This window comes from Culex quinquefasciatus, chromosome 3 (genome assembly GCF_015732765.1).
Source record: "Culex quinquefasciatus strain JHB chromosome 3, VPISU_Cqui_1.0_pri_paternal, whole genome shotgun sequence".
NCBI classification, from domain to species: Eukaryota; Metazoa; Arthropoda; class Insecta; order Diptera; family Culicidae; genus Culex; species Culex quinquefasciatus.
Window position 1 is genome coordinate 7,162,936 of NC_051863.1, and position 70,258 is coordinate 7,233,193.

The 70,258-nt window shown below is 35.7% G+C and overlaps 2 protein-coding genes across 3 annotated transcripts; one reads left to right on the forward strand and one right to left on the reverse strand.

The window, feature by feature from the left end:
• Positions 1-288: 288 nt before the first annotated feature.
• On the reverse strand, positions 289-7,701 carry LOC6032231 (lysosomal alpha-glucosidase). The gene is made up of 4 exons (XM_038264833.1): positions 7,031-7,701; positions 6,239-6,970; positions 598-2,225; positions 289-537 (listed from the first exon to the last, which is right to left on the reverse strand). Exons 1-4 carry the CDS (start codon positions 7,107-7,109, stop codon positions 313-315), a joined length of 2,664 nt encoding a protein of 887 aa, XP_038120761.1. The 5' UTR covers positions 7,110-7,701; the 3' UTR covers positions 289-312.
• A 3,780-nt stretch (positions 7,702-11,481) lies between these two features.
• On the forward strand, positions 11,482-35,486 carry LOC6032232 (histone-lysine N-methyltransferase ash1). 2 transcript variants are annotated; one of them, XM_038266463.1, is made up of 8 exons: positions 11,482-12,069; positions 18,051-18,555; positions 21,756-22,140; positions 22,202-28,142; positions 31,100-32,223; positions 32,324-32,482; positions 34,359-34,406; positions 34,532-35,486. In XM_038266463.1, the coding sequence occupies exons 2-8, from the start codon at positions 18,272-18,274 to the stop codon at positions 34,700-34,702; spliced, it is 8,112 nt and encodes a 2,703-aa protein (XP_038122391.1). In that variant the 5' UTR covers positions 11,482-12,069; positions 18,051-18,271; the 3' UTR covers positions 34,703-35,486. The 2 variants fall into 2 exon arrangements, with proteins under 2 accessions (XP_038122391.1, XP_038122392.1); XM_038266464.1 differs by lacking the exon at positions 34,359-34,406.
• Positions 35,487-70,258: the final 34,772 nt, after the last annotated feature.

Sequence of the window (70,258 nt, forward strand, 5' to 3'; positions counted from 1 at the left end):
GCTAAGTGAAATTTTTCAAGTATAGTAATTGTAGATTGTTCATTAATCACCTTGAGAATCCTTGTTAACAAAATTTCACAGAGACTGGAAAAGAGTAAATTTGGTTTGAGAATAGTGTGAATTTGGCCATTTCCGGGTGGAACTTTAGGAACAATTGAAGCTTATTTTTTCTATGTCTTTCGCTAAACACCGTAACAAATAATTCTTTCGAACTCACTCAACAGCAGGTTTAAGCGCTTTCAAATCAAATCTGAAGTTTTCTTTTTTATAGAATAAATCCATACTGCATTACCGTTACAGGATAATTTTATTTCAGTCAGGAATTTTATCATCCAGCAAGGTAAATAAAGTCGCTGTTTCCGTTGTGGTGGGTTCACATAAATCGAATTGCAACTCGCGGACCAGCGGTTCACTGCTCGTAGGACGTCCGTACAGCTGGAGGGAGTTTATTTGTCCAGAAAAATTTCCACTACATAAAAGCTCCACCGCAGAATTGTTATTTGAGGAGTTGAGCTCGTACTCAACGAGAATTGATGTCTGTGTAAAAAATAAGCATGATGATTATTTGGTATTGATATCAGAATAAAGTTCAAATACCTCGTTGAGATTTGCGTGGAATCTCACTTCGAATCCTTCCACAAAGACTAGACTGCCAGTTGAGGTGCAGCTTGTCGCTCGAGGGCACGAAAGAGCTCCAATCAAGTGCATCGGTTGCAGTCGCACATCATCCACAGATATAAGCTCAGCTAGGACTTCCCTCAGGGCTACGATGCGACCCGGTCTAATGAAAATTGGTAAATCTGACTCCACTACGGTGTAGCTTAGGGGACGATCCTTAGTTTGGGGCAGTTCTTCGCCGGCCCATAGTTCGTAGAACTTCTCCGGGAAATAGATGTCAATTTGGGTCATTTGGGGCAATAAAACTGGGACCACCAGCAAGGAATCACCGATCATAAACTGCTCCCAAAGTTCGGCCGTGTAGTTCCGGGCTTCCTCGTAGTGATAGAACATTGGCCGAAGGTACGCCGAATCAGTCACGATCAGGGAGTTGAAGTACTCAATCAGAGCGAATCGATTTCGTATTGTGGCGTGCATGATTCGTTCGGCAAATTTGCTGAATCGATTCGCGGTTCGATCCGACGAGACTTTGAACAGTGGCAGCAGCGACCCAAACTGATACCATCGAATGCAGAGCTCTTCCGTTACGTTGTCCCTTGCGTTACCGCAGATTGGTGTTCCGATGAAGCTTATTCCTGCCACAGAAAGCCCGATAGCTCGGTTGACTTCATTTCTCAGTGATATCCATGAAGCTGAAACGTTTTGCGCTATTATAGCTGCCTTTGTTTGCATGTTGTATGTTCCAGTGATCAAAAGTTGATCTTCTCGGATCACACGTTGTACGGCCTGTACAGCCTCAGGACCAAGTCGGTTTTGACTTTTGATGATCATTTCTCTGTTACCAGGATATCGAACATCCCAATTTACTACTTCTTCCAGTGATGAGTTCAATACATCTGGTAGATAAGTCAGTTCATCTCGAGTAGGATACGTTTTATTCCCATCATCCCGCAATGCCGTTTCCTTCAAACTGTATCCATCGGCGTTCAAGTTTGCAATATAGCTCCACGCATCGTGCATCCAACCTCCTAATTCCAACCGTTCCGATCTCCAATCAACGTACGTAACTGTTCTATTACGAACCACCCCACGATACGATCCAAGCTTGGAAGAACTTCGCAGCAAAAGATCCCCAATCGTCGCATTCTTATACGCCACCGAACTCCCCGTAGGTTCCAGCACCATAACGACAGGCACCACAAACCTTTTCCCACTTCCCTTCAGCAGCAAAATCGTCTGCTCCAACTCACCACCGATCGCTGGAGGATCCGACAGCCAAAACAAGTCATCGTTGATGCAGTGCGAGTCGAACATAACCCCAGAGTTGATCAACCGCTGAATGTCCTCCCTCACAGTTTTCACGCTCGCATTCCTCGCGTGATCACAGACGTGCACTCCGTACGCCCAAAACGGCGGTCGGTACTGGTTCTGGTTGATCGTTTTCAGCTGCCGGTGCAGATCTGCCGGACTTGGGCCGGACAGCAGCTCGAGCTGGAACGAGCCGGTGAACTGGCTGCGAACTACGATGAGGCGCGACCGGACGATTTCGATTTCGGTTAGGCCGGGGGTGGTGAACACGACGCCGTTGTACTGTTGGCTTTGGAGGTCTGAAAATGGGAATAATTTTGGAAATTTTCATTTAAGTATTTTGATATTTTAGTATTTTAGTATTTTAGTATTTTAGTATTTTAGTATTTTAGTATTTTAGTATTTTAGTATTTTAGTATTTTAGTATTTTAGTATTTTAGTATTTTAGTATTTTAGTATTTTAGTATTTTAGTATTTTAGTATTTTAGTATTTTAGTATTTTAGTATTTTAGTATTTTAGTATTTTAGTATTTTAGTATTTTAGTATTTTAGTATTTTAGTATTTTAGTATTTTAGTATTTTAGTATTTTAGTATTTTAGTATTTTAGTATTTTAGTATTTTAGTATTTTAGTATTTTAGTATTTTAGTATTTTAGTATTTTAGTATTTTAGTGTTTTAGTATTTTAGTGTTTTAGTATTTTAGTATTTTAGTATTTTAGTATTTTAGTATTTTAGTATTTTAGTATTTTAGTTTTTAGTATTTTAGTATTTTAGTATTTTAGTATTTTAGTATTTTAGTTTTTAGTATTTTAGTATTTTAGTATTTTAGTATTTTAGTATTTTAGTATTTTAGTATTTTAGTATTTTAGTATTTTAGTATTTTAGTATTTTAGTATTTTAGTATTTTAGTATTTTAGTATTTTAGTATTTTAGTATTTTAGTATTTTAGTATCTTAGTATTTTAGTATTTTAGTATTTTAGTATTTTAGTATTTTAGTATTTTAGTATTTTAGTATTTTAGTATTTTAGTATTTTAGTATTTTAGTATTTTAGTATTTTAGTATTTTAGTATTTTAGTATTTTAGTATTTTAGTATTTTAGTATTTTAGTATTTTAGTGTTTTAGTATTTTAGTGTTTTAGTATTTTAGTATTTTAGTATTTTAGTATTTTAGTATTTTAGTATTTTAGTATTTTAGTATTTTAGTTTTTTAGTATTTTAGTATTTTAGTATTTTAGTATTTTAGTATTTTAGTATTTTAGTATTTTAGTATTTTAGTATTTTAGTATCTTAGTATTTTAGTATTTTAGTATTTTAGTATTTTAGTATTTTAGTATTTTAGTATTTTAGTATTTTAGTATTTTAGTATTTTAGTATTTTAGTATTTTAGTATTTTAGTATTTTAGTATTTTAGTATTTTAGTATTTTAGTATTTTAGTATTTTAGTATTTTAGTATTTTAGTATTTTAGTTTTTTAGTATTTTAGTATTTTAGTATTTTAGTATTTTAGTATTTTAGTATTTTAGTATTTTAGTATTTTAGTATTTTAGTATTTTAGTATTTTAGTATTTTAGTATTTTAGTATTTTAGTATTTTAGTATTTTAGTATTTTAGTATTTTAGTATTTTAGTATTTTAGTATTTTAGTATTTTAGTATTTTAGTATCTTAGTATTTTAGTATTTTAGTATTTTAGTATTTTAGTATTTTAGTATTTTAGTATTTTAGTATTTTAGTATTTTAGTATTTTAGTGTTTTAGTATTTTAGTGTTTTAGTATTTTAGTATTTTAGTATTTTAGTATTTTAGTATTTTAGTATTTTAGTATTTTAGTTTTTTAGTATTTTAGTATTTTAGTATTTTAGTATTTTAGTATTTTAGTATTTTAGTATTTTAGTATTTTAGTATTTTAGTATTTTAGTATTTTAGTATTTTAGTATTTTAGTATTTTAGTATTTTAGTATTTTAGTATTTTAGTATTTTAGTATTTTAGTATTTTAGTATTTTAGTATTTTAGTGTTTTAGTATTTTAGTATTTTAGTATTTTAGTATTTTAGTATTTTAGTATTTTAGTTTTTTAGTATTTTAGTATTTTAGTATTTTAGTATTTTAGTATTTTAGTATTTTAGTATTTTAGTGTTTTAGTATTTTAGTATTTTAGTATTTTAGTATTTTAGTATTTTAGTATTTTAGTATTTTAGTATTTTAGTATTTTAGTATTTTAGTATTTTAGTATTTTAGTATTTTAGTATTTTAGTATTTTAGTATTTTAGTATTTTAGTATTTTAGTATTTTAGTTTTTAGTATTTTAGTATTTTAGTATTTTAGTATTTTAGTATTTTAGTATTTTAGTATTTTAGTATTTTAGTATTTTAGTATTTTAGTATTTTAGTATTTTAGTATTTTAGTATTTTAGTATTTTAGTATTTTAGTATTTTAGTATTTTAGTATTTTAGTATTTTAGTATTTTAGTATTTTAGTATTTTAGTATTTTAGTATTTTAGTATTTTAGTATTTTAGTATTTTAGTATTTTAGTATTTTAGTATTTTAGTATTTTAGTATTTTAGTATTTTAGTATTTTAGTATTTTAGTATTTTAGTATTTTAGTATTTTAGTATTTTAGTATTTTAGTATTTTAGTATTTTAGTATCTTAGTATTTTAGTATTTTAGTATTTTAGTATTTTAGTATTTTAGTATTTTAGTATTTTAGTATTTTAGTATTTTAGTATTTTAGTATTTTAGTATTTTAGTATTTTAGTATTTTAGTATTTTAGTATTTTAGTATTTTAGTATTTTAGTATTTTAGTATCTTAGTATTTTAGTATTTTAGTATTTTAGTATTTTAGTATTTTAGTATTTTAGTATTTTAGTATTTTAGTATCTTAGTATTTTAGTATTTTAGTATTTTAGTATTTTAGTATTTTAGTATTTTAGTATTTTAGTATTTTAGTATTTTAGTATTTTAGTATTTTAGTATTTTAGTATTTTAGTATTTTAGTATTTTAGTATTTTAGTATTTTAGTATTTTAGTATTTTAGTATTTTAGTATTTTAGTATTTTAGTATTTTAGTATTTTAGTATTTTAGTATTTTAGTATTTTAGTATCTTAGTATTTTAGTATTTTAGTATTTTAGTATTTTAGTATTTTAGTATTTTAGTATTTTAGTATTTTAGTATCTTAGTATTTTAGTATTTTAGTATTTTAGTATTTTAGTATTTTAGTATTTTAGTATTTTAGTATTTTAGTATTTTAGTATTTTAGTATTTTAGTATTTTAGTATTTTAGTATTTTAGTATTTTAGTATTTTAGTATTTTAGTATTTTAGTATTTTTAGTATTTTAGTATTTTAGTATTTTAGTATTTTAGTATTTTAGTATTTTAGTATTTTAGTATTTTAGTATTTTAGTATTTTAGTATTTTAGTATTTTAGTATTTTAGTATTTTAGTATTTTAGTATTTTAGTATTTTAGTATTTTAGTATTTTAGTATTTTAGTATTTTAGTATTTTAGTATTTTAGTATTTTAGTATTTTAGTATTTTAGTATTTTAGTATTTTAGTATTTTAGTATTTTAGTATTTTAGTATTTTAGTATTTTAGTATTTTAGTATTTTAGTATTTTAGTATTTTGGTATTTTAGTAACTGCACCCATTTGGCTGAAAATTTCATTGACCCACAATAAAGATTAGAATTCAAAAAATCACAGTTCCTGCCTGAACTTTACTAAAATTTCATCAAAAGGGAAAATTATACAAAACTTTCTCAGATCTTGAAAATTTAATTGAAAATTAAAAATACGTAATTTGGGAACTTTCAAATAAAAAAATCGGGACTTTTCCCGTGTACCTATTTTATTCTCAAATAAAGTCCCTACAACTTTGCCCTAGAAAACAAATCGTTCAGAAAATCCTTTCTCAACACATTTTTGAATATTCAAATGTCCATTTGGTTTTATTTACCTACAAAATTGTATGGAAAACTGATGCAAAATGATTTTTAGAAAATGCATGGTCAATGTTTCATTGGAAGCAAAAAAAAAATTAAAATTGAAAATCTCGAAAAAATTGCTAAATTCCAGAGAAAAAAAATAAAATATCAATTTAGTTCCAACAAAAAGTTATTGTCGGTTGTCTGTTATCTGTCGACTTTTATCGATAATCGTATTTCGATAACTGAAATGTTTTTCATGCAGCAAAAACCAAACCACCCAAGCAGCTACTAACTTCACATTGACACGATTTAATACCTCATTTGTTCAGCACCCAAAACACCTCTTGTGTTCTCCTGTCAAAACCATTGCTCCTAATACTCACTGTATCCCATCACGGCGGGGACGGCCGACGCGTTCTGGCTGTTGAAGAGTAGATATTTACGGCCCGGCTCCAGCACCGCTTCGCCCAGCCCAAACATGCTGTCCACTCCCAGATGGAGGGTCCACTCGAAAAAGTTCTCCGTCACAACCAGCGGCCCGCGAGCGGTGGAGAAAATAATCTCGCCGGCCGTGACGTTGCTGACTTCGACGAAGAACGTCGGGCTGTAGATTTTGGCCTGCAGGTCACCGGCGTTCACGGTACTGATGGGTTGATCGGAGGAGGTGGTATCGGGTTGATTTGCGGTTGTGTCCAGGGTGAGTTGTATTCTTGATTGGTTGAGAACTCTGAGGTGAATGAAAATTTTAGGGGAGGCTGGTTTGTGGTACGGAGTTTGGTTTCGAGTGGGTGTCAACAGCGTTCCGTTGCGCCATTCCGATTGGACGGATTGGTATTGATGTTCGGAGGGAAGCGAATGGTAACAGGTTGACAGGCTGGTATAGCAACAGCCCAGATTGTGACATTCTTCCTTGGTACTGTTGGGGAAGCCGCACTGGATGTGGTACAAGGTTGGATGGCCACATGTTCCCGTTAGCAGCTGCCGGGGAGCGTGACCAATTTCTTGGGAAAAGAAAAAGAGGTAAGCGAAGGCCGGAATGACAATCGCAGCCACACCCAGCACAAAGAACAATCGAATAGTTTTGTTCAAGAGCAACACGTGGATAAAGGCAGGTCCTGTTGGTTATGAGGCCGGGGTTAATTGAATAAAGCAATAAAACGACGCAACGCACATACTTTTATCAAATTCCGGGAAATCCACCTCGTTGATGTCGGTGTCCTCAGTGGGCTCACGTTGCCGCAATGGCGGTGGCATCGTCTGGTAAATTACTTTTTCTCCCAAGAGATGATATTTCGAGTCTCGTTAGATGAATCTCACCACATCAGCGTAATTTGAAGCTTTCCAACACACGCGGTGAACGTCACAAATTGGAATTACTACGAATCCGGTGTTATACTATCATATAACCCAGCCCAGGCACTGTTTCAAGCACGTAATCCGTTTCCTAGAGAATCATCCAACCCTTCTGAAGCGTCAAAGCTTCGTTTACCAAACGAAATTCCAAACTTGGCGCGGTGTGATCCTTTTTCGCACGTTTAGCTTCCAGCTAAATCATCCAAATACCGTCTTGAGGTAAATGGATTAGGTTAGCGAAAGGAATTATTTACTTTGAGGATTTTGTCTTCTTCGCGTTCAAACAACGCAGCAACAGCACTTCCGTTTCCGCCAGTGGATAGCAGAAAATACCGATAACGTCCAAACCAAACAGCCAGTAAATCCTTTTAGCGAAATCACCGCACAAATCTCCGCCTCCCGCGTAAGACGTGACAATCGGACAATTAACGTTCTGCTTTGATTGGCAATAATTGAGCGATTGAGCTGGCGACCGCCGTCTAGCAAGCCCAGGCCCACCTATTTCTACTAATCTACTAATTGCTTGTCTTGTTCGGCGTTCTCAAGGAACGTTATCTTATCGACTGGTGGGGAATATATGGCACTTTTACTAGGTGGTAGGAGACATTCGAGCGATAAAGATGCCTTTGATGACTGTCCCTGGGAAAGTGCAGTAAAAAGCGAAACTTTTATCATTTATCGAGAAATTAAAAAGAGAGATGTGAGCCGGTAACATGGAGTGAAATTTTCGCAGCTGTCATGGAAAGCTTCACAGCTGCTTGACAGAAAGTTTAACTCCATGTTGCGCTTTTAATTTCTCGATGTTTGTATTGATTGAAGCAAAACGATTGCATGTTCATCTCCGATTACGTTTTTTCTCAAATTTTTCGCAAAGACAACCAACAAAAACCTCTACAATTCACTCGGAACTGTAGGTAGAGGTTAATCTAAAAAAAAGAGAAATCGATTTTCTGGAAAATTGTTTGAAAATTGCCAACCGAAAATAAGGCAAAACAAAATCTAGCATTCATTTATTAGAAGATTCAAAAATCGAATTTCGGACTGAACTTTATATATTTCATATTTATTTGAATTTTATTCATCGATGTTAAAATAAAATATTAGCACGAGTTGTTAGGTTTTTTTTCTTAAATTTTATAGTGTTGAAACCATTTTTCAAACTTTGTGTTAAATTATTTTTCAGTAGTTCGAAAACAAGTGGCAAAACTATTAAAACTTATAAAACATTAATTTTCAAGCCTTGGTGTAGAAATTTAGCAGGTTTCTCAGTATCAAATAATTAGCGCTTGTTTTTGAACTGATGATATCTTGACAAATATTGGATCGACTGTCTAAACTTTGGCCCCTTTTAAATGTTAAGCTTGAAATTTAAAAAATATGTTTTTTGAAAGGTTGAAAAATTTCACCTAGATTTTTTTTTTACGATTGAAAATCGGACCAATACTTGTCGATCTATCGTCATTTTAAAATAAGGTTGATTGAAGAACAACATAAAAAACTATGTTTTTAATTTATTTATCTTTTTTATGCTTCTCAGAAACTATATATCCGAGTTTAAAGTCTAAATATAATGGCAAATAATTAATAGAGCCGAAGAGCATTTAAAATCTGAAGTCATTTCAACAATTCTGACTATTTTTTCATTAATTTATTGCTTTAATGCAGAAAATTTGCCATTTAACAATATTTTTTTACCTGTTATGTACCCACTTTTCCTAAAGAAGACCTGGGTCCATAATCCGATTGTGGACCTGGGTCCATTATAGGCAAACTGTTATTTTTATATCATATTTAAGGGTGCACAGCAACCAAGGAAGTTGTTGTCTTCTTTTTCCAAAATTGACAAACTTACGGACCCAATCCTGCAACAATCTGATTGAAAAAATGAGCAAATTTTGTTGTAAATCGCTAAGTAGACAGTACTTAGGGGATGAATAAAAAATTATATCGATAGGTCCCGTAGTTTCCAAAATACTAAAATATCTGTAACAAAAATTGTAGTGCAAAAGTTCTGGTTGATGTGCACCGTTAACTGATACTTGATGTTATGATGCATTGTGTGGTTCGAATGATAAATAAATGATTATACATAATTTTAAAACGGTGCCTTCAATTGTACAAAATTTAAAGTAGTTTTCAATTGCAAACTTAATTCCACATTTGAAATGGCATTAAAAACAAAAAATTGGGGGCTTTTCAACGTTTTTGAAAATTGATATCTACGTAAAAAAAATCCATGTTATCCATGTCCAATAAATGTGGTATCAAAAATAAAGAAAAAAATAAAAAAAAAGTTTTGCTTTTATTTTCACGTTGAATAAGCTATTAGAATTGCGTGGAGCGGCCGTGGCTGACTGGTTACGGTGTTCGCTTTGTAAGCGAATGATTCTGGGTTCGATTCCCATCTGCTCCCAACGAGAAAGTTAAGAACACATGAATTTGAAATGATGAATATGAACGAAAAATCAAAGTCGCTCGAGGCGGGGTTCGATCCCCCGTCCTTTGGATTGGTAAGCAAAAATGCTAACCACTAGGCCATGACGACTTGGTGAGCGTGGACTGGAATTAGGAATACTGTTACAGAGAGCGAGTTGTAGCGCTATAACCACGGCAAATAGTGTCCAGGGCATTCGTGGAAATACAATGTCCCATCCCAGAGGGTCACGGAGTACCAAACCTTCTTAGCATGGTGCTCCCAACGAATACAACCAAATCTCGAAGCGTATGGTGGTGTGTCCCCACGCTTCTTCCTCCCCTGTCGATTAAGAATTGTGTTGTTGTTCGAACACTCAGTGCTCAAACTCAACCCAATTACGAGTCATCTCTGCGATACGGCTTTACGCAGTAGGCCTGGCCGGTTTAACGCTTGTGATGTTTCAATGCATTCTGATGCAATGGCGCACTACAAATGTTAATAAATGACAAGAAGAGTGCTAGGCGTCATCTAACCTAAGGCACTCTCCAGGATCCCTTCGAAAGATTGGCTGCGCTAGGGTCTGATTAGATTAGATTAGAATAAGCTATTAGAATTGCGTTCAGACGAACCAGTGATCAAAATGTCTTCTTTAGTCAAAAGAAAGCCCCCCAAGAAATTCTAGCCAATTTAAAAAATACAAATGAAACCCATTTCCGATTTTCTTGAAGAATTGCTCAATTGCAAAACTCAAAAAATAGGAAGTACTATACTTCACAACTATCCAAACTGCCGTAAAAATTTAAACCAGCAGGGGAAATAAACCCATTTTAATCACTCTAAGCCGTTCAACTAATTCTCATCACTTTTGCCGTTTTCGGCTATTAAATCAACATTTTTAGATGTATCAACAATGGAGAGTTTCTTGCTCACTTTTATTTGAGCTATTTTTTACTTTGGAACAGTCAAAAACACTTTATGTAAGCTGTAATTCATGACCAAAGTGCTGATAGGCCGATAATAGAAATAGGCTGAAAAAGGGTATAGTTCCCCCATAACAATATAACTTCAACTGAACTTGAAAGTTTTCCTTAAAATAACTTTTCTTATGACTATTTTTTGGAGGACATTGCAACAAAAAAAAAACAACGGCCTGAATGCGTTCGGCTGTTTATTTTGTCGAAATTGAAAATAATTTTGATTTGAACTCGATTTTCCATTAAAAAATCGAAAAGAAAAATGCATTCTTCCATCTTATATAATCAATAGCAAACACATTAATGTAAATAAATAAAAATTACAACAATTATTTCCACCATTTGGCATGCAAGTTTTTATAAGGTTGACCTCAAGTTCAACAAAGTGGAAACCTTCTGTTTTCAAGAACAAATTTGTTTTCATTTAATTAAAAAAAAAACTAAATGTGAAGATTTTATCTTTGAAATTATCCTTTGTAAAACACTCACTAATTACAGCAAGTTTGTTGGATTTCTGCTTCAAGCTGAATTTTATTAATTTAAATAAACCAGGGGGCTAGACACTTTCTGTTTTATCAAAAAATGCTGAACACTTTAGTTTTGAGTGTCATCTTACGATAGAACTGTTCTACTCTTGCATCCCAAGTACAACTGCACTCACACATTCACACTCATTTATAAAACTGTCAAATCTAACCAAAACACAACACACACACTCACACTCCGAAGAGAAAGTCCATTCCAACTGTCATCGCGTATCCCAAACATAAATGCGCGCCTTCACGCACACCACCAACAACACCCAGTTGCATACACGACAAGTCATGTCAAAATAACACTGCCCGCCTGTATTGGTGTCGCACACCTCTGTTTCGACTAGGAAAAAGTGCTACTTGAACTTTTTTCTTCGTGCGAGCCCCGTTCGACGAATTGTCGCAATCGAGCGCAACTTTTTGTGTAAATATTTACGCCAACTTGTCTCGCCCGAAAGTGGCCAAAGTGCGTGTCAAAGTGCGGTGCAAGTCGTGGCGCGTCCGTCGGAAGTGAAATTGACCGGATTGACGCTGGATTCGGGGCGAAAAGTGGTGTTTTCCGCGCGCAGTGTCTGACGGCCCCCTTTTCGGTAGCGCCCCCTCTAGTAGCAGTAGATTCTTTGCTCTCGTTGACAGAGTGGTTACGCGAGACGCCATTTTAGAATTTTTATTTTGCTTGGCTAACTCGGATTCGGGGGGTTTTGGGATTGTGTTTTGGGTGGAAGAGATGGAAGAGTTCGGGTGCTGAAAATAGTGTTGGATTTTAAAACATTCCGAAATAGTGCTCATCTTTTAAAGTGCAAGGAAGTGTTTCCTTCATAAAAGTGCAAGGGGATGATAGCTGTAAAGCAGAAGAGATGTAGTGGTAGTGGTAGTGGTGAAGTTGATGATGAAGCAAGTCGGAATGAGTGAGGACGAGAGGTGAAATGTTGATTTAGGTAAGAACCGTGAGTGCCTACTTTCAAGTGACCTGAATTTTGCTTTTCGAAATGGAATTTTTATTAGCGACTACTATTTTGTGTGAGTGTGCGAGTTTACGTGCCTATTTAACCAGTTATCCGACAAAGTACAGTTAAGGACCAGAGATTGAATTGCGTTGCAGGAGATTCACCTGATCAAGTGTGTTACCAGCAAAACAGGGTGCATATCTCATTAGATTGAGGTCATGCCCCTTAATGAATGCAGTCATATAAATTCTGTCAATCTGTCTTCTGTCAAAAGTTCTGTCAATTAGGCTTATTTTAAGCATTTCAAAGCTGTTTTATTGCAAATAGACTCGTCAAACGTCATCTGCAGCTCCTTCGTTGGACTGTTGACAACAGTTGCAGTCTACAGCTAATGTGTGTGACCCCTTTTCGGTGCATAATCAAAGAGGAGCTTGTTCACTTTACATTTAGCTTTGCAGTTCAATCTAAATGTGAACAGATGTGTGAAGTTTAAATTGTTATTCCCATTTGGAAATAGAAGACAGACAGATTTGCTTGACAAAAAAAATGATATGACTTGTTTCAATTTTTTGGCTCGTATCAAAACACCTACCAAGGTGCAGAGTTTTATTTTGCTGAATTTCATTTTTCAACCAAACGATATGTGCAAAATATGTACCTTTCCTTTTTTTTGCATTCAAAACTTCCACACATTAACCATGTGTTGGTATCGAAAAATTATAACCCTTTCATCCGAGTGCGCGCACGTGCTGGTGTTGGTGTGTTTTCGGTACATACCTGCATGATACTGCTGCGTGGAGTCTTCCTTCCTCTACCAGACAGAAGCTCGACGTCATCAATTCGGACGGTTTGTTTGCTTTTCACTCGCTTTTCTTGTGCTGCGTCGGATCTGCTGATATCCCGCGCATTTTGACTCCCACTTAAAATCAACAAAAAAAAACAAATGTGTAGCTTAATTAGTTATTGTAAAAAAGCTAACATGAAATGTAAGTGAATAACTTGAAATGGTATAAAGTTATAAACTTTAAAATCAGCACTTTGATCATGGAAATTATGCTGACACATTTTTGAAATATGTTTCGTTTGATAACAAAATAATTCCAAATCCTAAATATCAAATTCTCCCCTAGATTCTTTTTTTAATTAGCAAAAAAATGGCATTTTGGGCCCCCTAGATCCTCCTGAGAGCGCTATATCTTTTTCATGAAGGCGCAGCACAAATCGGAAACTTGGAAAACTTACAAAGTACATAGCTTCTCTTGGGACCTGCTGAGGGCGCCAAATTGTTTAAGGAAGGCGAAATTTTTTAAAGAACTTGTTAGTCGACGACTAACCTACAGCTCAGCCCTGATACCAGATCAGATCAGAAATTGAAATTTAGTGACCATGGAAAATTAATTTCAAGTCGAACTTTATATTTGTCACATCGATTACTCCGTGACGTTACAACGGAGTGAGAAATAGCAAAATTTCGACTCTTTTTGGTGTCATACAAAGTTACAACTCATGTTTTAGTTATGATAAATATTTTACATTATTGATCCAGCTGCTATTGATGATTGGATTATTAAAAATGATTAAATATTTAAAATGTTCGACCTATCAGCGTCGTTTCATTTTGTCAGGGGTATTTCTAAACCCCAAAAAAGCAAAAAAAACCCAAACCAACACCTAAAATTTCTATATTTTAATTTTCCGTCGTGTTTTAAAGAAAAGATGCAAGAACATTTAATAAAATAGGGGAGAGTGAGGAGACTTGATCCCCTTTTTTGTGCCGCACATGACTCTGGCAATTTCTCACAAAAATATGAACTTTTTGTATTAATTGAAAGCTTAAACATTGAACTGTGTATGACTGATAAGGGTTTTTAATCAGATGAACTCTTCGAATCATGCCAAGCTTTTTAAGAAAAAAATATTTTAAACCGGCATTTTCAAAATGTTAGGGGTAACTTGATCCCCCTTTTCAACATTTTGAAGAAATGTTAAGCAAACTGTTTCTTATTCATTCAAACTAGTGACAATAAGTAATAGCAATTTCTCATAAAACCTGCATGTTTGCGTTCAAAATATAACAAGTTTTGTAGGGGAAATATACCCATTTTAATCACACTAAGCCGTTCGACCAATTCTCATCACTTTTGCATTTTCCGCTACTAAATCAACATTTTTAGATACATCAACAATGGAGAGTTGCTTGCTCACTTTTATTTGAGCTATTTGTTACTTTGGAACAGTCAAAAACTCTTTATGAAAGCTGTAATTCATGATCAAAGTGCTGATAGGCCGATAATAGAAATAGGCTGAGAAAGGGCATAGTTCCCCTATGTAATTTTTTTGAAACTTAAAATATTCTTTTTTAGACCAAAATTGAGCATGTTTACAATAGCTGCTAATTTTTGTTTACAAAACATTTGAAAAAAAGGTTCAAACTGCGTCTTGTACAACTATAGAGCAATTCCATGTCAAATAGGGAATCGGTTGTACCGGACCCTCTCCGATTTCAATGAAACTTTGTAGACATGTTATCCTACGCTTATGTAAGCCATTTTTGTGTATATGGAGCCAGTTTGACTCGATAATGACATTTGAGAAGGGCGTAAGTGTTTTATATATTTTTGTCATTCGTAATTTAAACATGTCTATATCTCGATGCCGTGGCATCGTATCAAAAACTGGTCAGAGACAAACTTGTAAGAAATTTGATGGGCTTTCCGAAAAAAATACTGAAAGAAACAAACACGCCACTTTTATGAGATTATTTGATTTTTAAGTTTAAAAGTGAAATTTGAAGGTGAGCCTAAATGCAGGATGGAGCAACTCACTTAAAACAATACACAAATCATTTACTGAAACTGTTTTTTTGAAAAGTGAAAAAAAATTGAAAACCAAATACGGGAATCGATTCTCCAGACAATTTTACATAAAAGTTTTCATATTGGCCATTGTCCTAAGTCCAATCCTTGTGAAGTTAAGTTGGTTTTTAAGCCTCGTTAATAGTTTTACCGGAAAGCTCGTTCAATTTCCCATAAGATTGTCTCTAACCACTTTTCGAAATAACTCGTTTTTTGATGATTTGAGCTAATTTACTATCCAGGTTACTACCATCCACTGAACTACACTGAAAAAAATATTCTCTTTTCAATTACGAGCGATGCAATTAGCTCATAACTTATCATTTTTATTATAGCTGATAAAAAATCATGTAATAGGTTGGAAATGAAGAAATATCATCAGGGTGTAGTATTAACAGTCAATTTTAAGAGAATGCATGCAAAATATGTCTTTTCTTACCATTTTTCACCAGAATTTGAAAATTAAAATGACTTGTTGTGCTTCGAATCCCGGACATCGATAAAAGCTGATTTTAAATCCGGACACTTTTGCTTCGAATTCCAGACACTCGTTTTTGCTAATGAATCGCACAAATTTGGACTGAAATGTTAGTGAATGGCATTCTTTAGGTCTCAAATAAGCTGTTAACATCAAAACAATCGATAGTTTATATAAAAATTTTCTTGAATTTGAGGAAATTAAAACCATAAATATCTGCTTTGCCTTTCCGGTGCTTCGGTCGCCTATGAAATATTTCACGTGAAATGTTTCGCATTTTTGGTAATCTTGTAATTTAATTTTTTTTATTTATTTTTTTTGACATTAACTACAGTTTTTCGTCGTTATATCCAAATAATTAATAAAACAAGATGAGGTGTCCGGGTTTCGAAGCGTCCGGGAATTCGAATCATGACGTTATCTGTGAGCCCATACTTCCAATTGAAATGTGGTCAAGGACAATCTTATGGAAAATTTGACGAGCTTTCCGGTAAAAATATTTACGAGACTGAAAAACCAAGTCTGTCATAAAGAAATTGTTAAAAACCATAATAAAAACATTTTTTCAACATTTTTATTTTTAAAACCGCTGTAACTTCACAAGGATTGAACTTAGGACAATGGTCAATATGGAGACTTTTATGTAAAATAGCTTGGAGAATCGATTCCCGTATTCAGTTTTTATAAATTTTGACGTTTTGAGCACTTTTCAAAAAAATAGTTTCAGTAAATGATTTATATATTGTTTTAGGTGAGTTGCGCCATCCTGCATTTTTATTGAGTCTTTTTGTAACATCTTAGGCCATGTTCACAATAATTTTGAACGAAAAAAATCGTTGGCTCACCTTCAAATTTGACTAATAAATTTAAAAATCAAAAAATCTGATAAAAGTGGCGTATTGCGAATGTTTAACTTCATGTTACCGGCTCACATCTCTCTTCTTAATGTCTCGATACTCTCGACGATACACCACTGAATGCCATCTTGGTTTACATATCGAGATGTTTAAAGTGCAACATGGAGTTAAACTTTCTGTCAAGCTTCTGTGAAGTTTTCCATGACAGCTGCGAATGTTTGACTACATGTTACCGGCTCACATCTCTTTTTATTTTCTCGATTCCCATATCTTCGGATGCATTTTTGGGGTTATTTTTAAACCCAAAATAAATTAATTAAAAAACGAGATTCGACTTTCGAAAAATTTCAGAATATGGAAAAGGTTTGGTGAAATATAATCTGATTGGCATAATTTCATCTTAGTATACCCAAACAAGTTGGCGATAGGTAATATTTCATGCAAAGTTATCCTACGCATAACAAATACGCCCCTTACAAATAAATTTCCAGCAATAAATTTGACGTGTTAATCCCGGGGTCCCACATCAACTCAACAGTTCATTTGTCACATCCCTCACTTTCCACACACCACCGCTCTCTGCTCCTTTACCGAGAGAAAAAAAGGACTTTTTGTCGGGTCTCCCTGCCGTGAAACTTCCGTACCTGGAGTCAATTTCACGATCCATTTTTATCCTTTCTATGAGCTCCGGGAACTCCGGGTAGAAATCATGAGAAATGGATGATTTTGAGTGGCGGTGAAATGGAACCGACCCTATAACCCGTTTGCTTCTATCCCAGAAGCATGCAAAAGTGGAAATTTCGCAACGGAAAGGCTTTAGTGGGTTTTTTTTCTCTTGATTTATAGCTGATTTAGGGAAGAGAAAGGTATTAAGTATTGAATGGAGTTTTAAGGGTAATTCAAAAGAAAAAAAAAGTTTTCTGAAAAAGTTGTTGTTTACACTTTTTTTCGATTTCCAGCAAAAATACCTTCTACCTTTTTTTAATAACCTATCAATTTCCTAGGAAAAGGAACCCATTCACAGCATTAAAAAGAACCCCGCAAAAAAAAAGTTTCCAAAAGAGTGAAGCACGTGTCCTCACGTGCCAACACTGGGATCCCATCCTGGCTCAACTTTTCTATTTCCCAGACAGGACGAGAAAGTGATTTCTCTGCAATAAATACACAGGAAAGAGCACAACACACACGTACACTTTACCGACCATCATAAATCACTTTTGAGCTTCCTGGGCTTGGGTTGAAATGGGTTGGCCGGTGCGTGCTAATGGGCTCCGGCAAGGTCATTCTGGGGATTATTTCACCTCGAAGAAGCCATCTGTTGCACCATGAGCTGGAGGAGCAAGTGCTGGAACATGAGTTGTTGAACCGTTTCGATACAGTTTTATGGGCGGTCGAGATGCAGGGTCAAGGTCACGAACATGAGATGAATGTGTCTGATTTCAAACTTATCGATATCAATTGAATTTATGCAACGTTCAGAAAGAAGGCAATATCTAGAAGCTTTCATCTAGACTTTTATTTTGTGCAAATTTAAGCATTAAATTGTGATTGATGATGATAAAAATAGGTGAAATATCCTCAGTTGAAGTAGTGTTGACTGTAGAAACGACTGCAAAACTCGCTAATCAATATAAAACCTCGATATCTTAAATATTTCCAGAGATGCTGAAAGCAAGAATAAAAGCAATTTAAAAAAATCCCCATGAGAAAATGTCAGATCACATGTTACAAGTACATTATTTCGCAATATATTTAAATATTCCCTTTCCCCTCTTCTTTCAGGACTATCAAGATGCGGTACAGTAGTTTCACCATCAAATAAGCAGAAAATACAGAAAAAAAAACTCTTAAGTAAAAGTAATCGGATTCAACAAACGGACCAAACCGTAAACAATAGAATCGCCCGAAACGGGTGGGAATAACCACACGTGGTCAGCTGTGATTAAGGGGGTCGCGCGCGTCTATAAAGGAAGAATCTTTCTAAGCGTGAACTAGGGAAAAAAATGACCACGGTCAAAACGAACCCGGTGGACTCGAAACCCCCCGGCAAGTCCCCGCTGTCGTCTTCGTCATCCTCCTCCTCCTCATCGGACTCGGACGATGGGTCGGACTCGTCGTCGGATTCCGACTCGTCGACCTCGGTTGCGTCCACCAACAAGACCAGCAGCAAGCAGGGCACCGGGGGCGATAATGGCGTTGGCGGAGGAAGTGGAGACAACCAACAGTTGCAGCATCAGCAACAACAGCATCAACAGCAGCAGCAGCAGCAGCAATTCAGCGTTATGAGGTATTGTATCAGTTGAGAGAATTTAATTATATTTCGAGATAGAACCTTGGACTAAGCTATTTTTACCATTGGTCTTAAGTTTGGTCCGGATTTGTTGCAAAAGTCTTAGTTCAATCATTTAAACTTGCGATTCAACTTGTGAAATCGATGCAGTTTAGTTGCCACTTATGCTCAGTGATTGCTCTAAATTTAAAAGAACTCGTCAGTCAGCCTGTCATACACGGCATTACGAAGCGACCGCCAGTGAACGCACACGAAGTTGAAACCAGGGGGGCGACATCTATATCTCACTACAGGCAGCTCGCCCGTTTAGTAGTGAGTGTAAGCTCTGCGTAAAGAAGGTGTCAAGCTAAAAAGTGACCCAATTCGTTTGGTGTTAACCCATCGGGGTTTCAGTGTATCGAGAAATTAAAAGTGAGAGTGTGTGCAACATGGAGTTAAACTTTATGTGCAGTTGGTGTGAAGATTCCCATGGAACTTCGAAAAGTTTAACTCCATGTTGCACGCACACACTCTCACTTTTAATTTCTCGATAAAAAAATCAAAAATATGTATGGTTAGAGCATCTCCAGCGCTGGTGGCAAACATCTAAGCCAATTAAATTTGCACCCTACGTCGACCCCACCGCAGTACCTCTCGCGGTAGCAAATTTGCTCTCACCCAGTCAAATCAATCCAAATTCTGAAACGGAATCTAATTAGAATCGTATACAAATTCCGTTTCAAACGCAACAACAACACGGAACCGGTTGTTGCGTTTGAAACGGAATTTGTATACGATTCTAATTAGATTCCGTTTCAGAATTCGGATTGATTTGACTGGGCAGTTCTTCCGGATTTCACTTTGCTACCCGATATTCAGCCTGTTTGCTATCGCATCAAATGGAATTATGCACGGAAAAATCGAATCAAGCACGGAACAAATTTAAAAAATTATAAAAAATTATAAAATTTAAAAAAAAAATAAGGAAATTAAAAAAAAATATTTCATTTGTTTATACTGCCGTTCCACGCATAATTGTCCCATGTCAGTTTTTGACGATTTTGACTTTATGCCATTTTGAAGTTTAGTCTGATGTGTACTTTAAGAAAAACACATAAAATCTGGTACTTTGATCGGAAACTCATCAAAAACAACACCAAGTCTGTTTGTCCCATCGTTGAACTTCTACGCATAATTGTCCCACCAAGTATTTTCTTACACGGAATCATTAGTTTTACTCAGCATTATGCCTTGTTTACCTGTTGTATAGCAAGAGGATCACAAATAAGGTTGATAAACTGCTAACTGGGACGATTAGGGACACATAGGGTGAATAGGAACCCACGGGACAATTATGCGTAGAAACACAGAAATCGGTCGAAAAATTTCAATCGCGTTTTTCTCAGTTGCACTTTTTTGAACATGGGACAATTATGCGTAGAACGGCAGTATAGGACCTAGAAGTCTAGCAGATTTTTAGATGTCTGCTCTGGTTGGTTAGAGCAAACATGAACAAAATTAAAAAATTCAAACTTTAGAAAACCAAAAAAAAAATTCAAAGATAAAAAAACCATAATTTAAACACTCAAAATTAAAAAAGGGGAAAATTTGAAATTCTTAGATTTCAAAATTATGTTTTTGAAATTGATAGATTTTCTATTTGTTTTAATTTGTTGAAGATTTATTTTTAATTTTATCTCCTTTTTAATTCTGTCTTTTTCGTTTTTATGTGAAAATAATTTCTTCATTTTACTTTTTTTTAATGAAAAAAAAATCAATCAATTGAGCTCGGTATTCATGTGCCGGATGCAAATTTGTTTTGCACCCCAGCGCTGCAAATGCCCTTACAGAATGATAGTCATTAGGTGCGTACCTTTGCCCTGCTCTTGGGCCATCTTAATTTACATATTTTTGCCTTCCTCTCCTTACTGAGGAAAGGCTATAAAATCACTCGAACCACCTTCACTTATACATATCGACCCAGAATCATGTTCTGAGCAAATGTCTGTGTGGATGTGTGTAGGTGGGTGGACAAAAATAGTGTCACTCGATTATCTCCGGACTGAATGAACGGATTTTGACCGTATTAGTCTCATTCTATCCGTCTTGATGTCCCATAGGTCTCTATTTAAAATCAACAAGTTTAGTTAAGTACTTCAGAAGTTATGCTGAAAAAATGATTTTTGCGTATGTCCGGAAAATTGTAAAAAGGGTGGTTTTTGCAAGAAAACCTATCGTGTTATACATTTTCAGAAAGGTATTAAAAACCCCTTTCCAACGGGTCCAAAACATTGAAGATCTGACAACACTATCAAAAGTTATTATCACTTAATTGTTAATTATACGACAGTCGGATCTCAGATATTTCAATAAAAATGATGTCCGGGTCCATCATGCGACCTTTCAAGACCTTTCAAATGAGCCTAAAACATCGAAGATCTGACAACCCTATCAAAAGTTATTAGCACTAAAGATATTGTGATAAAAATATTGTCTGAATCTTCCATGCGAACTATCGTTGGATAAGTTTTTTATCAGACCTTGCCGATGAGCCAGAAATATTGAAGGTCTGCGAACCCTATCAAAAGAAATGAGTAATAAAGTTGATATGTTAAACATGTTTAGAGAGAATGTTGCTTATTTTACTGAATGTATTGAATTTATGAATGTGAGGAAGGCACCAACCATCTAATGGTGGATTAAGTAATTTTTTTTTTATTTTCTGTATGGACAGCTAACAAAATTACATGATCGAACCAATTATGACTCCCCTAAAGTTTTAACCAAAAAACGAATGTGATCTATTCCATATTAGCAGAGATCTTTTCAAGTTTCCCCATTCTACTCGAGATAAATTAGTAAATATAAAAATAACACTCTAAATTGATGAACAAGATATAATGTAGAGCATTTTATGCAGCTTGCTGCATAATATCACTAAATTTAATTAAAATATGTTCGTCATAGCACAAAATTTAATCATATGTCGATCGCCCGATAAAAGCTTTTGATTAAAGGCCCACACTTTGTGTGACCTTGTGGCTTCCCACACGATTAAATCAATCAGCGATGCTCGTGAGACCACACAGCTGCGGTTTCCATGATTGCACCCGCGTTTGGCACGCGCTAATTAACCATTGAGTCGAATCCTTTTAAAACAAGTGCTTATTAAATCTCACCACCATCTCTCGTTTCTCTCCCTCTCCAAATTTCCCCAGCTCCGACAGCGCCGGCCTACGTATGAAAATCGCCATCCCCCGAAATCAATCCAACTCGACGCCAACGCCGTCTCCTTCGGGGGGCAACACATCGAACCGACCCGGATCGACGACGACCCTCGGTGACGCTGGCAAGTCCCCGGCGGTCAACAGTCCCGTGCCGCCCAAGGCGACGGACGACGGATCTTCGCCGAGCAAGCCCGAATCGAGCCGCGCGTCGACCCGCAAAGCCAGCAAGAGCGAGTCCAGCTCGGACAGTTCCAGCTGCTTCACGAACAGCTGCAGTGACGATGAGGAGGACAGCGATAGTAGCAGTTCCGGGCATCACAAGAAGGATGGGTCGACGTCGAGTCAGAAGAAGCAGAAGTTTGTCAAGAGGAAGAAGGTGAGGTTCTGAAGTGATAGTGATGTTCTGGGGGTTTAATCAGCTATCTCTTTGATTCTAGGCGAATCGTAGCGTATCGACGAGCAGCAGCAGTGACGGCAGTGATGACTCCAGCGATTCCGACAGCAGCAGTGACGGAGACGTCGCCAACGGCGCGCCGTTGTCCATGTCTACGCCAGCGAAGCCAGTCGCTGCGTCGCAGCCAGTTGCGATGCCGGACGCAGACGCTGGATCGTCGTCGGATACCGAGCTTCCAGCGCTGGTGAACGCAGCCATAATGCGAGTCGCCGAGAGTGGCTCGGACGGCGAAAGCACGGCAATGCCGCAATACACGTCAAGCTTGCTGCGGGACTTTGTGGCGAAGACGGCCATGCTTGGGGCGGGTTCTTCTGAGTCCGCAGCTGCGTCAGCAGCGCCGTCCTCGACGGATCTACACAAAATTAAGACTGAAATGCCCGCCGCTGTTCAGAACTCGGCCGGCGCCGTCAATGGTGTGGCGGTCAAGGCGGCGACAGCCGCGGCAATCGTGCCGATCAAACGGCGAGGTCGACCTCCCAAATCTGCCTTAAATGCGGCTGCTGCAGCAGCGGCCAAAGCTCCCACGCCGACGGTCAGTGAATCTCCCGATTCTGGGATCCTGTCGACGCACAGCTCGACGGGATCGCCGAAAACGGAAAAGAAGACGGCTTCGGCTGCGCCGACTCAGAAGCGAAAACCGGTAGATTGTGAACCTAGTGGAAGTGGTGTTAAACCTGTCGTGGTGGCCCCACTCAACAAGTACACGATTGCCAGCTTGGACCGTAATACGTACGCAACGGAACGGGTGCTGTACCCGCCCAGGGGAAAGAAGAAACTCGGGCGTCCAGCGAAGGAAAAGCCGCAATCGGTCGCCGAAGACAATCTGGATCCGCTTTGGAAGAAGATCGACATTAGCAAAAAGTTTCACGAACCAAGGTTGAGCGGATACAAGAGTGACGGCGGCCACTCGACAATCTGCTGCAGCAAACGGCTCGCGTCGCAGAGTGGCTACATCAGCGATTACGGCGGCCATCGGCGAAGCCGACTGTCCGGATACAAGTCGGATTGTAGTACAAAGTCTCGCAAGAGTTGCGGCTACAAGAGCGATTACAGTGTAAAGGCGAAGAGTTGTGGGTATCGGAGCGATTGCAGCACCCGGCATCGGAAGCAAGTTCGGCGAAAACGCCGCAAGAAGCTGGCGCCGAACAACAACAACCTGAACAACAAAAACTTTAACAACCAGAGCAGCAAGTCGTCGAGCGTTAGCGAGCAGGATATTCTACAGTTGGCGGGGCTAACGCTCGGAAGCACAAGTGAGGAAAGCAGCAGCAGCCAGGAGTCACTGTCGTCGATTAACACGACCACGCCGTTCAGTAAAGTACTTCGAATCTCCCAGGAACAATCTCCGGTTAAAAGTTCCATCCCAACGCTGCTAACGGCAAAGAACCGAGCGAATCCGCTGCTTCCAATCAACAACTTCAAGGGAATTTTCTCATCGATCAGCCGATTCGGCAGCCAGGACACGTTCGGCTCCAACGTCGGCCCCAAGAACTCGTTCGCAACCTTCCTGAAGAGCAACCGCAGCCAGAAGGACAACGGAAAGGTCAACGTTAAAAAGCTGCCCCTTTCAAAGGCGAACGTTATCAAAAACTCCGAGGAGTGCAGCAAACGTTTCCAGCGATCAACCAGCCAAGATCTGCTCAGTCGAATCACCAACGCGGACGTCCCGAAACCCTCCCCCGCCAAATCCGTCTGTTCGAAGCGAAGTCGCCGCAAGAGCTGCCAAAGCGACAAGCTGGACACGGGCTCTGTCAAGAGTTGCGGCACGATCCGCCAGAGGCGTTTGAGCACGATGAGTCGGTGCAGCAGTCGTTCCGCGGGCTCACGACACCCGTGGAGGAAGAAAAAACGAAAGCGCTTACGATCGAACTCGGTGGCGGGGAAAACTTCGGCGGACGTCAAGATGAGCCTGGAGGTGGAACGGCTCAGCGAGTCGTTTGGCACCCAGTGCCGGATCAATCTGGCGAGAGATGGCTTGCTGGGGATTGGGGCGGCTGCGTTGGCGGGTGCGGCTGCGAAGAATCAGCAGAAGGGACGGTCAACTAAGAAGCGAAAGGCGTCGGAGCACGTGGAATCGCCGTCTTCGACGGCAGCGGGGACGAAGCGGAGGAACAAGAAGTCTGTACTGACGCAGAGTCCCGACGATCACAAGTTGCCGCTGAAGAAGCGTCACTACCTGTTGAGCGAACAAACTGCGAAGAGCAACGACAGCGGAGCGGACGAGGGCAAGAGTCAAGCGGTGGTGAATCCGTGCGTTGCACGGGTTGCGGTGGCCACGGCTTCAACCTCGTCAGCTGCTTCGACTTCGGTAGCGAAGGCAGTCACCCCGAAGAAGCGGCACTTGCTTAAGGTACCAGAGGCTATGATTCCCGAGGAGATTGTGCAGATCAAGTCGAGCGATTCTCCGCTGACGGTGGATCCGAAAACGGTTGAAAGTGCGGCCACCGAAACGACTTCCGGAAGCAAGAAGAATGACGCCATAGCTCGCAAGAAGAACCGACTTGAAGGTCTTTTGTCTCGAATACAGCCTACGGCGACGGTCACCGCCATTCTGGCGGACAACAACATCCTGGCGTCGACAAGCCACCGATCTACACCTCCAGCCCGTCCAACGGTGATCCAATCTTCCGCGACTTCAGCGCCAACCTCAACAGCTTCCATCACAGCTAACGCCCCACCCCCAGGAATATTCGAACCAACGGTAGACCTAGAACTATCGATCCCCACCTCGATCCCTTCGCTGATCGCGAAGGTAGAACTGCTGGACTCCCCACGCCTCAAGGAAGGCCTGTCCAAGCTGGACGGCGATGACGCCGCGAAAAAGAATTCCGAGCGAATGATCGAGCAGCTGCTCACAAAGACCGGCGCCCATCTGCTGCTGAAGAAGAAGCGCAAGAAGCCCAACCGTACCGGCTTTCCCACCGTCAAGAAGAAGAAAAAGAAGACGATCGAAAAAGAACCCGCCGAGGAGGAGGTCAAGCCGGAGGTGGTCGGACCGGAACTGTTTGATTCTTCGAATCTTACTCGGCACGTTCCGCCGGAGACGGACAAGGGCAAAGATAAGCGGGGCACGACGACCAAGGATCGGCAGTCCGCGAAGAACTGCGATCGCGTTCCGAAGGAGGGCGAACCCACGGACAGCTTCATCGAGCGCAACTCCCGGCCGAGGCTGTCCGTGGTGAGCCTGGAACGGCTGCAGGGTAAGATTCCGTTGACTGGAAAGGACGCGGGTTGTTCTACCACGACTCCGCCGGCCACGGGGGCCGGCAGGGGGAAGAAGGGATCGTCCTGTGAACTCTCGTCGGTTTCGCTGGCGGAGCGAAGGCATTTAAGGGCAAAGTCACGGGATAACAATGACTTGGTGGAGAAAGATCCAAAAATGAAAGAGAAAAAGTCTCGCGTGGATGTTCCGGTTGTTGGGAAATCCAGCAAGAAGGATCTTCCTCCTGAGAAGCCGATCAAACTGAAAGAGAAGCAAAAGGAGTTGGATCCATTGCCGAACATGACAAAACCAAGCGAAAAAATCTCCAAGCATCTTCCGGACAAAGAGAACAAAAAACAAGCCAGCGTTCCGCCAACTGTCAACAAACCCAAACCCATCCAAGTAGACGAAATCCCGCAGCCACCGCCCATCCCATCCCTCCCCGCTCCACTCCGCCGAACGCGAAGCAGCTCGATCGCGCTCGACCCATCCGAGTTGGCCAGGAAACCCACCGAAATCCCCCTCAAAAACGCCGTCATCAAGCTGCAACCGTGCGTCCTGTCCAACGATGATTCCGACTCGCTCGACTCGATGCCCCTGCTGAAGCGCCTGCAAGCCCGCTCCATTTCCCGTCAGATCCAGCAGGAGCTCCCACCCGTCATTTCACCCCCTAAGACGCCATCCCGTCCGCGGGGTCGACCCCGGACGGCATCACCCGCGATCGCAAACTCCGACACTCCGGCGCCGATTCCGGTCACTCCCACGCTGTCGGAGCAGCTCAGTAAGTTGCGCCGTTCGCGGATGAGTGTCGTTGATACGGCGCGAAGGGTTCACCAGCAGGAGCAGTCGGAAGTGGTGCCCGTTTCACCTTCGGTGAAGGAAACGCGATCGGCAGCGGCGAGGAAGAGTTTCTGCAAGGACGTGACGGAGCAGCAGTTGGAGATACCGTCGGTGAAGATTGTTATTTCGAAGCGGGATCAGAAGGCGGTCGCGAGTGCCGTGGCGGAGAAGGAGCTGGACAAGGAGCGAAGTCCGGATAGGTCTAGGGCGTCGGTACCGAAGTTGAAACGGGGTAAAAGTGATGAGATCGAAGGGGAAAAGTCTACCAAGAAGTTGAAGCGGGATGTGGAACCACTACCACAACAGCAGGCGGTCGTTCCGCTGGTTCCGGTAGACATGCAAAACTTTGACATTGAAGAGTCGATTACGCAACTGTCGAAGATTCAGCCAGCTTCGTCAACGGAAGATCTGGAACACGATCCTCTACCAGCGGACGAAGGACCGGCGGATTACTTCCGCGATGAAACACCTTCACCACCGGTTACGGATGGTAAAAACAAGAAGGTGCCCCGCAAGAAGTATATCACAGCCGGGTTGTTTTCGGACTGTTACAAGGACGACGGCAAAGGGTCCGGCCGGAGTGGACCCAAGGTGCAACCGGAATCGCTCCTCCCACCCCCGGCGTACTGCGAGCGCTTCCTACGTCGTACTCAGCGTGACTTCCAGCTGCCGTACGATCTCTGGTGGCTGCACGAAAACGGACGAATGCCCGGACGACACTCGGTGCCGAGCTGGAACTACCGGAAGATCCGCACCAACGTGTACTACGACGTCAAACCGAATCCGTCCAGCGATCATCCGCAGTGTAACTGCAAGCCGGATAGCGGCTGCCAGGATGATTGTCTCAACCGGCTGGTGTACGTGGAATGCGTTCCGGAGAACTGCCCATGCGGAGATCGCTGCCAAAACACCAAGATCCAACGGCACGAGTACGCACCCGGCTTGGAACGGTTCATGACCGAGCTCAAGGGCTGGGGCATCCGCTCCAAGGAGGGTGTCAAAAAGGGCTCCTTCATCATGGAGTACCTCGGAGAGGTCGTAACCGAGAAAGAGTTCAAAGAACGCATGCGAACGATCTACCTGAACGACACCCATCACTACTGCTTGAACCTGACCGGCGGTTTAGTCATCGACGGACATCGCATGGGCAGTGATTGCCGCTTCGTCAACCACTCGTGCGCTCCCAACTGCGAAATGCAAAAGTGGTCCGTCAACGGACTGTTCCGGATGGCGCTGTACGCGTCCCGTGACATCCCCCCGCACGAGGAGCTCTGCTACGACTACAACTTCTCCCTTTTCAACCCATCTGAGGGCCAACCCTGCAAGTGCGGCGCCGAACAGTGCCGAGGCGTCATCGGTGGCAAATCCCAACGTGTACGCCCTCTCCCAGCCTCCTCAACAGCCACCACCACCGACACAACGAAAAAAATACCGGAAACCGGCCCAACATCTTCCACCACCAACCCAGCAGTCTCCACCGAGCAAAGCCCGCGCAGCGCAGCCCGGTCCCGCAAACGCCAAGCCAAAAAGAACGCTCCCCTAACCCAACTGAACGGTCAACCCCTCCCGAACTTTGTCTCCCCGACCGTCAAAGAGCGCGCCCTGATCGTCGAGCATCACTGCTTCCTGATGCGGAATCTCAACAAGGTGCGCAAGCTGAAGGATCGCTCGCCGGAACATGGGGGCACGCAATCGTCGTCGAGTCCGGCGTTGGGAGGACAGGGGAAACCGTCGCTAGCGTCGCAGATGTCTGCGCTGCGATGTCCGCGGAATATCCGAACCCGCGGGCTGGCCTTTGTCGAGGATGATCCGGAGCTGGAGAAGATTGCGAGGATTGCGGTCGCGCTGAAGGAGATTTGTATCGAGATGGCGACGTTGAAGGGTAAGATTTGCCATGTTTGACCAGAATTTATTTTTTTAAACTTTAGGAATTTTGTAAAATTTAAAATATTTTAAAAATAAGATTAATTTTAGAAATTTAAGGAATTAAAAAAAGAGAATCTTAAGAATTTTAAAAATTTAAGGAATTAAAAAAAAGAGAATCTTAAGAATTTTAAAAATTTTAAAACCTTTAAAAAAATTAAGAATTTTAAGAACTTTAAGAATTTTAAGAATTTTAAGAATTTGAAAAATTTAAAGAATTTTAAGAATTTTAAGAATTTTAAGAATTTTAAGAATTTTAAGAATTTTAAGAATTTTAAGAATTTTAAGAATTTTAAGAATTTTAAGAATTTTAAGAATTTTAAGAATTTTAAGAATTTTAAGAATTTTAAGAATTTTAAGAATTTTAAGAATTTTAAGAATTTTAAGAATTTTAAAAATTTTATAAATTTTAAGAATTTAAATTTTTTTAAGAATTTTAAGAATTTTAAGAATTTAAAGAATTTTAAGAATTTTAAGAATTTTAAGAAATTAAAGAATTTAAAGAATTTAAAGAATTTAAAGAATTTAAAGAATTTAAAGAATTTAAAGAATTTAAAGAATTTAAAGAATTTAAAGAATTTAAAGAATTTAAAGAATTTAAAGAATTTAAAGAATTTAAAGAATTTAAAGAATTTAAAGAATTTAAAGAATTTAAAGAATTTAAAGAATTTAAAGAATTTAAAGAAATTAAAGAATTTAAAGAATTTAAAGAATTTAAAGAATTTAAAGAATTTAAAGAATTTAAAGAATTTAAAGAATTTAAAGAATTTAAAGAATTTAAAGAAATTAAAGAATTTAAAGAATTTAAAGAATTTAAAGAATTTAAAGAATTTAAAGAATTTAAAAAATTTAAAGAATTTTAAGAATTTTAAGAATTTTAAGAATTTTTAGAATTTTAAGAATTTTAAAAATTTTAAGAATTTTAAGAATTTTAAGAATTTTAAGAATTTTAAGAATTTTAAGAATTTTAAGAATTTTAAGAATTTTAAGAATTTTAAGAATTTTAAGAATTTTAAGAATTTTAAGAATTTTAAGAATTTTAAGAATTTTAAGAATTTTAAGAATTTTAAGAATTTTAAGAATTTTAAGAATTTTAAGAATTTTAAGAATTTTAAGAATTTTAAGAAATTTTAAGTATTTTAAGAATTTTAAGAATTTTAAATTTTTTAAAAATTTTAAGAATTTTAATAATTTTAACATTTTTAAGAATTTTAACATATTTAAGAATTTTAAAAATTTTAAAAATTTTAAGAATTTCAAGAATTTTAAAAATTTTAAGAATTTCAAGAATTTTAAAAATTTTAAGAATTTTAAGAATTTTAAGAATTTTAAGAATTTTAAGAATTTTAAGAATTTTAAGAATTTTAAGAATTTTAAGAATTTTAAGAATTTTAAGAATTTTAAGAATTTTAGGAATTTTAAAAATTTTAAGAATTTTAAGAATTTTAAGAATTTTAAGAATTTTAAGAATTTTAAGAATTTTAAGAATTTTAAGAATTTTAAGAATTTTAAGAATTTTAAGAATTTCAAGAATTTTAAGAATTTTAAGAATTTTAAGAATTTTAAGAATTTTAAGAATTTAAAGAATTTTAAGCATTTAAAGAATTTAAAGAATTTAAAGAATTTAAAGAATTTGAAGAATTTTAAGAATTTTAAGAATTTTAAGAATTTTAAGAATTTCAAGAATTTTAAGAATTTTAAGAATTTTAAGAATTTTAAGAATTTTAAGAATTTTAAGAATTTTAAGAATTTTAAGAATTTTAAGAATTTCAAGAATTTTAAGAATTTTAAGAATTTTAAGAATTTTAAGAATTTTAAGAATTTTAAGAATTTTAAGAATTTTAAGAATTTTAAGAATTTCAAGAATTTTAAGAATTTTAAGAATTTTAAGAATTTTAAGAATTTAAAGAATTTTAAGCATTTAAAGAATTTAAAGAATTTAAAGAATTTGAAGAATTTTAAGAATTTTAAGAATTTTAAGAATTTTAAGAATTTTAAGAATTTTTAAGAATTTTAAGAATTTTAAGAATTTTAAGAATTTTAAGAATTTTAAGAATTTTAAGAATTTTAAGAATTTTAAGAATTTGAGGAATTTTAAGAATTTTAAAATTATAAGAATTATGAAAATTATAATAATTCTAAAAATTATAAGAATTGATAAAATATAAGAATTATAAGAATTTTTAAGAATATTTAGAATCTTTAAAATTTTCAGTTTTTTTTAGAATTTTTAGAAAATGATTAAGAGAACTAATTCTCTGGAAATTCTAAAATTTCAAAATTTTACGAGATTTTAGAAGTTCGAAAATGTTTAGAATTTTCAGAATTTACCTAATTTTTAGAAATTTCAGTAATTTATACAAAATTTAGACACTTTTTTTGGAATTTCAGTGTTTTCCCAATTATCAGAATTTGTAGAATGTTCAGCATTTACAAAATTTTCAGATTTTCTAATGTTTTTAAAAGTAATTCTTAGAATTTTTAGTATTTTTATTATTTTAGATTTTTTTTTTAATTTTTAATTTTTTTTTAATTTTTAGATTTTTTTTTATTTTTTCAAATTTTTAGTTTTTATTGATTTTTTTTTAAATTTTAGAATTTTTAAAATTTGTTAAATTTTTAGAATCTTTAGAAATTTATATTTTTTAGAATTTTTAGAATGTTTCAAATGTTCAGCACTTTCATAATTTCAAAAAATTAATTGTTTTTTTTATTTTCTGATTTCTTAGAGTTTTTAAAATTTTTATACTTCTTAATTGTCTATTTTTTTATAATTTTCATAATTAAAGATTTTTTTTTTGTAAATGTTAAAACTTATAATTTTTAAGTTATTATTTTTTAGAATTTTCAGCATTTTAGAATTTTGAATTTTGTCGTAAAATTTCAACCATGTAACTACTTTTATTTCTTTTCCAGACGAGCGCAGTCAACCGTTCCTAAACCGACTGGCACTTCCAAACAAGAAGAAGGTCCCGCTGTACTACGAGCGCATCCCAAAGCCTATCGACCTACCGCACATTCAGTCCAACATTGAGCAAGGAACGTACAAACAGCCGAAGGTGTTTGAGGACGATCTGCTCATCATGTTCAGCAATGCGGTCAAGTACTACGGGATCAGCTCGCCGGAGGGCGTTGCGTCGGAGAAGCTAAAGGAGCATTACTACATCTGCAAGCAGCGTCAGGTGGAGAAGCTGATCGCTTACGTGGGCGAGCAGAACGAACTGCTGCGAGGGTTCGTTCCGAAGACGGAACCGGTGCCGGTGGTGGTTACGAAGAAGCGTGGGAAATTCAAGCAGGAACAGGTTGAGGACATCATTCGCTGCATCTGCGGACTGTTCAAGGACGAAGGGTTGATGATTCAGTGTTCCAAGTGTTTGGTTTGGCAGCACATTGAGTGCACGAAGGCCGATCCGGCCGTGGAGAACTACTTGTGTGAAAAGTGCGAACCGCGGAAGGTGGACTATGAGATTACGCTGAACGAGTTTACGGAGGAAGGCTATCAGTACTACATTTCGTTGCTGAGGGGAAATTTGCAAATCCGACAGACGGATACGGTGTACGTGCTGCGGGACATCCCGATGAGTCCGGATCCGAACGATCCGAAGGTGCAACCACGAAAGCATACTTACGAAACCATTGGCAAGGTGGACTACGCCGAGTGTGACATCTTCCGGGTGGAGAGCCTGTGGAAGGACAAGGAAGGACGCCGCTTCGTGTACGGTCATCACTACTTGCGGCCACACGAAACGTACCACGAGCCAACGCGACGATTCTACCCGAACGAGGTGATGCGGGTTCCGCTGTACGAGGTTATTCCGATCGAGCTGGTCATCGATCGGTGCTGGGTGCTTGATCCGACCACGTTCTGCAAGGGCAGACCGGTGGACAGCTCGGAACCGCACGTGTACATCTGCGAGCTGCGGGTCGACAAGAGTGCGCGACTGTTTTCCAAGATTTCGCGCCACACCCACCCGGTGTGCATGAAATCGTACGCATTCCACAAGTTCGAGGAGAAGCTGAAGATTTCCAAGACCTTCGCGGTGAGTGACATTAGGTGAAGCTTGTAAAGCAAAAGCCTCTTCGACTAGGAAAATCAAAAACAGAACTCCTAATTCCTAACAATTACCTTTCACTTTTCAGCCTCACGATCTTGGTTCGTTGGCACATCTGCTGGCCGCAAAGGACAACCGCAAGAAGGGAAGCAAAAAGGACGATAGCAATTCAGTCGCTTCGAGCGCATCCAACACCACTCCGAAGAAGATGACCCCGGTGATGCAGCTTCTACCTCCTCCACCAAAGGTAAGTGGTCGTGGCAAAAATTCCATCAACTCTGCATTCAAACACGCTACATTCGCTACCATTTTTGTCCTTGATCACGCTCACATAACCGCATGGTGTCGATTTCTGGAAAATGTTCGGGAATTGGCAGTGAATTTTTAAGGATTTCTCAGTGTTCAAATTCATGGATATGTTCTGAACGTCACCATTATTTTCAAATTTGTTAGACTTTCACCAAATTTCCGTCAAACTCCCCAGAAGAGGGTCCATTGAATTTCTTGATCTTGATTTTTTATTCAAAATATCTAAAATTTCTTGAATTTTAGTTTTTTTTTTAAATTCTAGAATTGTTTTATTTTGTTGTAATTTTTGTATTTCTTGATTTTTTTTATTCACAGATTTCAAGAATTTCTTAAACTTCTCCAAATTATTGAATTTCATTATTTTTTTTTGGCTACTAAGAATGTTAAAACTATTTTGACTATTTTTAAATTTTTTGAATTTCTTGTTTTTATATTTTTTTTGTGCCTTTTTAAAACTTAAATTTTTTGCTTTTTATATTATCTTGAATTTTTGGAATTTTTAGATTTTTTTTTTATTTTAAATTTATTATCTTTTTTTTAAATTGCTTGAATTTCTTAAATTTCTAGTATTTCCCGTTTTCTTATATTTTCTGAGTTCTTAAATTTCGTGAATCTTCAATTTCTTTTATTTTTGGAATGTTTTGTGTATCTTAAATTTCTGGAATTAATTAATCTCTTGAATTGTTCAAATTACTTGAAATTCTTAAGTTCCTTAAATTCTTTATTTTTTTTTATTTCTATAAGTCGATGATGAGGAATTTTGTTTAGCTTTTTGAATTTCTTTATTTTTTTGGATTTTTTTGATTTTTTGAATTTTGTGAATTTTTTGAATTTCTCGATCTTTTTGATTTTTTTTTAATTTCTTAAATTTCTTAAATTTCTTGAAATTCTTAAATTTTTTGAATTTCTTGAATTTCTGGAATTTGATGAATTTCTTGAATTTCTTGAATTTCTTAAATTTTTTGAATTTCTTGAATGTCTGGAATTTCTTGAATTTCTTGAATTTTTGAATTTCTTAAACTTCTTAAATGTCTTGAATTTTTTGAATTTCTTAAATTTCTTGAATTTCTTTAATTTCTTGAATTTCTTGAATTTCTTGAATTTCTTGAATTTCTTGAATTTCTTGAATTTCTTGAATTTCTTGAATTTCTTGAATTTCTTGAATTTCTTGAATTTCTTGAATTTCTTGAATTTCTTGAATTTCTTGAATTTCTTAAAGTTCTTGAAATTATTGAATTTTTTTGAATTCCTTGAATTCCTAAAACTCTTAAACTAACTGATTTTTTTTATTTAATTTTATAATTTTTTTTTTAAGTTTCTAGAATTATTTTTTTTAAATTTCTTGATTGTTTTTAATATTTTGCTATTCTGGAATCCGCTTTGTTTTTATTTGTGGATTTAAAATAATAATTCTTTAATTTTTATAAATTGACATAAATTTCTCGTATTTCTCAAGTTTGTTAAATTCTATGAATGTTTGTTTTTTTTTTTACAAAAAAAAGACTTGAATTATAATTATTCAATTTATTTGTCCCGAATGTGGTTGCAATAAATAACATTCAAATAACAGGTTCAGAAACAATAACAAATAATTTGGTGAGGTCTGGCGAAAGTCAGGGAATTGTTTATTGGAATTTGAGTCGACACCATGTTAAAACCGCACATAAATCGGTCATCTGGCTTAGTACACACATACGCTTAGAATCACCTCAATCCTAAAATCACCCGCCGTCGCCGTATTGTGATAACAGAATTTCCCCTTTCTTATTCTTTCTCCTTCCGTTTTTTTATATGTAAATGTTGTGTACATAAAGACTGATAGCAGCAGTTCCGAAGGAGCGCTCTCACTACCTTTAACCGAGGTAAATTGAATGCTCCCGCCAACAAAAAAGAATGCTAGCAAAATGTGTTAATATAAAATGATTTAATAAAATCAATTATACATTTGTCACAACATTAAAAAAAATTTCTCTCCGTGCACACACAGACCCTCGCGGAAAAACGCAACCGGCTGGAGGACGTGCTGGGCCGGCTGATGACAAAGCTGAACGCCAACCCGGCGGCCCTTCCGGTGGTGGACATTAGCTACCTCCTGACCGGTCGGGGCGCCCGGCTGCGCAGGACCATTGCGAACGCCACGCCCGTGCCGCTCATTTGAGAGTGGGTTAAAAAGCGCAAAAAACGGCGCAAATGGAAACGTTGCTACGATTGAACGGACGGATTCGACAACGCTGGACGACGACCAGGACAACGGCCAAGTAGGCCGTTTCATCGAATTTATGTACATAACAACAACAACAACAACACACGGTGCGCCGCAGGCCTTGTACGGTGTTTACATTTAAGGTTATGTTTATTCGCTGACATTAAGTTATTTAATTTATTTATTTCACCCATACAGAGTTTTGTTTAGAACAAATAAATATTGTTTTTGTTTATATTTTTGTCCTGTGTTACTTCTTAGCGATACGTTTCTTCTTTTGCTTTTTTAAGAGAGTTCTGGTAGTTTGAGGGCTACTAGATTAGGCAATTTTGTTGATTTGATTACATTTATCAGTAACGTTTTAACAGATTTCTGATTTAAAAAAATCAAACCTTATAATAACTTATAGAACGTTGACAATTCACACCCGAATGTGGACAAGTATTAACATTAACCGCCGAAGTACTGTAGGACATTTGGAATCTGGCTTATGTAGTTGAATCTGCAAGCGTCAAACAATGAACACCACACGCATAGAGCTTTCTGTTAGTGGGAGAGCAGCAAAAAGTAACAAAAAATCCCTCTTTAAAATGCTATCGGGAAAAGGACTGAATCTAAAGATAGTGATCGATAGGACTAGGCTGAAAAATTAATATACATTAGGACGATCGAATAGTATGGAGCGGAGCAGAAGAGAGCAGATTTTTTAATACTTGAAGCTATTTAATACGTTGAAAAAGAAAACTATCCCGCAGCTGATACAAATATATATTATTACAGATAGATACAATCACTTACAAACTCACATACACACACTCACTCACATTTTGATGCAGAATGAACAGCTGTATATATTAATGAAATTAAAACAGAATGAAATAATTTTGAAAATCTGGAGTTTTGCTTGTATCCGAAAAGACCATTGCATTTCATTCCGAAAGGTGGAAATGGTTTCACCGTCGGTTTAGCAGTTCAGTTATCCGAAACTTCGATTACCTATCCAAAAGTTATTTTTCAGATCTTTTCGAAAACAATATTTTTAAAAAACTTAATCAAGACTAACATTGCAATATTAAATATAAATGGCCCTTTAAAAAAACAAAAAGGCAATAGCATATTGCATGAAGTTTTCAAAAAAAAAAATATTTTCAGGAATGGACAAAAATAGACACTATTTTAAAGAGTTAAAAAAACGGAATTTTTTGTCCAAAATTTAACTTTGAGTGGCTATATTTTGAAAACGTAATAAAAAAAAGATGAGAGGGTTTGTCTCCTAAAACATATAAAAAAATACAAATAATAAAAAATAGAATTTGAGAAATTGAATTTCTGTGAAAAATATCAAATAAAAAATCACTATTTTTTTCGTGTACCTATTTTTTCTGATCAGTCCTCATCAATCCTACAATTGATCCGAAATTCCTTCAAAAGTTACAGATTTTCGAATATTTACGTATCATTTTTGTGTGGATAGCAGGGTTACAAGAAAAATTTAAAATTGTGAAAAATCTCAAGAAATACCCCCAGGATTTAATCCTTAGGCAAAATAAGTATCTGTGCTAATTTTGAGCCAAATCGGTGGTTTAAGGTTTGTTTTTTAATGTTGAAGCACGTCCGTAGTTGAAGTTTATGTATATGCAGAAAAACACAATTTCAGTATTTTTGTGCCAAGTGGTGCTGATCTCGCCCAAAATTGCCCAGATGTGAGATTCTTCTAGGAAATTCAATTTGCTACAACTTTGTCGAAGGGTGCAGAAGATCCGAGTTGATCCTGATGAGTTAGTAGCAATGCGATGAAAATAAATCAGCTTATATATTTGAAAGTATATAAGGGGTATATATGTAGGAAGTAAATAAGAAAATACTTTTTTTACTAAAAAAAAATACCAAAAGTCAGGATCAACTCGGATCGTTTTGCACAAAGTTGTAGGGAATTGAATTTCCTACAAGAATCTCACACTTGGACAATTTTGGGGCGAAACTCGCGCCACCTGGCAAAAAATACTAAAACGATGTTTTCTGCATACATTTTTGCAATTTTTCCCATATAAACTTCAACGATAAAAAGCGACCCATAAACCTTAACCGATTTGGTTCAAATTGGCACAGATAGATATTTTTACTTATAAGGAATCGAGTTTTTGCGAAAATTGACGAAAATGTCCGTTTTTGGGACCACCCTATCACGGTGTAGGCCCGAACGGAGAACTTTTATTTTCGGTTTAGGTTCATTTGAAATGGAATTGCTGTATGCAAAGTTTAAAAATACGAATGTTCAATATAATATTCGAAACCCAAAATAGAAATGCGACTCTACGTCAAACCCGCAGAATCAAGATAAAAATTGCTCTGATATCACTCAAATTTAGCATTAAAGTTCCAGCAAATTTCAAAAGAAAGGTGATTAGTTGATGAACTGAAAACATTCATAGATCTAATTAAAATGTTAATTGCTGATTTGAAGGTCTCTGAAGATCTCACATCTAAACATATGAATCTCTGATTTTTCAATATGTTTTATGTAATATATTAAAATATGGTGAGTATCTATTGAAAAAAAACGGAATTCAGAATACTAATTGGCATTAAGAATTATGCGTCTCAAGCAAACCGTAATCCATTTCGATGGAGTAGCATGATACTTTTAGCACGGCATGATACTTTTAGTCCGTGCTTTTAGTTCGATTGATTAACCGAAAATGATTTTTTTTTCTTCAAACAATTATATCTGAGAATCTTGTTAATGCCGTGGTAACATTTCAATAAGGCGAATCTGCATTGGAGGATAGACTGCTTGTTTACAAACGCAGATTCGCCCTATTGAACTGTTACTACGGAATGGATATTTAACATTTAAGGGTAAGTTATGAAAATCATTCTGAAAAATCTTAAAATAATATTTTCAGCTGTGAGCTCTTTGGCCTAGAGACCTTTAAATAAGAAATCAGCAGTTCTCTACGAAATCGGTCTTTTTTCTTAATTTATTTTTTGGAGACTAACATTTCGAAAGGGCGAAATATTGAATGTTTGGCTCTTTTGAAATGTTGGTCTTGGTTTAAAAATTTTGAAATAATTTTTTTTTTCGAAAAGATCGGAAAATTTCACGAATGTTTCATGTTTTAACATTGTAAATCAGACCATTAGTTGCTGAGATATCGACGTTAGAAGATGGTGGGTCGTTTGGGTGATACTTGAAAAACATCAATTTACATATTTTTAAACCTTTGCATGGCAATATCTCAGCAACATTTTTGGACAAAAGCAAAGGCCAGCAGAGCCAACCAAGACCCCTACACAATCCCCTTTCCCTTCCCAAGCCGTGTCTTTTAACATCAATCCTTTCCCTACTAACCCCGAGTAGGCCGCGGGTAATCGGCTCCGCTCCCACTAAGATTTACACACAAGATCCTCTGTAATTATTAACTCAAATGTAATTACAAAAGCCGACTCGGTCCTAACCAGGTCCCAGTACCGAAAAGGACCTAATAAAAATAATTTTATGAAAAAAAATATATATCTCAGCAACTAAGGGTCGTATCAACAAAGCAAAAAAAAATGATAAGAATTTCCTCAGTTTTTCAAAAATATTTTTTTCAAAAGTGGGCAAACATGGGCACTAATTTTAAAAAATGAATAACTGCGACTTTATTTAATAAAGTTGCCTAAAAATGGCTATAACTTGAAAATTTCACTAAAAAACTTTTTCATTGAAAATTCGATTGAACATCGAAAATTGAAGTTGAAAAGTTTTTGCGATTTTTTCGATTTTTTGAAAAAAAAAATCAGTATAAGGCTTTCTAGTCAGAAATTTACCAATACATTCAAAGTATGTTTACATTACAGCTGGACGATTGTTTGCATCAGGTTTCCTATCTCTTTCTAGCAAAAGTTTTTTGTCAGGCGACTACTAGCTGGTTTTTTTGACGGACCGCCCGATATGTCAGCCAACATACTTCGCAGGGCTGTGACAGCTCGAGCTCGATCATTGTTTGCATCAGGACACTGTGACGAGAAGTTCATCATTTTTGAGTTAAATTATATTTTTTTCACTGGGCCTAGAAAGCCTTATTGACTCATAAATTTATAACTCGGTCGAAGAATTTTGCCCATTTTGGAAATTTCTGAAAAGTTGAAATTTTATGTCCCCTAAAACATATCAGAAAATGAAAAAAAAAACTAAAATAGTGTTTTTTGCAAATCAAGTTTTATTGACAAAAAGTGAAATTAAAAATCACAAAAAAAAATTACCGTGTATGTTTTTTTCAGTGTTGTCCTGATCCATACTTACAACTTTGCCGAAGACACCAAATCGATCAAATTCAATTCCTTCAAATGATTCAGATTTTTGAGTTTTCACATATCATTTTTGTAAGGACAACTGCCAAATTTGTATGGAAAATTATATGGACAAACTAATGATGCAAACTGGCTTCTTTGGGCATACCGAAGGCACCAAAAAAGTTTCAACTGGATTAAAAAATACAAAAAAAAATCGAATGACTCAGAGAATTGCTTAAATTTGGTTTGCTTTTATCAAAAAACTTTGTATTTTTTTCAAACTTGTTATTAAATTACTTGCACCACTTTTTCTTAATATTGAACCAAAGAAAATGCTTATGCGCTGCATATTTGTTTAAGCTAACGATTTCCTTAAAATGAACGTGACAAACACATAAGCTTAATCAATCCTCATCCGTGAACAAAATTATACTAGCAAGCAAAAACATTGGCACGTGACTAATGATATGCTATAAAAATTGATGTGGCCTTTCCGGTTTTTCTTGAATATTTTTCAATAAGTCCGTACAGAAACGTTAAATATTAGCTTGATTCTTAAATCACTTTTTATTCCTGATCAAATATTGGTAAGCCTTCGCAAAAAGTCGTTCTTTATTTATTTCTTTTTAACAAAAACCGATGCATGTGGCGGGAAATATTTATTTTATTGATGCGTTTAGTTTGGCCACAGGTAACAAGATGTAAATCTTAAAATTTATAAATTTTCAATAATTTCGTAAAAGTACTCAGGTTGAGGTATATTTTTAATCAGTTAGTAAAATTAAATTTCCCATAATTCATGTTTCATATTTTGCCACAGGATCATCGAGCTCACTAAGCTTGATTACCATTCTACAAATTAACGCCACGATAAATTAATAAACAAACACACGTCGGTCGTCGTCGTCGTTGCCATCGTCACCATCGCATAAGAACTTGTGGAGTAGTTTTTCGTCGCAACTGGCCTGCAAGCAATGCAGTCAGTGTGATGTTGATGCAGAAAAGCCACTAATGAATATATAATTACAAGGCAAGACGCCCGCGCCACCACGGCCGCGCAGCAAGCCAGGAAATTAGTGGCGCTCCGCCCCCAACTTTGCCGTCGAGGCATTAGCAGAGGGGAGGGGGTTGAGATGGGCGATACGCTACCGACAATCATGTCGCGGTAGGCGCTGATCGAAGAATGTCGCGTTGCTTTTTAGTTTAAGAAGGATCTTCAAAAATAATTAATGAAACAATTTTCAAAAAGAAGATTTTTTTTGAAGTATTTTTTTAAGCAGCCTTACCAAAATCTAAAAAAAACACAGGTGATTTCAATTTTGAACGTTGACATGAGGAAAAAAACTAGAATTCTAGTTGAATTTAATTTCAATGAACGGTTTAAAAAGGTTTCTTTTGTAGATAGGATCTATTGAAAAAGTACGCTAGAATTATAATCATGGATTTCAATAGTGTGTCAATTTATTGAACAGATTTTAAATTAACTGACGGCATCGTGTGATCCTAAAGCACCGCAACAAATCCTTAAGGTCGTCAAGATATATACCAGGGGTGCCCAACCTTTTGGCCCTGCGGGCCAAATTTTTTGTTTCAAAAGCGTTGGCGGGCCGGATAGTTTTCGTTGACGAAAAACAGATGATTACATTTTTAAATAAATCTTTCTCAATTTTTATCCTTAATATTTCAAGTTACAAAGAATGCTGAAGAAGGAGGATGCACATTGCACACAAACTTCAAAAGAATTTCGATTTCTGTGTTATTTCTCCTACAAGGCTCTTTAAAATTCAAAATTTTGCTTTCGAAAAAATCAGTTTTAATTGGTTTTTCTTCTAAAATGATTACTTCATTAATGTTGTACCAATGATTTATTAAGTTTTCAAATAACAATTATAAAAATCCGTCCAAATTTAAGGCAAAAAATGTTCAAAACTTTATTTTAAATATATTTTTTTGCTTTAATCAAACATAAAAAAAATGATATCGAAGAACATATTTTTGAAAACAAGAAAATTTAATTTTCTTGAAAATCAACTACATTGTTTATTCCTTTCATTTCATTATTTCATTAAATAAATATTTGCAATGTCATGAAGGGCCATTCATTGAACAATTTTCAGGATCCCTCTTGGGCCGTAGGTTGGGCAGGCCTGATGTATACGATCACTACCGATAACCTCAAATCAGTGCAAATAAAAAGTGCGCCCGGTGAGAGGGGATTCCTGAGTTATTGGATAATGCACTTTAAGCCGTCGCAATTTTGCCACCTCCGAGATCGATTAAATTGACTCCGAAATCGGCGCCGCCCCTTTTCGGTTTCGGGCTCTCGAGGGAGGGTGGCAAATTGCTTCGCGCACGCTTGCATTTCACATTTGCATAAAAGTGGGTTGGTTGGACTTGGATGCAGTTTGAGCGCGTACGTTAACGTGTGCGCAATTTTATTTCTGGCTAGAGGCTAAAGATCACACACATCGGCGCGAAGCCATGTTTGTTCTATCGAAAAAAGATAAATGTCTACCAAAAATGTGAAAACAAAAATTTCAACAGAATAATTCAAACGGAATATTTCGAATGGCACATGGAAACCTACATCAAAAATTAACATGTCTGTTTGTCTGTGAACGAAGCAGTAAAAGATCGTGTTTAATCGGTTTGGCACAGATTGAACTTGACCTTTTCGATGAAATCAGAATAAAAATTTAACAAATAATGACACAGGCCAGCGTGGAAGTATTTGAATAAAGATATGATTTGGTTGGACGGGTTGAACAATCAGCATGTATCAGTTTTGAGGAAAAAAGTGATTTGTTTAAATTGTTGAGCGAATGTTTTAAACGATATTTTCAATTATTACCACAATATCACCATACTTCCTAATTGAGCTGAAGTGAGATAAGCAAGTTCATCCTTTTAAGAATATCAAAAATGTGAAAAATTAATATAACTTTGGAATTTCACAAATTTACTTTACAAGCAAAACGTTTTATTTATCTGCACAGATCCATCCCGGAAATTCCCGGGACGAAAATCCCGGGAGTTTTCCAAAACCGGGAATTCCCGAATTTTTGATAATTTGTCCCGGGAATTCCTGAAATTGAAAAAAAAACAAATTTTGGCCTGGAAATATATTTTTTCGTAGAAATACATTAATAGTTGAATACATAATAATCGATACCCGAGCAGACGGAAATAACTTGGGAATATTTTTTTTTGCTATTTGAAAAACTAGGCCAATAACATTTTATGTTATTTATTACGAGATTTGTTATTCGTCGTTATGATTTTTTTTGTTATTGGATTGTTATTGTAATAACAGACTAACAACATTTTTAGTTATTCTTCGAACAAATCTTTGTTATTATTTTTTTGTTATTTTAACAACTAATCCGATCATTCCAATAACAATTGGAGGTATTCTTCCACAACAAAAAATGTTATTCCAAAGTTGTTTTGGCTTTCAACCAATAACAGACCAATAACAAATTATGTTTAAATCCTTATGCAAAAAAAAATTTTTCAAGAAGATTCCATATCATTTTCCGTTATTTTAACAGTATTTGTTATTAAAATGGCATGGATTTTGTTATTACCGTCTGCCCGGGTAAGACTTTAAAAGAATTAAAAATTTTAATCGACATTAAACTATTCAGACTTTAGTCCCAGTTTTCCCCAGTTGGCCAAAGTAGAATAAAAAAACAAAAAATATATATTTTTAATTTCTTTTAAAGGGTTACATATATGTAGAAAATGGAAAAAATATCACAGAAAATTTATTAAATCCACTTGAAAGATGATTACTCCTGAAAGTTTCATGAAGATATTTCATTATTAAACTGAGTAAGAGACGATTTAATCACAAAATTTTGCCATCCGCAAAGCAAACTGTCAAATTTTGTGAACATTTTTTTTTTTGTACCAAACTGGCTAAAATTGGGGAGAAGGCTCACAAGACCTCCCGTGTGCATGACGATGCCCGATTTTTGAATGTTACACATTTGAAAAATGCAAGAATCAAAAGCTCTCTAGATTTTATATGAAAAACATAAAAATATTTTTATCTTAAAAATAAACTTTTTTGCGTATCGGCTTTCGTCAGGACCACGGAACCAGATTAACGAGTGTTCACCAACATTATGAGACGATTTGGTCAAAGCATCCATTTTTTGAAACTGCCAACTTCAAATAGTTATATCTCCAAATGTTTTCGAATTTATTTTGTTGATAGATGGAAATATATTTTAATGTCTTGTAAATAGATTTATAAAAGTTTAAATGTGTTCTCCTACCAACCTCTGACATTTATGCCGATTTACATTTATGTAACCCCTCAAGCTATTTAAAAGCTGTCGTCTATGTTTAGATTGAAGTGTAGATTATCAACAAATAATATAATTGAGTTGATGCTATGATTTTAAGTTTGAGAACATAACTAATATAATGAAAATATAGATTTTCTGACTGTTTAGAAAAATTCCCGGGATTCCAAAAATATTTTTCCCGTTTCCCGGGAAATTCAAAACCCGGGAAAATTGGACGCCCTATGCTTACACTGAAAACCCAACCATGGTAGTTGCTACCATATTGTAGGGTTAAATTGAGAACATGCACCGACGTATTTTTGCTAAAAACATTCCGTGCTTGGATTGACTGATTAACGCAGTCAGTTTTACTATGTCGAGAGCGGTATGGTAATTTTAACCCTCGATTATGGAGAGAATGATAATGATTTCGTATTTGCTACCATGCAATTTTGTGGAAGCATGGTACATTTTACCATATTTGCTATTACTTTCACCAAAAAGCCACAGTTAATTTAATAAGCAGCATTTTTAGCAAATTTTCTTAAAACTACCATGGTCGGGCTTTCAGTGTAGAATTACTTGCACTTACATCTGACAAACTTTGACACAAATTTATGACACTTAAAATTTGTTAAGTTTGATTAAAAACGCCGTTTTCGAGTTTTACCCAAAAAAAAGTGTCCATACTAGTCCATTTTCAAAACAAATATTTTTGAGAAGGTCCTATGTTCATAGGAAACCCATGGTGCATTGATTGTTTTGAAAAAGTTATCTGTGTTGGATCTCAGGTTGCTGAGATGTGGCCTATTGATGGGCCGAAAATACGACATTTGAGTAGTTCTCTACAATTTCGCATTTTTATGTAATTTTTTAAATTTTCATTTTTTCATTTGATTTTGGACTCCGTCCATGCATTTCTATTGTCAAAAGAAGTCATTTTGCATTATAGGTTTTTCCGTACAAGTCTCCATACAACCTTAGGGGCTGGTCATAAAAAATGGGCATGTAAATGAATGAAATTATGTGTCTTCAGAAGGAATTTTCTGTTCGATTTGGTAACTTCGACAAAGTTGTAGATTACGATTAGGACTTTTTGGAAAAAAAATACGTAAAAAAGCAGATTTTTATCATTATAAGTTGAATCCCCAAAATACGAATTTTATAATTTTCAATGTTTATTTTTTTTATTTTCGGGGGTACTAAAAAAGATTTCTTTTAAGCCATAGTGCGTGGTGGTGCAAAATCTGGTTTAGTAGATTTGATTTTTTTTTTTAAATCGTGTTTTTTGGAAAATATCGAACAAAATTAATACAAATAATTCTTAACCAAAATTAAATTTGCGATTAAAATTTTAAAGTCTATTTGGGTATAAAAAATAGTTCTTGATAGAAGAGCACACTTGAAAATAAAACATGTTTGAAATGCTGAGAAATTTTCCTATAATTTTCTCTCTTGGACAGATAAGTTTCTTAGTCTAGTTGAAAATTGCTTTCAACTGACAATATCTCGGAAACTATTGGTCCGATTTTCAATGCTAAAAATTGAAACCTCTGCAAAATTTCTGATCTTTTCAATAGAAATAATTTCAAAATTTTACATTTAAGCTTAGCTTTTTAAAAGGGCTAAGGAACTTATCTACTCTTATTTAATATTTAATACCAGAATATTTTGTTAAGTTCAATCGAAAAAAAAAATATATTTTTAAGAGATATTTTTTCATCAATATATATTTTTAAGCGCTAAAAATCCTTCAAAAAAAAACGAAGATGTTAACCTTTAAGAAGCTTTACTTAAAAATAGTACATTTTAATTCAAAAAATTTTGTAAAGAATTTTTCGATTGCACATTCGATTTTGCTTTAAAAAATGATGTTTAGTAATTTTTCGATTTTTTCAAAAAATACATCTCTTAATATAACGTAACAACAACATTCTACCAAGTTTACGATTAAGGTTCATATTCAGTGAGGGACATCTACATCACTGAATATGAACCATAATCGGAAACTTTGTAGAATCGTGTTGTTACGGCGGCAGGCTCTAAGATCTGTATTCCTGGACACTTTGGAGGACCTAGATCATCCCAAAGGCGATCCAACAGGATCGAAGTGGTGCCGGGATGTGGCTAGTAAAAACTTAACTTCATTTGCCTGGAAAAATCGTTATTAGTTTGATTTTTATTCAAAATTTTCTGAAGTTTCCAAAATTCAGGTTTTCAGGATGTTCTAGGTCATCAAAAAGGCCAATCACTCAAACATTTTTGTTCCTAGGTAGAGGAACTCATAAATTACAAATTTGCTGAACAATGTTTTATATTTTGAGCACTGTGTGATTTTATACAACTGAATTTGGTATGGGTCATATATGACCCATGAGGCCTGAAAGGGTTAAACTATATTTTACACTATCATGCCCTATGGCTCAAAAGATTAGATTAGGTCACCCCCCAGACCCAATGTCATTCCAGATGACGGTAACATAAAATAATCAGAGAAAAGTAGATTTGTGAAATCGTAAAGAACCAATCATTCAAAAGCTCCTAAATAAACATTTTTAAAAACTCAAATCAGTGCAGAAAAATGAATGTTAAATTATTCACTCTTCTATTTATATGACAAGTACAGTAGTAGAATAACTTATTTTGTTATTGAATTCCATCAAGATAAATTGTTTTACGTAGCCCCTTCCCGATCAGACGGTAATAACTAAATTCATGCCATTTCAATAACAAATACTGTTAAAATAACAGAAAATGTTATGGAATATTCTTGAAAAATCCATTTTTGCATAAGAGTTCAATAACAGTTTATGTTATCATAACACAATTTGTTATCGGTCTGATATTGATTGAAAGCCAGAAAAACTTGGGAATAACATTATTTGTTATGGAAGAATACCTCCAATTGTTATTGGGATGATCGGATTAGTTGTTAAAATAACAAAAAATAATAACAAAGATTTGTTCGAAGAATAACGTAAAATGTTATTAGTCTGTTATTAGAATAACAATCCAATAACAAAAAAATCATAACGGCGAATAACAAATCTTGTTATAAATAACATAAAATGTTATTGGCCTAGTATTTTCAAATAACAAAGAATGTTATTCCCAAGTTATTTCCGTCTGCTCGGGTTTGTTGAAACGTGTCCTCGTCATGCTCTGTAATTTCCTGTCTCTGCGATTCCTTAGAATACATCATCAATTGCATCACAACTGAAACCACAAAACGAATATATACGCAGCTGTTATCCCTGCTCAGTAGTGGCGATGACTGTTTGGCCTCCGCTGATTATCAAATCAACGAATCTTTACGGTGGAACGGTGACTAAAGGCACCATCCATGCCGTAACAGTTCCTGGAAGCGATGCATGAGTTACAGCGAGAGGTCACCTCTCGCCACGCCACTCGAAGAGGGAGGGGTCCAGAACTGGTCCTGAATCCCATTAGACAAACACAGTCATCGATGCCGTCATAATAAAGTATTTTTCAAGATGGTTTATTTTGTGGTTTGGATTTTCCTTTCAAAAATAGTTTGTTTTGTTTCAAGAAATAAAAAAAAAACAAGATTTATACGATATAATATCTAAACTCAAATTTCCAAAGTGACCACCTTTTAAGCATCGCCTTGAAATCCAAAGCGAATACCCAAGGTGATGACTGCGCAGGCGCAATCGACGCCGTCACCACCACCGCCTTCTAGATGTGCAGTTAAGGGCAATGGAGAAGCATGGTACCGCTCAGCACACAGACCGGCTGGTGCTGGTTAATTGAACAAGTTTCGCGAGCCTAATTGAACATCCTCGCTCACACTGATGGGGAGTTCACATAAATAACAAACGCCATTTATGCAAACTCTCGGCCATGTTCTTCGATTATGGCAGTATCATTAATCCAAATCCCTCCAGGCGGTACTTGTACACTTGTGGATAAGAGGATGCTCATTTCGGAACAGGTGGATTACTATCGATACTCTCCATAATATTTACCGACAAATTAGTATGTAATAAAATATAATTGACACTATCTTAATACCCAGGAACGGCTTAGCGAAGCAGCAGTCATTTGACTTTCAATTTGAATAAGTAATTCCGCAGCGCGAGGTTAGCAATACTGGAACATATTATGAATCATCATGGAATACGAGTTGCAAGAAACGATTTTTCAGAGAATTGATCTTTATTCAAGTGGAAGTTGTGACAGCGAAATGTCAAAGAATTTGTCATCGAGGGATATTGAAATGATTAGTTTTAATCGCTCTTATGTGGAGATATTTAATAGGTTACAGCAGGCCTGCCCAAACTAAGGCCCGTGGGTCGGATCCGAACCATGAAGCCATTTTCCGGCCCGTGATGGCTTTTAAAAATTGTTCAATGGCTGTCCTCTCAGACCCTTACGACTTTATATATGTTTATTTAATATAATAACGCTGAATATGATCATTAAATGCAATGAAACTCATAAACAATGTTGTTGATTTTCCTTTGAATAAAATATAAGATTGCAATATTTTCTAAAGGTTTTTTTTTGTTTTTCCTTTCCAATTAATGTCATTCAAAACCAGGGCTGTGGAGTCGGAGTCGGAGTCGGAGCCGGAGTCAGTGGAGTCGGGTCTTTTTGGGAAGCCTGGAGTTGGAGTCGGAGTCGGAGTCGTTAAACTCGAACAGCTGGAGTCGGAGTCGGAGCCGGAGTCGGCTAAATTTTATTAGCTGGAGTCGGAGTCGGAGCCGGAAATTTCTGATTACTCGGAGTTGGGTTCGGAGTCGGAGTTATCTTAAATTCAACAAAAATTATGTTTATTATTTTTTTAGTTTTTGCTATAAAACAGATTAATTTATAAAACTTCTTATATATTTTTGTTTTTTTTTTTCAAATTGCATGCGCTGCGATGCCATTTTTATTTTTTTAGAGATCACTAAATGATAACCTGTTGATCAGCTCTTACCCAAGTATGTAGTATCATCATAACACAAAAAAATAAAAACAATATTGGTTTTGTAATCAGAAATATGTTAATGAATTTTGACTGCATCCTTTTGCCAATATTTATGTACCCTTTAAACTCAAATTTGACCAAATTTAATCTAGTTCTTTCTGAAAATAGTACACACACAGTCATCTTATACCCCGATAGCGAATGTCTTGGTGGTTTTAAGTAAATCAATGTTGAGGAAAAAAGGTACATCAAAATATAAATAATAATCACTATTTATGGAAATCGAAAACAAAAAAATCACTGATAACTCTTCCAACAAATATTCAACGATAATAACAATCTATTACTTGGAACTTAACATGCGCATTTTGTTTATAACTTTGTACAAAAAATTTAAAGTGTCTGTGTTTGTTGATCCTTAGGCAAACTGTTTTGATATTGTTGCAAATTATCGTTGAACAAATCTCATGATTTCAGGATAGGACAGGATTTCAAGATAAAAAAAAATATCCGTGACCTAGAAAATATTTATCCTGTGGATTTTTGTGTTTCATCCAAATCTAAGTTTTTTCATATATGTTCATGGAGGCGCACGACCATTCATTAAGCTTCGTTTTAGGTGAAGATGCAAGAAGTATCGCGCGCCTCCTTTTGAATATAAAAAAATCAAATAAATCCAAAATTCCGAGGTATAATATTTTCTAGGTCCCGGATGTTTGAAAAGGACGTTGTTACCGTTTATTTTTTTAGAAACATTGATTTGTAATGATAAACTTCTTCAAATGGCGTGATACATGGATACGTCTTAAAAATTCAATGGAGCTTTAAAAAATAGTTTCGTTTAAAATTATTATTTAAAAATACAAGGTGACTATGATAGTCACTGTGCTTCTTATAAATGTCAACTTAAAAGTGAGCAAATTGAATTAATATGTTAAATCAATCATTAAGGCCAGCTTTCTTTTAATGATTATTAAAAAAAAAAACAATTTAATAATCGCAGTCGGTTAATCCCAGAAAGCCGGAGTCGGAGTCGGAGTTGGAGTCGCTTGAAATATGACTCGACTCCGCAGCCCTGTTCAAAACTTTAAAGTCCCCATAAAAAATTAGTTTCAAATTCCATGCTAATTAGAAAAAATCAGTATCGTAAAATAAACAATGAACATTAAAATGAATATTATAACAGTTACGCTGTTGTAAACAAATATACAACATGTTTTAGAACTTATTAACATTTTTCCCTTAAGTATCACTGCTTTTTTATTTAACCCTCAAAAAATTATTTAACACTAAATATTAAATTAATTGTTTTGCAACTTATGAAACTAAAAACTTTTTTTTTTGCTTCTTGAGTTTTTGGATAACTGCAGTGAGGAGAAAGTGCAAAAAAATGTTTTGAAATTGATTGCAACTTAAATGTGAAATTATCATGAGAACGAATTTTCACATTTTGATGACACTTAGAATTTTTTTTATTGAAACATTTTTTTTATTTGGGTTTTAATTTATAGTTTAATTTTGTTTCTTCAAATGTATTTAAAATATTTTTGTAGTGTCAATAACTTTTTTTCATAAGTTTTGTTTTGAAAGAATGACATTTCATGTTTTGATAGGGTTGTCATATTTTCAATCTATTCTGCTCATTGGAAAGTTATATTGATTATAGATCCAACGATGGGTTGTAGGATTGGTTCTGACAAAATTTTCATCAAAATATTTGAGATTCGACTCTAAAAAAGTTATAACTAATACTTAAGTGAGTTTTTTTAAGAAGTTCATTTTTCGAGTGATTTTATAGGTAAGGTGAGGAAGGCAAAAATATCCGGCCCGCCAACGATTTAGAAAATCTAATTTAATTTTGGGCACCCCTGGGTTACAGGCTCGATTGTCGTTTTTGAAAATGATTTCAAGATAGACAAAAGTAACCTTAATGTATGTCGATCATTTTTATCGTTCAAATCAAATTTTATTGTACTGTTAAACTATAGTAAAGAAATGGTTCAAACATTACGCAGTATTTTTCATACAATTTGGATTCTTGAAATAAAATTCGCATTGGGCTTATTTTTTAACAATAATTCTTCATTTTATTAAAATCTTGTCTTCAAATGATAAAATATTTCAAATATCATCAATAATTTTGTGACACATCTGTCAACCTTTTCACAATCATCAGCCCTCGGCCAAACGCACTTTGAAAATATTCGAAAGGTAAACGGATTTATGGTAATTCACACCACACCGAGTGTTCAGTTCATTCGCCACAAGATATTCATAAATATTCAACACGTTGAAAGGCACGCCAGCAAGAAAAAAAACAGGCCTTATGGTGTCAATGACAACATTTATCATAAATGCTGTAAAATAATCAAAAATTTCAACGTACTCGTACATAGTGCGCACTTTTTGACTTGTACGAGCAGCTCGGCGATGAGGATGATGGCCACCACAAGTTTAATTGATTCCCGGCGTAAACGGTTTGTTTGGATTGTGGGTACACAACAACCAGCATTGAGCCAAACTAGACACTGTTTGGCAAAGACCTTTCGGTTGAACTCCGCGTTCATCCAGTTGTAGGGGTCCTCACGACTGCGAAATTTATACAGCTTGATGTTTATCTCCAAACTTGGCACCCTGACTGGTATTGTTTAGCGCTGTTTACCCTCTCATCGAAATCATGCTTCATAACTCAGTACTAAGGCCAAACCGACCAGCCTAAACAATTCAATCAATGCGTCGATTTAGTCACGAAGCTCCACCCTCGCAGCCCACCGGGCTCTGAGGAATTCTGGGAACATGATTCGTCATCCTTCAACACAGGAACCAATCCCTTTTCCCTCTGTGTCGATTGTTATCCTTAACAGTTGTAGCACCGATCAGAGAGTCATTCGCCAGTAACCCTGATCTTAGAACAGTGATCACCAGAAGTACCTATAGGAGTAGTAGGCCATGAGCGGCAGTAGGGGCGTCCGTCGTGCCAACAGTAGTAACAAGCCTCGTGGTGATTTACTCAGGGAGCAAGTTGTCGTGAGCTCGCCGAGTAGGCTATGGGAGCTGACGGGAAAGGGGATACCACTTTTGGGTAAATTGTCAACGGTTGAGCAACTTGAATGGGTTAAGGTGGTATTCCACTACAGAACACTTTGTGTGCAATCCCCGCCACCTTACCCCAATCGGGAACCTCGAATGCTTAACCAGTGGTGTATAAGTCTCTATTTTTAGCGTGATTAATCACTAATGACTACACGCGGCCCGATTGTCGCCATCACATCCCAATCCGCTGGATGCTGGATCGTGGACCCCAGGGGCCATTACAGTCGTCGACTGATGATCCGACTGATGAGGGCAAGTGGCAAGACGTGACGAGTTTTGTTTCTCGCGCGCTTTATGAATTTATGACAGCAGCAGCAGCAGCAGCAGCTTTGGGCGGTTAAGCGGAGAATGATTTGTTTACTTTTTCGAAATAATGGTTCTCGTGTTTAAGTGCGACTTTGGATCGGATCGGATTGGTGTTATGGGCGATCAAAAGTTTTGACAATAAAATCGAGTTCTGAATCTTGAAAATGAGAATCGTTAAATTTGGTTTGATCAACGTGGATTCATACAGCTAAATTGTTATGAAAAAAAGACTCTAGATTGACTGGGCCAAAAGGAATAAATTATCGATGCTCCACATGAGCTCAAGATAAACATGTGAAACTAAAGCTGCAACCTTTTTTCGAGCACTTTTAATACCCACCAATGCAACAACCTGGTAGCCAGTAAGTCTAACGAGAAATATTCCAAGGCTCGGCACGACGTTCGTTGGGAATGGATTTTCTGGGCAGAACTTATTCTAGAAACTAACCCTGTACTGGCACCTTAGTACCAAACGAACTTTGAATAATACTGATTTTGTAAGTTTTATTTGAAAACGCAAGCATGGGAATATAAAAACTAGAATTTATATGTAAAATAATTATTTTTTTAAGACTTGTTCTAACCTCATGGTTCAGCGCAAAACCTAATAAAAATCTATTGATTGAAAAATAAACTAAAAACATCAAAAAACTAATAAAAATCCTTAAAGTACTTAAAATACTTAAAATACTTAAAATACTTAAAATACTTAAAATACTTAAAATACTTAAAATACTTAAAATACTTAAAATACTTAAAATACTTAAAATACTTAAAATAATTAAAATACTTAAAATACTTAATATACTTAAAATACTTAAAATACTTAAAATACTTCAAATACTTCAAATACTTCAAATACTTCAAATACTTCAAATACTTAAAATAATTAAAATACTTAAAATACTTAAAATACTTCAAATACTTAAAATACTTAAAATACTTAAAATACTTAAAATACTTAAAATACTTAAAATATTTAAAATACATAAAATAATTGAAATAATTAAAATAACTAAAATACTTAAAATACTTAAAATACTTAAAAAACTTAAAATACTTAAAATACTTAAAATACTTAAAATACTTAAAATACTTAAAATACTTAAAATACTTAAAATATTTAAAATACATAAAATAATTGAAATAATTAAAATAACTAAAATACTTAAAATACTTAAAATACTTAAAATACTTAAAATACTTAAAATACTTAAAATACTTAAAATACTTAAAATACTTAAAAAACTTAAAATACTTAAAAAACTTAAAAAACTTAAAAAACTTAAAATACTTAAAAAACTTAAAAAACTTAAAAAAACTTAAAATACTTAAAAAACATAAAACACTTAAAACACTTAAAACACTTAAAATACTTAAAATACTTAAAATACTCAAAATACTTTAAATACTTAAAATACTTAAAATACTTAAAATACTTAAAATACTTAAAATACTTAAATAACTTAAAATAATTAAAATACTAAAAATAATTAAAATACTTAAAATACATAAAATACTTAAAATGCTTAAAATACTTAAAGTACTTAAAATACTTAAAATACTTAAAATACTTAAAATATTTACAATACTTAAAATACTTAAAAAATACTTAAAATACTTATAAAAACTTAAAATACTTCAAATACTAAAAATACTTAAAATACTTAAAATATTTACAATACTTAAAATACGGGTCATTACAGGTCAACTGAATACACTTTTGGACTCGACCTTCACCGATTTGGACCAAACTTGGAGGGAACGTTCATCTATTGATAGCTAACAGAAATCCCAAGTTTGGTGCTGATCATCACTCTATTTTGGCACCGCCCTCTTTTTTGCGATTTTCTGAAAAACTTTTTTATCTTTTATTCATAACTTTGCAACTATTTGAGCAAAAGACTTGCTATCGGTTGCATTTAATAGAAAACTGTCCAAGGAATTTGATAAAAAACAAATTTTTAACCTTTAAATGTCCACTAATATTATATTTTAGCGTTTAAAGTATTAAAATTCTATTTTGACAAATTCCTTTTATTTTTATTTGTTTTATTTTATCACCATCGTGTTCCCCGGACAATTTTACATAACAATCAATATATACCTCAAACTTAAATAAACTATTGGTGAGATACTGTGATTTTACCGAAAAAAGTTTGATTTTGCGCTGCACTCTGTCCTATGAATTCAAATCCGAAATAAGTTTCTCACATATAAAAACCGAACTATGCGAGATTCATCCCTTTTTGTTAAATTTCTAAATTTTTCAATGAGGCTCTGATGGAATCCAACAATATTTTTTTAATATCTTGAACCACTAAAGAACAAACAGTCAGGGGTTACTTAGATCCAGTCACTATTCGTGATTACTGTGGCCAGCAGCTCTCGAGTAAAAAATTCATCCGGAAATTATTCACGTTTCTTGTCGAAACATGCCTCTTGAAGGGTTTTCCGCCAGTCTCCCGTGCGATCGATTACTCCGTCCGGTAGGGTAAAAACAGACTACGTTTTTACTTACTTTCAAATACCTTTCCCAGGCCGAAAGTTTGCAGTCAACATTGTTAATAGTAATGGAATTAAAAACTCTCGAAACACAACAAAGCAATCGTTGTGTGTGTTTTTTTTTTTTGTTTTGCTCAACCCAACCGACTTGTCGTCGCCCACTTGGATAGAGCCATAAAATTAATTGCCCCAAAAGACCCACATCCGGTTAGTGTTGCTGGTGAGATCTGATCGCAGCAGTAGCCTTCTAACCCAGTTATTTTAGCGCTACTGTTTTAATGGAGCAGTAGTGTTTAAAAATAAGAAGAATGGAAAAAATTAAAGATGTTTTACTTGTTTATTCAACCAGTGAAATGCTATAATTTAAAATATATACATATGAACGAAAAACTTGCTGTTTAAATTATAGACTAAATGTTAACCTTGGCAATACGAATGCAAAAAAAAGGAATAAACATTTCCTACTCATAAAACAATGAACTTCCGTCAAAACTGAGACTTCATTGCCATCCCTGTTTGTTTCGTCGACTATCTCACAAACATTGCAACTCATCATCGGCACATCACATCCCCAAATTTTGGCCCCTTGTTTACCCTAAAATGATTGACTAACCAACCTGTCTTGTTTGGCACCTCTCGAGCTGCGCCAACCAAGGTGGTCGCGGCCTAACCTATAATTTGGTACTACTCGTCAGCAATATCTGTGCATCCAGTACGACGATGCGGTCGGGTTTTTGGGGCCACATGTTCAAGGGTCGTCTAGACAATTAATGAGGGCCTACTCTGTCATACCTTCGGGGGCCACTTCGTTCGCTTGATTTGGGTGATTAATTTGGAATTAGGCATGCTCGTACTCGGCACTGTAGTAGGCCGTGACAGATTCACCTACCTGATGCTAATCACAAACCAGCCTACTGAGGACACCTGCTGATGGGGATACACTTTTGACCCCGCGACACCATGGTCGGTTAGGGTAGCAGGGCTAAGGACGGGAAGGGAAACGATCCCACCGATCTGGCCACATACATAATTGATTAACTCCATAGAGTTTGCTCACGCACGCACGCTCACCAACGGTCGATAGATTATGGAAATTTAAAGTTTAGACAACTTAATGACCCTCACCCGGGGAGAATTTGAAAAATGGATGCTCACGATGAGATTTGCGCGTGTTTTTAACATGGTTACCCCTGTTTTTTATTGACAAATTAACATTCATTATCATATTTGTCTCGGTCTGTCAAACAATCCGTTAAAATAGCGCCCGAATCACACGGCATCGATAATCAGCATCGATCTCTCGCGCGCTCGACCTGCACAGGGCTTCAGTGTTACTCGGAGAGGCTCATTAAGGGCTTACGAGACAAGCTCATCACCAATTCATGTAAGAAGTGTTTGATGACAAATTACAATGGCACCGCCTACTTTGACGCGACCTCCACTGAAGAATCGACTGATTTTTGTTTGGTCAACAACATTCAAAAACAATTCAATTTCGAAATATAATTTATACAAAACGATTGCGGAACACCACTTGTCAAACATTTCAGAAAGCCTCAAACGTGGTGACACTCATCTTTTGTTTGTAAACATTTTTTAAATGTTTTTCATAAACAGCCATGTTGATAAATTGGCCCAACCGTGGTGAGGGTGGCAAGAAGCGAGATTTCGGGCGACCGAGCTGAAGGTGGGGGGCGGACGCGCAAATTAATCTAAATATTCAGTTTTCCGTTTGAGTTTAAGTGATCTTTCGGCAAGACAAATTGTGGTACAAGACTCTTGAGAGCGACCGAGGGCAGAACTAATGGATGACGGTTCCCGCTCATGCTGGTTTCCATGTGGTTCGCGTTTAAGAGCCATCAGCTTTAGTTTTCGTGTCAAGTTTGATGGCGTAAATATTTCAGAACGACACATGCCAGATCGGTGGTCTTTTTCATCATTGGTTAAAATTTATTTATTTTAAATTATCAAAATAATCAATACTTGTATTTCAATAAAGTAAATATCTCTATGTGGAATCAATTTTAAGATTTTTCTCGATTTAGATCTTCAAATTAATTTGACATAGAGGACTAATATTTGAAATAAGTTTGACTTATTTGACACAAGCAAACGTTGTAAGATTTAAAACTTATAAATCACCGATTGTGATTTTACACTCAATAATATTTTTCATGAATAAATGTATGTATATGGCAAAAATTTGAATAAAAAATAAAAAAAAAACTTTGAAAGTTTCATCCAAATCGAGGCACCTCGATACGGCCTGATTTTTCTTTAAAAAGCTGCAGCTCGAGCAGTTCTCTAGGATTTCGGTCATTCGATTTTTTTTGTATTTTTTAATCCGACTGAAACTTTTTTGGTGCCTTCGGTATGCCCAAAGAAGCCATTTTGCATCATTAGTTTGTCCATATAATTTTCCATACAAATTCGGCAGCTGTCCATACAAAAATGATGTATGAAAATTCAAAAATCTGTATCTTTTGAAGGAATTTTTGATCGATTTGGTGTCTTCGGCAAAGTTGTAGGTATGGATACGGACTACACTGGAAAAAATAATACACGGTAAAAAAATTTGGTGATTTTTTATTTAACTTTATCACTAAAACTTGATTTACAAAAAAACACTATTTTTAATTTTTTTATTTTTGATATGTTTTAGAAGGCATAAAATGCCAACTTTTCAGAAATTTCAGGTTGTGCAAAAATCACTGACCGAGTTATGAATTTTTAATCAATACTGATTTTTCAAAAATCGAAATTTTGGTCGTAAAACAACTTCATTTTTCGATGTAAAATCAAATTTGCAATCAAAAGTACTTTACTGAAATTTTGATAAAGTGCACCGTTTTCAAGTTATAGCCATATTTAAGTGATTTTTTGAAAATAGTCGCAGTTTTCATTTTTAAATTAGTGCACATGTTTGCCCAGTTTTGAAAAAATATTTTTGAAAAGCTGAGAAAATTCTCTATATTTTGCTTATTTGGACTTTGTTGATACGACCTTTAGTTGCTGAGATATTGCAATGCAAAGGTTTAAAAACAGGAAAATTGATGTTTTCTAAGTTTCACCCAAACAACCCACCATTTTCTATCGTCAATATCTCAGCAACTAATGGTCCGATTTTCAATGTTAATATATGAAACATTTGTGAAATTTTCCGATCTCTTCGAAAAAATATTTTGGAATTTTCAAATCAAGACTAACATTTCACAAAGGCCAAACATTCAATATTACGCCCTTTTAAAATGTTTGTCTTGATTTGAAAATTCCAAAATATTTTTTCGAAAAGATCGGAAAATTTTACAATTGTTTCATATATTAACATTGAAAATCGGACCATTAGTTGCTGAGATATTGACGATAGAAAATGGTGGGTTGTTTGGGTGAAACTTAGAAAACATCAATTTTCCTGTTTTTAAACCTTTGCATTGCAATATCTCAGCAACTAAAGGTCGTATCAACAAAGTCCGAATAAGCAAAATATAGAGAATTTTCTCAGCTTTTCAAAAATATTTTTTTCAAAACTGGGCAAACATGTGCACTAATTTTAAAAATGAAAACTGCGACTATTTTCAAAAAGTCACTTAAATATGGCTATAACTTGAAAACGGTGCACTTTATCAAAATTTTAGTAAAGTACTTTTTGATTGCAAATTTGATTTTACATCGAAAAATGAAGTTGAAAAATTTTACGACCAAAATTTCGATTTTTGAAAAATCAGTATTGATTAAAAAATTCATAACTCGGTCAGTGATTTTTGCACAACCTGAAATTTCTGAAAAGTTGGCATTTTATGTCTTCTAAAACATATCAAAAATAAAAAAATTAAAAATAGTGTTTTTTGTAAATCAAGTTTTAGTGATAAAAGTTAAATAAAAAATCACCAAATTTTTTTACCGTGTATTATTTTTCCAGTGTAGTCCGTATCCATACCTACAACTTTGCCGAAGACACCAAATCGATCAAAAATTCCTTCAAAAGATACAGATTTTTGAATTTTCATACATCATTTTTGTATGGACAGCTGCCGAATTTGTATGGAAAATTATATGGACAAACTAATGATGCAAAATGGCTTCTTTGGGCATACCGAAGGCACCAAAAAAGTTTCAGCCGGATTAAAAAATACAAAAATTAAAATTGAAGAAAAAAGACCGATTTCGTAGAGAATTGCTCAGCTGTATCATGCTAGGGGAAATAAACCCATTTTAAGCCTAATCAGCGGTCGTGTTTGAATGATGCTGGATTATCTGGAGTGTTCCTTGAAATTTACTAAAACCAAGTACACCAACGAGTAGAGCAACTTTTTGTGAACATGTCTGTTTATTTTCGCTTTTACTAAAAGTTATTCCTTTTACAAGCATTTGAAAAAAATATTTCCAAAATGTATTCTAAGAGCAGTTCTCTACGAAAAAGGTCTTTTTTTCTTAAATTTAAATTTTTGTATTTTTTAATCCGACTGAAACTTTTTTGGTGCCTTCGGTATACCCAAAGAAGCCATTTTGCATCATTAGTTTGTCCATATAATTTTCCATACAAATTTGGCAGCTGGCCATACAAAAATGATGTATGAAAATTCAAAAATCTGTATCTTTTAAAGGAATTTTTTGATCGATTTGGTGTCTTCGGCAAAGTTGTAGGTATAGATATGGACTACACATTCGTGAAAATATTTTCAAAATATTTAAACCAAGACTAACATTTTAAAAGGGCGTAATATTGAATGTTTGGCCCTTTTGAAATGTTAGTCTTGGTTTAAAAAAATTGAAAATATTTTTTCGAAAAGATCGGAAAATTTCACGAATGTTTCACATTTTAACATTGAAAATCGGACCATTAGTTGCTGAGATATCGACATTAGAAAATGGTGTGTTGTTTGGGTGGGACTTAGAAAACATCAATTTTTCTGCACTCTCAGCAACTAAGGGTCGTATCAACAAAGTTCAAAAGTGCAAAATATAGGGAATTTTCTCAGTTTTTCAAAAATATTTTTTTCAAAGGTGGGCAAACATGTCTCGGGTGAGTTTTCAAAAAGCCGTAAGAGCCATCGTGACCTCTGACACTAATTTTCGTTTTTCTCCAAAATCAAACAAAAATTCATTTATTTTTAGTTTGAGGCATTTGAAGGACGTGTAGATGAACAATCTCAGGCATTTTTGACAATGGTTTTTCGTAAGTAGGTCGAATACTGATGCAAAAAGGACTTTGTTTACCATTGGCTCTTACGGCTTTTTGAAAACTAATCCGAGATGTGCACTAATTTAAAAAAATTAAAAACTTCGACTATTTTCAAAAAAAATCACCCAAATATGGATTTAACTTGAAAACAGTGCACTTTATCAAAATTTCACTAAAGTACTTTTTGATTGCAAATTTGATTCTACATCGAAAAATGAAGTTGAAAAATTTTTATTGATTCAAAAATTCATAACTCGCTCAAAGATTTTTTGCACAACCTGTAAATTTCTGAAAAGTTGACATTTGATGTCCTCTAAAACATGTCAAAAAAATAAAAACAGTATTTTTTTGCAAATCAAGTTTTTGTGACAAAAAGTTAAATAAAAAATCACCAAAAATTTTTTACCGTGTATCATTTTTTTCGAGTGAAGTCCATATCCATACCTACAACTTTGCCGAAGACACCAAATCGATCAAAAAATTCCTTCAAAAGATACAGATTTTTGAATTTTCATACATCATTTTTGTATGGCCAGCTGCCAAATTTGTATGGAAAATTATATGGACAAACTAATGATGCAAAATGGCTTATTTGGGCATACCAAAAGCACCAAAAAAGTTTCAGTCGGATTAAAAAATACAAAAAAAAATCGAATGACCGAATTCTGAGAGAACTGCTCTAATCGAACGAATGCATTGGGCCACGCCCATCTTCCTATTTTCAGCTTATTTTTTTTACTTCCACCGCTCTTTTGGGTCTGCCTAGTGCTGCCAAAATTGATGAAATTTTAAGCGAACACTCACGAAAAGTAGCATTTATAGAGAAAATTTCCTGGCAACACAGGCTCACTCCAACAGGCGCTGCCACCCTTTGTTCTTTATTTGACTTCGCTTCTCGTTCGGTTTTCTTCAGCCTTCGATTGGAATGGGTAGTCAAAATTGAAACGTCAAAAGACTTGGCGCGTTTGTTTTTTTGATGGCGCTTGCTAATTATTTACATGTTTCGGAATTATTTTTCAAGTGAGTGACCAGCTAATGTGCAAAAGAACATGTTGCCGAAAGTTGGGGGCAGTTTTGTATCTAAAGCGCCGTGAAAATGTAAGCGAAAGTGAAAAGTTGATTTTGGCGATATTCATTAAGCGTTTGTGGGTTTCTCGCGTGTGTCACTGTGTGTGTTACCAAAATGACGAGAAATGATCTCGCAAAATAAAAATTATGATCAAAAGTGCATTAAAATTGATCTTTTGGGCCAGTCAAAAATCAAATACAAATCAAATTATCCACTCTACAGCATTGCCATTGCCATTGATTGCGAAACGAAACTACTCGAAACTAGGTGTCCGAAGGCTTGATTGTTGAGTCAATTGCAAACCTCTTTTTACACCTTAGCTTCCATCCATCCCGGGATTCGAACTGACGACCTTTGGATTGTTAGTCCAACTGCCTACCAGCGACACCACCGAGACAGGACCCAGGGAGACGATTCCTACACCTCCTCGCAATTCAAAAAAAAAATACAAAAGGTTGTTAAATCCCACATTTTTTCTTTACTTTACTGTTCAAATCCCACTAATTACGGCTCATCAATGCCAGCTCGTGTGACATCAATTACCACCTGTGAGGTACTGTCGATGATCTGAACCCAGCGTTGGCTTAACGTATAGCCTATACTTACTCTGAATGCCTACCCCAGTAAGTAATCCCAATTATTTTCGAATTTTCCCTTTCGAACAATCATCATTAAGCGTATACCCCCCGTAAGCCAATCCTAGTAGGTACGCGATGTTGTGTAAAACCGACGACAATCCCAGGTGGCCCCTAGAAGTCTGGCCCGTCCAAGGCCCATGCTACTCTCGCAGCTCATTGATAGCAGCAGCAGCGCAGTGCAAACAGCTTGAGGTAGAAGGCGCGCCCGTGTTGGCAAGAATGTCAATTTGTAAACCTTACCGCACCGGGTAAGATTCTCCTTGGAGCGCAGCTTCCTTTGATTTAGCGACACTTAAACAGGGGTAGTAAACTTGTCAATATTGTATTAAAGTGTCATGGTGGTAGCCGGTTTGAACTTACAAGTCCCAGTGGCCGTAAAGTTGAGATGTTTATGGTTTTAACACGATTGCCGCTATAATGATGGACCAACCGGCTGGTGGAGCAGCTTTTAGCGATCACTGATAAGAAGTGAGAATTTGTATTACAAATTCAAATTGGTAGCTCAGATTAATCCCCCTCATCGCCAAACAGGCTACGCGTGGCTGGCTAATTAACGGCTACTTCGATCGAGATTTAAAAAACACAGCGACCCAGTTCGAGTAGCGGGTCGTCGCCAATCGATCAATAAAATTTGATAAGAAAATCATTTTATTGTTACGATATTTTAATTACCCCGTTACGTATGTTCCCGCTCGGAAGCACTTGACAGCTTTGGCGATCCCGCGGGCGTATGAATTGTCAGGCAACGCACGCGGCCTCGACGACCAGCAGGCCGTGAGCACAATCGCAGGAAGAGTGCTCGTAAAGTGGCTTGGAGACTGCGCAGGCCATGACTTTTTTCGGCCGCTAAATTTATGGCTCTCCCTCGTAATGGGTTTGCAAATTAATACGAAAAATAATAATGTAAAAATGAAGCATCGTCGGGGCGTCCCGGCGAGAATGCAGCCGATTGTCACTGAACGGTTGATGTGTGGCCAGATAAGCCCGATTAAGCAGCAACGAGAAAGTCATATTTTCACTAAATTAATTGATGCATAATCGAAAGGTTGATAAACGGAGTGCTACTAATGCTAAAAAGTGTTTTAAGAAGAAGCCTATTTATTTTTCGTGGATCAGTTATTGCTTTTCTCTGCCGTTTTAACCTGAACAAAAAAAATGATTCAAAATCAGCTGAATTCAAAAAAGAACAATTTTATGTGTTGATTCACATCTCCACAGTATACCATTAATTCATGAATTCAAAATCTAAGAATTTGAACTCGAACCCTTAATTATTTTTTCACTGAATTTCTGTCCTTATCTCGGAGAGAGTTACAATATTAGTTTTATTTCACCGTACATTTTCCAGCAATAATTAAATTTTCATTCAATTATGAATACATCCAATGTTAATTACAATCAATTTCACCAAAACTGGTAAAAAATATTGAAAAATATCACAGTTGAATTGGTTTTTATACACCGAGAAAAAAGTGTTCCGAAAATCGTGAACAAGCGTTCATGCAATTGGGAATGGAGCACCCGCCGTCGAGCAGTTTTTGCTTTTTTCTACAATCTATTTCTTATGGAGCGAACTGTCAAAAACTGCTCGACGGCGGGTACTTCATTACGAACACAGTGTTCAAATTCCATGGTACGTTTTTCAAAAACGTACCATGAGATTTGAACAATTTGTTCGTAGTTCCCAATTTCATGAACGCTTGTTCACGATTTTTGGAACTCTTTTTTTTTCGTGTAGCTTCAAAATGTTACTTTATCCACTGTAATGTGGCCTTCCTCACATTTATTTAGTTTTTGGTTGAATAAAAATTTGCAATCTACAACTGTTAAACATAAAGTTAAACACTCATAGCTATCGATAAGATTTTTAATCTTTTGGACTTCTGCATCCAACTAAATCTGAGATAAGGCCTCAAAAAAGTTTATAATTAACACATAAGTGGTCATAACTTTTGATAGGATTTTCAGATCTGAACTCGTAAGAAATGTTTTTTCAATATATTTGAGCTGTATTTTTTTTTAATATTCCAGAAAAGTTAAATGATGGGTTTGGGGCACTCAAAATATCAGGTTCGGGTTATTCTTATATATCATGATTTGAAGACATTTTTTTTTCTTTTTCGCTAATCTATTACCTAACTCATTAAGAAATATTCTTAAATTTGCAAAATACTTCTGTTTTCTGTACAATATTTAAATGATGACAAAACGAATAGGTTTGAACAAGCGCAATGTTGTGGAAATTGATCTGTTATTCACTTAATGTCTATGATATCTGTAAAAATTTGTCAAAATTGGCGCCGGCCGTAACATCGTCCAAGTTGGAGATATCAAAGTGACCCGATTTCCGCTGCATCGACACAGGGGGCCGCGCTATCGTGCATCGGGCTCCAGCCCTGATAAAGTCCACACGTGGAGCCCGGCCAGACTTGCTTTCTTCATGTTTCGAGGTCGCGTCATCCCTGCCTGGGGACATGATTTTTTGATTGATTTCACTACATTCGCGAAGGGCGGCCAGATAAAAATCGAATCGTCATCCGATTCGTGGTACGAAGGCATTGATTGAATTTCGTAGTTTTGAAACGATGTTTTGTTTTGTCTTTTTGAAAGATAACAGGGGTGTGATAAGGGGGAAACAAAACGTCGATGATTATCTCTGGACTGACCTAGAACTTGTAGAATGAGCGATCATTTGTTTCTTTTTTAAGGAACTTCTTATTCAACCAAGAGAGACAAAAAAACAGAATATGGCGACAGAAAGCCACCAACAAAGTGTGAAAGGACCGAAATTAGTATGCATAACAAATTACCGAAATGCAAAGCACGACGATCGCGATCCCCACATACGACCACACACACATTTGCATATCGCTCACGCTCACAAAAGACGCCCGCGAGAGAGTGCGCCCTGCTGATTTCTCACACAAACTCACAGCAGCTCCCAAACACCGAGCCTACTGCGATCGTTGATTCACACGCCCATCGATCGATCGTTGGCGATCATTTTGGAGGGAGCTTCGGGCAGGCCGAGAGAGAGAGAGGGAGAGAGATACGACGGATCTGAAATGTGGACGTGGCTCTACAGCGGTGTACGAGGGGGGCCTAATGGATCCATCATCCTTGTCGGTGTTTAGAGAAGGGGTAGGGGATGTGGGGACTCGCGGGACGGCGAACCTGTCCAAAAGAGCAACAAGAAACACTTGAGTTTCAGAAGAATTGAAAAGTCAAGAAGCGCGAGTGTCCAAAAAATAAATATTTAAAAAATTAGGAACAAGCGAGCGGTGCAGGTTTAAGAAGGGATTCCCGAGGACAGATGGTTGCATAGGGTGGTCCTAAATGACCAGAAATTATTGATAGAATTGACGAAATTGACAGATATTGACAGAATTGAAAGAATTGAAAGATATTGACAGAATTGACAGAGTTGACAGAAATTAACATAAATTGACAGAATTGACAGAGTTGATATTGACTGAATTGCACAGTTTGACAGTCCACCATTGTTGACACTACCGCTAATAACACAATAACACAACAACACACCAACACCTCGATGAATCCCTCGCGTTTCGCATTTGAATTGTTATTGTTTTGCTGTTGGCTTCCCCCGCCATTCGCTGCAGCGTGAATATCGGTCTATACAAGCCAGATGACACATGTCGCCATTTTGAATTTTCTTTGTGCTAAAATTTAGTGCTCATTTAGTGCTATTTAGTGCCCTATACCCCACATTTAGTGCCCTTATATTTTCCATACAAATCGCCATACAAAAATTTTAAATACAAGCCAGATGACACATGTCGCCATTTTGAATTTTTCTTTGTGCTAAAATTTAGTGCTCATTTAGTGCTATTTAGTGCCCTATATCCCACATTTAGTGCCCTTATAGTTTCCATACAAATTGCCATACAAAATTTGAAATACAAGCCAGATGACACATGTCGCCATTTTGAATTTTCGTTGTGCTAAAATTTAGTGCTCATTTAGTGCTATTTAGTGCCCTACACCCCACATTTAGTGCCCTCATAGTTTCCATACAAATCGCCATACAAAGTTCAAAAGTCAGATTTCAGATGTCGCCATTTTGAATGTTTTTCAGTGCTCAAATTCAGTGCTCATTTAGTGCTATTTAGTGCCCTATACCCCACATTTAGTGCCCTCATAGTTTCCATACAAATCGCCATACAAAGTTCAAAAGTCAAATTTCAGATGTCGCCATTTTGAATGTTTTTCAGTGCTAAAAATTAGTGCACATTTAGTGCTATTTAGTGCCCTATACCCCACATTTAGTGCCCTCATAGTTTCCATACAAATCGCCATACAAAGTTTATAAGTCAAATTTCAGATGTCGCCATTTTGAATGTTTTTCAGTGCTAAAATTTAGTGCTCATTTAGTGCTATTTAGTGCCCTATACCCCACATTTAGTGCCCTCATAGTTTCCATACAAATCGCCATACAAAGTTCAAAAGTCAAATTTCAGATGTCGCCATTTTGAATGTTTTTCAGTGCTAAAAATTAGTGCACATTTAGTGCTATTTAGTGCCCTATACCCCACATTTAGTGCCCTCATAGTTTCCATACAAATCGCCATACAAAGTTTATAAGTCAAATTTCAGATGTCGCCATTTTGAATGTTTTTCAGTGCTAAAATTTAGTGCTCATTTAGTGCTATTTAGTGCCCTATACCCCACATTTAGTGCCCTCATAGTTTCCATACAAATCGCCATACAAAGTTCAAAAGTCAAATTTCAGATGTTGCCATTTTGAATGGTTTTCAGTGCTTAAATTTAGTGCTCATTTAGTGCTATTTAGTGCCCTATACCCCACATTTAGTGCCCTCATAGTTTCCATACAAATCGCCATACAAAGTTTATAAGTCAAATTTCAGATGTCGCCATTTTGAATGTTTTTCAGTGCTAAAATTTAGTGCTCATTTAGTGCTATTTAGTGCCCTATACCCCACATTTAGTGCCCTCATAGTTTCCATACAAATCGCCATACAAAGTTCAAAAGTCAAATTTCAGATGTTGCCATTTTGAATGTTTTTCAGTGCTAAAATTTAGTGCTCATTTAGTGCTATTTAGTGCCCTATACCCCACATTTAGTGCCCTCATAGTTTCCATACAAATCGCCATACAAAGTTCAAAAGTCAAATTTCAGATGTTGCCATTTTGAATGTTTTTCAGTGCTAAAATTTAGTGCTCATTTAGTGCTATTTAGTGCCCTATACCCCACATTTAGTGCCCTCATAGTTTCCATACAAATCGCCATACAAAGTTCAAAAGTCAAATTTCAGATGTTGCCATTTTGAATGTTTTTCAGTGCTAAAATTTAGTGCTCATTTAGTGCTATTTAGTGCCCTATACCCCACATTTAGTGCCCTCATAGTTTCCATACAAATCGCCATACAAAGTTCAAAAGTCAAATTTCAGATGTTGCCATTTTGAATGTTTTTCAGTGCTTAAATTTAGTGCTCATTTAGTGCTATTTAGTGCCCTATACCCCACATTTAGTGCCCTCATAGTTTCCATACAAATCGCCATACAAAGTTTATAAGTCAAATTTCAGATGTCGCCATTTTGAATGTTTTTCAGTGCTAAAATTTAGTGCTCATTTAGTGCTATTTAGTGCCCTATACCCCACATTTAGTGCCCTCATAGTTTCCATACAAATCGCCATACAAAGTTCAAAAGTCAGATTTCAGATGTCGCCATTTTGAATGTTTTTAGTGCTAAAATTTAGTGCTCATTTAGTGCTATTTAGTGCCCTATACCGCACATTTAGTGCCCTCATGGTTTCCATACAAATCGCCATACAAAGTTCAAAAGTCAGATTTCAGATGTCGCCATTTTGAATGTTTTTCAGTGCTCAAATTTAGTGCTCATTTAGTGCTATTTAGTACCCTATACCCCACATTTAGTGCCCTCATAGTTTCCATACAAATCGCCATACAAAGTTTAAAAGTCAAATTTCAGATGTCACCATTTTGAATGTTTTTCAGTGCTTAAATTTAGTGCTCATTTAGTGCTATTTAGTGCCCTATACCCCACATTTAGTGCCCTCATAGTTTCCATACAAATCGCCATACAAAGTTCAAAAGTAAGATTTCAGATGTCGCCATTTTGAATGTTTTTCAGTGCTAAAATTAAGTGCTCATTTAGTGCTATTTAGTATTTCAGATGTCGCCATTTTGAATGTTTTTCAGTGCTAAAATTTAGTGCTCATTTAGTGCTATTTAGTGCCCTATACCCCACATTTAGTGCCCTCATAGTTTCCATACAAATCGCCATACAAAGTTCAAAAGTTAGATTTCAGATGTCGCCATTTTGAATGTTTTTCATTGCTTAAATTTAGTGCTATTTAGTGCCCTATTCCCCACATTTAGTGCCCTCATAGTTTCCATACAAATCGCCATACAAAGTTCAAAAGTCAGATTTCAGATGTCGCCATTTTGAATGTTTTTAGTGCTAAAATTTAGTGCTCATTTAGTGCTATTTAGTGCCCTATACCCCACATTTAGTGCCCTCATAGTTTCCATACAAATCGCCATACAAAGTTCAAAAGTCAAATTTCAGATGTTGCCATTTTGAATGTTTTTCCGTGCTAAAATTTAGTGCTCATTTAGTGCTATTTAGTGCCCTATACCCCACATTTAGTGCCCTCATAGTTTCCATACAAATCGCCATACAAAGTTCAAAAGTCAAATTTCAGATGTCGCCATTTTGAATGTTTTTCAGTGCTCATTTAGTGCTATTTAGTGCCCTATACCCCACATTTAGTGCCCTCATAGTTTCCATACAAATCGCCATACAAAGTTCAAAAGTCAAATTTCAGATGTCGCCATTTTGAATGTTTTTCAGTGCTCATTTAGTGCTATTTAGTGCCCTATTCCCCACATTTAGTGCCCTCATAGTTTCCATACAAATCGCAATACAAAGTTCAAAAGTCAAATTTCAGGTGTCGCCATTTTGAATGTTTTTCAGTGCTAAAATTTAGTGCTCATTTAGTGCTATTTAGTGCCCTATACCCCACATTTAGTGCCCTCATGGTTTCCATACAAATCGCCATACAAAGTTCAAAAGTCAGATTTCAGATGTCGCCATTTTGAATGTTTTTCAGTGCTAAAATTTAGTGCTCATTTAGTGCTATTTAGTACCCTATACCCCACATTTAGTGCCCTCATAGTTTCCATACAAATCGCCATACTAAGTTTAAAAGTCAAATTTCAGATGTCAAACTTTGATCGCTGACGCCTTGAAAAAATTCCACATTTATTAAATACGCCCCCAAGAAAATATAATAAAAAAAACTTTGATCGTTGACGCCTTGAAAAAACCAAACTTTCACTAAAACCGCCTTCAAGAAAATGTTTTAAAAAAGCTTTGATCATTGACGCCTTGAAACAAAACTAAATTCTTGCTTCATAAAAATAATTTCAAAAAAAACTTTGATCGTTGACGCCTTGACTAAAACTTAATTCCCACTAGATACGCCTTAATAAAATGAAAAAAAAAAATACTTTCATCGTTAACGCCAAGAGAAAAACTTAACATTTACTAAATACTTTGGTCATTGACACCAAGAGAAAAACTTTACTTTCACTAAATGCGCCTCATAAAAATATTAAAAAAAGATCATTGATGGCCACCGAAAAACTCAACTCTCACTAAATACGCCCTCAAGAAAATATTTAAAAAAAAACTTTAATCGTTGACGCCTTCAAAAAACTAAAGTTTAGCTAAACCAAAATCTTAACCCTCTAACGCCCATGGTTACTCCAGAGCACCACTAATTTTTGTCTTCAAAACTAAATTTCTCTGCAACCATGCATGTTTTCAACCTGATTCAACTTGCGTTAGTTTATATAGATTGTTAGGTTATAACCATTAGGAGTTATGGTGAAAAACGTAAAAATCTCGATTTTACTCTGGGAAGGAAGGGGTTAATACGCCCTCATAAAAATATTTCAAAAAATACTTTGATCGTTGTCGTCAAAACAAAAACTCAACTTTTACCAAATACGCCATAAGAAAAATATTTTGAAAAAAATAAAAAGACACTTTGATAGTTAACACACGGAGAAAAATCGAAATCTCACTAAAAACGGCCAGCTATTATTATTATAAAGCCTTCGACTAACTGGATAGGCAGTTCTGGATTTTAAGTAAAATGGTTTCTTAGATCGTTATCGGATCCAAATCCAAATTTGACTATGTACCGCCAAAGTGATTTTTTTTAAATATGGTCTACTTTTTCTGATTCTGTTGAAATTTGGCGACTGTTTATCATTATACTGCCCCAAAGTTTTACGATTTTCGCCAATTTAAAAAAAAACTTTGTCAAATATTTTGGAAACAAAAAATGAGTAATATTCGACTGCTATTTTAAAAGAAATTTTACGCTGATTCAATTCATCGTCATCATTTTGATTAAAATCAAACATGGCAGCATTTTTAACAATTAAAAAAATGTTGCATGGATCGATGTAGGTAAATTCTGCTACTGCAAGCTTATACATTTGAAATTGACAAGAGAACTTGGCCTAACAAGTAAAGACGCAATATAATTCAGCGTTTCTTTAAAAAGCAGTCGAGTTTTGCTTTATTATGTTTTTGTATCCAAGATATAACCATTTGAAAACTAAATAAAAAAATAGGTGAAAATCGTAAAACTATGGGGCGGTGCCAAAAAAGAAGGGATTTTTGCATGTTTCGATAGGATAAACAGCTCCGCTAAATGTTAAGCATGTTCAGAAAAAGTCGATTTCGAGTGCTGTTCCGCTTCGTGAAATGGACTCGTAAGCAATTATATGGGCAGCTGTCAAACTTCTATAGAAAGTTGTACGGACAAATCAATGATTTTTTTTTTTATTTATGAAGCTTTCACAACTAGGAATATTGTTTGCTTATGTGTTAAGCAACAAAAATTATTTTTGTCTAATAAATTTAAATATTAGGCCATATAACCATATAACTTAAATCATACCATAAATGGAACCATTAAAAATCATTAAAAATACAACTTAGTATCATATGAAATTCACCCAAAGTATGCAACCATTTTTTCAAAAACTCACTTCAAATATTGTAAAACTTGTTGTTGTGATTTCATGAAATAGTGTTTCAAGTTAAATAACGTGCGAAATTAGATTTTTTACGCAAATTCAATGATTATCTATTTATTCACAAGTTGAAAATACTAAATTGCC

Coding starts and splice junctions, on each gene's coding strand:
- LOC6032231 (XM_038264833.1), bottom strand. CDS start 7,109: ATGCCACCGCCATTGCGGCAACGTGAGCCCACTGAGGACACCGACATC. Junction 6,971..7,030: donor TTTCCCGGAATTTGATAAAA/GTATGTGCGTTG, acceptor CATAACCAACAG/GACCTGCCTTTATCCACGTG. Junction 538..597: donor TCCACGCAAATCTCAACGAG/GTATTTGAACTT, acceptor TTTTTTACACAG/ACATCAATTCTCGTTGAGTA.
- LOC6032232 (XM_038266463.1), top strand. CDS start 18,272: ATGACCACGGTCAAAACGAACCCGGTGGACTCGAAACCCCCCGGCAAG. Junction 28,143..31,099: donor CGAGATGGCGACGTTGAAGG/GTAAGATTTGCC, acceptor TTTCTTTTCCAG/ACGAGCGCAGTCAACCGTTC. Junction 34,407..34,531: donor TCTCACTACCTTTAACCGAG/GTAAATTGAATG, acceptor GTGCACACACAG/ACCCTCGCGGAAAAACGCAA.